Source organism: Lathyrus oleraceus, chromosome 4 (genome assembly GCF_024323335.1).
Source record: "Lathyrus oleraceus cultivar Zhongwan6 chromosome 4, CAAS_Psat_ZW6_1.0, whole genome shotgun sequence".
NCBI lineage: Eukaryota > Viridiplantae > Streptophyta > Magnoliopsida > Fabales > Fabaceae > Lathyrus > Lathyrus oleraceus.
The window spans coordinates 221,988,464-222,060,552 of record NC_066582.1 but is presented as its reverse complement, the minus strand read 5'-3'; the positions used below and the strand labels follow the sequence as shown (position 1 = coordinate 222,060,552).

The following is a 72,089-nucleotide window of genomic DNA, read 5'->3' as shown; positions in this document are numbered from 1 at the left end:
GAGAAAGGGAGAAAAGAGAAGAAACTGAGAAAGGGAGAAGAAGAGGCTAGGGCTCAAAGGAGAATTCACGATTTTTGAAGGTCAAAGAAGGATTGCCGGATTAACTCAGGTAAGGGGGTTTATCGTCGGTTAATGGGTATTATGGATTAACATGTGATGGGTAGTAATAAGCCATTGATTGACTCTAATTAGGTTTTGAGAAATGCCTTGAATTGTGATGGATGAATTATGTTAAAAACTGTGATTGAATCTATATTTGGATGAGTTGTGATTTTCTGGACGTGTAGCCGTTTACGGAATCGAAATCGGAGGCCCGGAAGTCCTCCGACGGCGGAAAATGCGGGTAATTCTGCATTCTGTTCGTGTTAGCGCAGGAACAGCTTTCTGTCTTGCGTTAACCGGTTAACCCAGGGTGTTAACCGGTTAACACTGTTATGATAATTAAAAGAATTAATTTCTGTTCTGCGTTAACCGGTTAACCCAGGGTGTTAACCGGTTAACACTGTTATGAATTATGAGAAATTGCTGTCTGTCTTGCGTTAACCGGTTAACCCAGGGTGTTAACCGGTTAACACTGTTAAAATGTACCAGGAAGCGTGTTCTGTGTTGCGTTAACCGGTTAACCCAGGGCGTTAACCGGTTAACACTGTTGGAAAAGTGAAAATTTGATATTCAAATATTGTGTACATATTTGACGTTTGGCCTATATTGGTGTATGATATAGTAGGGATCATTTCCCGTTGTTTTGAGCAGTATAGGTATTAGTAGAGTGTGCTAATACTGTGATTTATTATTTGGCATGATATGAATATGATTATGTGATAAATATACTGATAATGTATGATGGTGTGCATAATGCTATGAATATATCCATTATGTATGCAATTGTGGATGGACTGTTTATGGCTTAGAGTGTGAGCATATGTCCATTTTGGATTGTTGTTCATGGTTGCATGCTAGGTGATTTAGCGTGCATAGTATGGCCTTTATGGTGGTAGCTAATTCCCATGGTGAGGAATTAGTGTGGATTGTTGTTGATGTTTGCATGCTAGGTGATTTAGCGTGCATAGCATAGCCCTTGGGGTGGTAGCTAATTCCCATGGTGAGGAATTAGTGATGTGAGTCACTAGGTCTCAAATGAGTGGGACTAGTGAGCTTGGTAGCCGTATCTGGATTTGATCGGTGAGGTTGAACTATGTGTTCACGAATAGTCGGTACCGCATGCATGGAGTCTCATTGCATAATATATGTATGGCGTATAATATGAATGGATGTATTCCAATATTATACGTGTGTTTTGTGTTGGGTTGAGTATGATTATGATTTTGAGTTGATGTTGCCGTTGCTGAATGTGTGATCTGATTTGGGTGATGAAATGTGTTAATTTACTTAGCATTACATGATATTTTATAATGCTTATTATATCGATTGAGGAACTCACCCTTACAACTATGTTTCAGGTAACGGGCAGTGATTGAGTAGAAGCTAGTGCTTGGAGTCTAGTGTAGTTCCTTAGTGGGTCATGCTCTGGTAGATGTAACATCGGGACGGGATGTTTTACTTTGTTTTCATTTTGGTTGTTGAACAACTTTACATGTAATGTGTTACATGGTTTGCATGATTGATTAGATCTCTATCCGCTGCGAATTATGCAATGTTTTATTTTGATGAATAAATGAGCATGACAAGTTATTATGGTGAATGGTGTGAAGTGTCAAGTGTGACACCCTTAAATTGAATATCTACTCTGATTTATATTTTGTTGAATTAATTAATTATTGGGGTATTTTAGAAGGGTGTTACAAAAACAACCCAGACAGGGTACAGAAAGTCACAACAGGCAAAACTGCCACCAAGACCAATCTGTAGGGGATCAGGAGAATCCTGAGGATATCTGCAGGGGATCTCAACATCAACTGAGAAACAGGATTCACGGTTCAACCAAAAACTGCCGCAAAAGTAACCTCCAAACAACTCTGGGGAACAACCCACTGCAGGAGAATCATCCAAGTAGAATCTAACTGCACAAGCAACTCTACTGGGGAAAGCTGTCAGCTACTCTCTTGGGGAACAACCCACTGAGGGAGAAAGCATCACACAAGTAGATTTTGCAACAAGCCACTCTACTCGGGGAGAACATACATCTGACGGATCACACAAGTAGATTCTGCAATTAGCCACTCTACTGAGGATCAAAAATAATCAGGGAATCAATCCAATCTTTGGGATGCTAGAGCCACCAACCGACCTTCTGGGGATTGAGATAGCTTTCAACAGGCAGAAACTGCCACAACAACCATTCTGCAGACTAAGCTGGGAAAAAAGAAAGCAACCATGCTGAGGAGAGACACAACAACTTTGCTGGCAACTGCACTAGGGGGAGATTACTGTTGGGGAAGAATGCGAAGTCTTCAACAACATCTCTGCTTGAGACTATACTGGGGAACAACCCCACCAACAGCTCTGCTTGCGACAATGCTGAGGAAAGCGGTAAAGTACCAGGATATCAATCCACCAACCGCTGAATCTACCACAAGGAGAACAAACCATGCTGGGGAGGTTACTGCTGGAGAAGAAACTGAGTCTTCAACAACCACCTCTGCTTGGGGAACAACCCCAACAACAAAGCGGAAGAGAGAGGATACAATCAAATGCCAGGAATATGAACCAATGTCTTACCTGTTGGGAATCATACCACCCTCGGGAGAGCACTGAGGCATTCCTGAGTATCCTTTTATCATTGTGAATATTCACTTTGTTTAAAACAAAATTTTTGAAAAATTCTTTGTTTAAAACAATGACATTTTATCAATTAAAACATGCAAAACATTTGTTGAATTGAAACAAATAAGAGTGCAAATAATTGGATAAAAAGCTCAAATTTTTTTGATGGAATGGTAGCCTGCAAATGGCAAGACTCCATAGATCTGTACAAATTTGAAATCAGCGATATATATTGGAAGAGGGCTACATTGAACATAATGATCCTTTCTCTACCAATTTGAATCTCGATGTATGCGAAGCTTCAGTCGACAACGAATCGAGAACCTCTGACGAAAAGACGGCTGTGGAACCAGAAAGTCTTGTCAGGATGCAGGTACTTGCCAAATCCCTAATTTTTGCCTAGATTGCCCCAAGGTGAGGTACTCAATCTAGCGGGATGCAAATATTCCTTTTTTTCAAGTCTCTAATTTTTGCCTGGATTACCCTTGCGGGTTCTCCACCGAGACGCTCATTTTTGCCTAAGCCGCCCTTTTGGGTTTTCAACTTAGCGAGCTATTCCGTTTTTTCATTTGCATATACTTTTTTTAGGCAAAGTATTTCTTGACTGCATCTGAATTCACAGGACGAGTGAAATCCTCCCCATCCATTGTTGTAAGCATCAAAGCACCGCCTAAAAAGGCTCTCTTAACAACATATGGACCCTCGTAGTTTGGAGTCCACTTGCCCCTGGAATCGGGCACGAAAGACAAAACTTTCTTGAGCACGAGGTCTCCTTCTCGGAACACACGAGGTTTGACCTTCTTATCGAATGCTTTCTTCATTCTCTGCTGATATAATTGACCATGGCACATGGCGGTCAATCGCTTCTCTTCAATTAAATTCAACTGGCCGTAACGACTCTGAATCCATTCAGCATCAGTCAACTAGGGACTTGAGGGTATAATTTTCTTTTTCTTTTGAAAAGATTTTGAAATTTTTTTCCTGATTTTTGATTTTTTCTATCTTTTTTACCCTCTCTTTTTTTCATTTTTTTTTTACATTACATTTGTAATGCCCCAGTTTAACTGTCTTGCTGATTCTCATGATACAGCTGAATGAGCTTCTCTGGTGCTCAAGAAGACGGGTAATCTCGTCAGGAATCCCCTTCAACATCATCTTCCTATGCTTCGAATACAAAGAATTCAAGATTGGGAGATGGCGTCGGATCATTATGTTCAATGGGTTTAGAAATCCCTGCATAATGATTCTGGATAATGAAAAGCTTTTGAATTTAAACAAGCAAATCATTTATGCAGATGAAAAGATTGTTTTCTTGTTTTTCAGGGTTTTTTGTGATCACTGATTTCATGCAAACGCAAAAAGTGAAAACAAATGGAAAAATAAATGTTTAACAATGCATTAATTGAATGAAAACATCATTGTATTAAATGCTGCCAACAATGTCATCACTTCTCCTTTTGGCATGGGAGAAGGGTTTTGAACAAAGTGAACAATTGCTCTGATCAATGGATGACCGTCGGAACATCTACAGCGATCTGTCGCATCCTGCGAAAAATCAACCGGCGAGACTCAAAAATAAAAACACACAGAGCCGCCACTAAACGTTATTTATCCCAAGATAGGGAAAGGAAACGCTCAGAGAAACCTGGAAAGACATGGTCTCGCGACCAGAGAGAAAAGGTTCGGGAGTCGGTTACGCGAGGGGAAGGTATTAGCACCTCTCACGTCCGTCGTACTCGACGGGATCCACGTTCTAAGAAAAGAAAAGGTTGCTAAACATCACACACACACACAAGGGAACGCAGGTGGGGTTAAGAGAAGGGAGCTCGATAAGGTATCGCACCTTATGCCTACATATCTTGTCTGGAACAAGAATCAGAGCCTCTGTAGTTCGGCTTACGCACGCCAAACAACACAAAACATACAAACAAGCAAGGGTGGCAAACATGGAGCCCGACAACCACTGGATGGAGTTACGTCGGCATCCGAACCAAAACACGCACAAAACGGCAAACGTGGAGCCCGACAGCCAATTATTGGACTTACGTCGGCATCCGAGCCAAAACACACAGTCATATAACCATTAAACACACGCAAAAAAGAAAAAGGTTGCCCGGAGTGGTCTCGCACGACCACCTGCCTACATACCTCGTCTGGCACGAGGATCAGGGCGATGTAGTTCCCCTGAAAGGGACTGAATTGCTAACCAGAAACCGGGGAAAGATACACAACTAGGGAGCTGAGACTCGAGCCTAATGTTGTCATGCATCGTTAACCCTAAGTTCGGTTTTCTATCCTACTTGCATAAGCAAACTAACCTAACCAGGAAAGAAGCTAGCACACAAGCATACAATCATATATCATCAAATGAGAACAGGTATCTCAAACAAGCATGTCAATCAGATATCCACATAACACGCACTATAGCCAAACAAGGGGGCTCAATCAATCAGGTTTGACTGCCTAAGCAAGTCGTCTGTACAGGCTGGTTTTGCTCTTAACCTTGCCATTACGAGGCTAAGGTGAAGCAGATGAAAGGATGAAGTGAGGATCATACCTCACAGCTCTTATCCCTAACCAGGGAGAGCTGACAAATGAGCATGGGTCCAGAATAGGGGAACCCTTTTATACTCGATGACTCTGACACAACGGATCTTGGGCTTTTGATCTCAATGCTACAACCATGTAATGGGAGCAAGGAGAAGACTCAACTGAATAGTGGGGGGTAGGCTGCATACCCCTACCTTCCACCAATTGCCTTATTTAAAGGACTTTCACCTGCTTGGGCTTAAAAATAAACAACCACAATCATTGCCTCTTAAGGAGGACTTCAGACATTTATTTGCCCGGCCCGGTAACAGCCGGGTCTCCAGACTACATGAAGTTAGGAAGTTATACCTCAATGCAAGTTGCTTAAGCAAAGCAAAGCAAAAGTTCACAAGGAACTGAGCAACTAAAAGTACCTGGAAACAGTCAAACACAGTTAGTACTCAGACAGACAAAACCAAACAGCAAGTGTTCAATCAATCAAACTATACAAAGCAATGCACAATAAAGCAAGCTCAAAGCTCAAGCCTAAGCTTCACCACCTACAAAACAATGTTATGTTAGTGTACAAACATCAACAACACCAATTAAAATTGATTTGGATCATTCTCCATGTGCATTATGCTTTTGATCCTGAAAAATCAAGCAAACATTAGCAACTAGACCACTAGGCCAAGCCTAGGGTCCAAAGGCAATAAAAACTCCTAAACAGCAAGATATCCACCAACCAATCTCAAATTAAAGTCAAACAAGAGCAAACATCCTTGGACTCATGTTTATATCATTCATTATGCTCATGTTGTGCACAAAACAAGGCAAACTAGTTCAAATGAAGCATCAAGCATGCAAACAGAACTATTGCATTCAAATCCACACCAAAACAAATCCAAAAAATCTCAAATAAATTACACCTAAACAGGGCCTAATCCAGGTATGGCACACCAAATTTCAGCTTAATTGGGCAAATGGAACCATGTCAATGAAAATCAACAAAACAGACACAATTATAGGCTCCAAATCACAACATCAACACATGAACTCACTTCAAAAATTCATAACTCAATGAAAACAAAAAAGAAATGAGTGAGACAAAAACAGGGATGTCACATTATGTGTCTACTACAAGCATATCAAATTTCATGACAATCCAATACCATATGAGCATTTCTCATTCAATCTACCAACCTATGTCAAACAAGCTTGCACAATTGACCAACAAAAATGAAAAATCACAATCAAATTGAAAATGCAATGTAAAATTCCACAAAAATTCATACAGCATCTTAACATGTTAATCAACCATCATGCAAAATTTCACATTAATCCAACAAGTATAGGTCACTCAAAAAAATCCAGCAAGTTGACATAATGAGGTGTGACACAAATTGTCACACCTAAGTTCCAGAATTTGCTGCTCATTGACCAGGTATCAAAAATTCATGAAATTTATATGGAAATGAGCATCAATGAGTCCACAATCATCACAAAATTTTTCAAGAATTTATTTGCAAGCATGTGCATTTTATGAACAAAATGGTAGAATGTATCAAATATGAGTACATGTGAGACAAGCCTAAGTCAAACAAGAATTATACCATGCACAACTTTGACCAATAGGTCAAAAAGATCCTAAAGTCAACAACAAAGTCATAGAAAAAATTTCCATATTTTTCTGAATTTTTTACTATTTTTTATGAATTATTCAATGTGTTAATGAATTTTTGTGAATTAAACAAATTAATTAAAATTGCACAGTGGCAGTTTTGTAATTAGTGATGGCGCGGGAGGGAAACACTAAATTCGAATTTTCAAACCAAAATGAAGATCAAACAGTGAAAATGACAGAAAATATCGTCTTCTTCGCGCGGTACCTACTCCACCATCTCAAAACCGGTTTCAATCAAACCTCAACCAAAATCAACAAATGGATATGCGTTGGAATCGTCTCACCGCGTGGAGTATGAATATGAACTTGGTTTCAATTAATTCTTCCTAAATATTCCGGATCGAGCGTTTTAAGTTTTGCATTCAAAGCTTCGAGTTAACATAACTTTCTCTACACTAATCCGTTTCACAAACCAGAAGCATCGTTGAAATCTACACGAAACAAGCTACAAAAAGCATACAACAATTTGGAAAACCGTGACATTCGAGTTTTTGGAATACCTGAAGTGCAGCGCTGTTCTTGGTGATCTTTGCGCTCAATTTAATGAAACAGATGAAGCATAGGCTTGTGGAAGTAGGATGCAAAGCTTAGATTCGATGGAAATCGCTTCTACCGCGCCAAATCACAATTCACCATTGATGATGCTTCACTTGGACAGTCGTGTTCATGGCTCTTTATGCTCCAATAACCGAAAACAGTTGGTGAAGAGGATGAAACAAGATCAATCCAAAAAGAAATTCGAAAATTGGTTGAGATTCGATGAAGTTTGATGAAATTTTGTGTTTATGGTGTTCTTGAGATTTTGAGAGAAAACTTGAGAATTTGGAAAGTTTTAGATCCAATCTTGGTAAAAGTGATTTTCTTTGTTATGATTAGAGAGTGTTTATGTTTATATATGATAGCTTAATCCAACTCTAATCAAGTTAATTAGCAAAAATGGATTTGTTAGTGAAAATGCAATTTTCAAGTAAGGGCATAATTGGAATTTCAAATGCCAGCTCATTGCCACCTGTTTTGACAGCTCATGCAAACTCTAAATATCATGTGTGAGCTGTAGAAACTTGTCTCACTCTCATTGGTTATGTAATTCTCAAATTCACATGTGTATGGTTTATGTCCAAATTTAGCCATTTCATTTTTCAAGCCAAATCCCAAATTATGAAGCCTAGTCATGAAATGATGATTCCAACACATTTCAAATGCCATTCATGAGGTGTAGCAAAAATCCCCACTCAAAAATTCCAATTATTTTGAGAGTTGGACAATTTTGCCCCTGGTCCAATTCAGCTGTCCAGTTGAAAAGTGACTTTTTGCCTTGGCCACTTTTGGGAAAATCCAATTATGCACCCTCAAAGTACATGTTAAATGGAGTTTGTGCATATAAAGAACTTGCAATTTGGACAAAGTATGTGGAAATTATGGCCTCCTGATTACGGGTCATTTTTGAATTTCACTGAGCCATAACTTTCCAACCATACATTGGATTTTCAAGTTCTTGGACTTTTTGGAAAGGTGAGAACAAGATCTACAACTTTCATGTTGAACAAATTTTCATTTGAAGCTTCCTTGGACACGTGGCTTTGAGGTCCAAAACTTTCCATTTTTGAAAACTTCAATTACAAGTCACTTCCTATTTTTGGCAATTTTTGTTCTGACTTGATTTTCTTCATTCTTAAGCTTTGAGATGTCATTTAACACTTGTTCCAACATGAATGAAGTGTGTCTAACTCATTTCCACCTCCACATCCATCAGATCATGTACAGTTGACCACAGTTGACTTTTTCAACTGACAGATGAATCAGGCAATGCATTGATCAATTCAAGCTCCAATCTTCAACTGAAATGCCTCAAGGGTGATACCCTAGCCTCAATAAGCATAATATAATCAAAGAATGAACCCCATATCCATCATAAACCCCATCTCCTGACTAAGCCCTGCTTGGCCCAATGCAGCTGATTAGGGTTGACCAGTGGTCAAAACCCTAATCTCAAGGTATCTTCTTCAATCTTCTGATGACATCCAACCATGATGATGATGATGTATCAATTCAATCAAGATGAAGACCAATATCCATTGAGAATCACAAAACCCTAATCCACAGCCCAATCCTCAGATGGCCCATGATCAATCAATAAAACCCTGGCTTGCACCTTCTGACTTCCTATCTCCTGATTAAGACTTGGGAAGATGGCTTGCATAATGTAACCACATGATATGCAACATGAAATGCCTAATGTCCTAATAATGAAATGCAATATGTTAATGCTTAGTCCCAATAGAGGAGGGCAAATTTTGAGGTGTTACAGCTGCCCCTATTCAATCCACTGTGAACCTGTCGATACGAAATAGCCTCGGCTTTCGGATGATCAGGATGAAGAGTGATTGAATACCAAGAAACAGACGAACAATTTGCACTCTGATGGGATATAATTAACAGCGCCTGTCAGCATCGACGAAGAAACAAACTCGAAACGTCGACCTGGATACCAAAATAAATGGTAGCACAGGGATAACCATGGTCTGATCACCACACATCCACTCGGGATTATCATCCTCTCCCTTTTTTTCTCTGCTTTTCTTGGACCCCGAAATTTTCTTATCTCTTTTTCATTTTCTTGAACCCCGAACGTTTCTCTGCTTCTTTTTCTTATTTTCTTGAACCCCGAATTTTCTCTGCGCAAACGATCCTCGGACCTCCGCATTTGAACCCCGCTCTCCTGTTTGCCAAATAATGAACCCCATTCTCCGATTTGAACCCCAGTCGCCTGACGATGACTCTCGATCGCCAGAATGAACCCCGTTCTCCAGAAAATGTATCCACATTTCCTTTTCTCCATTTGAACCCCGTCTCCAGAAAATGTATCCACATTTCCTTTTCTCCATTTGAACCCCAGAAAATGCCTCAGCACCTCCTTTTCTCCAATCTCACGTGATAATTCCGCTGGCAACGACGGAACTAACACCAAACCACTCTGAGGGCGACATGTCAGAGGGTAACCCTTCACAACGGAAGGTAGCATGTGCATCTCTTCTTCCGAAGACACCCGTAACGACCTCCACTGGCATCCGCCAAAGTCTAAGGTGACACATGAACAGAAGATAATCCTAAGGACCTCATCCCGGATATAATCTTCAACTCCATCTCCATTTGGACCCCAGAAAATGCCTCAGCATATACTCTTCTCTGATTGAACCCCGATCTCCAGAAAATGCCGCAACATCTCCTTTTCTCCATTTGAACCCCGGAATCGCGCTGATCGCGTAACGTCTTCTGATATCATTTCCATCTCTGTCCGACGGAAACACTTCCTCCAATATCGCACTACTGGGGAACACTGCTGATCTGACGTCATGGTACCACACTCCTCAGAGTAACACTTTCAACCAGACACTGACTGATGACTGGGAGAAAACTCGACGTTTACTGAACATCGAACAATGATGTTGACAGGACATCGGACAATGACGTTTACAGGACATCGAACAATGATGTTGACAGGACATCAAACAAGGATGTCGACAGGACATCAAACAAGGATGTTGACAGGACATCGAACAATGATGTTGACAGGACATCAAACAATGATGTTGACAGGACATCAAACAAGGATGTTGACAGGACATCAAACAATGACCGACCAGACATTAAACAATGACTGGGAAATAACTCGACGTTTACTGGACATCGAACAAGGATGTTGACAGGACATCGAACAATGATGTTGACAGGACATCAAACAATGACCGACCAGACATTAAACAATGACTGGGAAATAACTCGACGTTTACTGGACATCGAACAAGGATGTTGACAGGACATTGAACAATGATGTTGACAGGACATCAAACAATGACCGACCAGACATTAAACAATGACTGGGAAATAACTCGACGTTTACTGGACATCGAATGATGATGTTTACAGGACACCAAAGAAAGCTCGACCAGACACTTACTGATGACTGGGAAATACTGTTGTTCCAAACTCACAATGCTGAACTCCTCGGAGTATCGTCTTCACTGTCCGGCAAAACCAAATCCCAAGCGGTAACCACGGCTTGAATCGCACTGATCGCGTAACCTTTCCATCTCTGCCCGACGGAAGAACTCCTCCAGTATCGCACTACTGGGGAAATATCTCTGGTTAACCCAAGATTATGAACTCCTCGGAGTAACACCTTGCTCCTCGGGCCAAACCACCTCTCAAACAGTAACCACAGCTTGAGACTAGCTCATGCGTGCAATATGATGCATGATTGATTTTTTCTGCGCAATGCTCCATAATTATGGAAATGCTACGCGATTATTTATTTTTCTATGCAATATGCTATGCTTACTCTACATGATGAATGCATAAAAAGCATCCCCTCAAGGGACTCTTCTGAGGAGCACGAGACACTCTGCTGAGGAACTCGTCAATACTCCGATCTCCACCCTGCTGGGGGAATAATGCACTGCTGCTGGGAAAAGGCAACCCTTGCTGGGGAAGGAACCTCCTTTGCACCCAATCCGCCTGGGAAACTGCTGGGGATAGGAACACCACCCACACTCTGTGGGGATACAACAGTCTTTGACCTGCTGGGGATATCAATCCGGACTCCGCTTCGGGAAAACCCTCACAGATACCTGCTGACTTCACTGGGGAAATGCTCACAGATACTCCGCTGGGAAACAGCAACCTCCATGTCTGGCAACTGGGGAAGCCTCAATCTATCACCTGCTGGGGATAACCATCCTGATCCTGCTAGGGAAACGCATACTACTCCGCTGGGGACAACCCATGCAATCCATAGGTAGAATCAACTCAGCCGGGGATGCCAAAAATCCGTCCGCTACGGGAACTTGTTCAATCCACTGGTAGGATGAACACTGTTGGAGATATATTTCTTTGAAAAAGACCCGCTCCACTCGGGGGACTGCTGGAGATATATTTCTTTGAAACCCGCTCCACTCGGGGAACTGTTGGAGATATATTTCTTTGAAACCCGCTCCACTCGGGGAGTAGCAACCTTCTGGCCTGGCTGCTGAGGAAACACCGTTGCAAACCTGTCAGGGATAACCATCCTGACTCGGCTGGAGAAGTCACAGATCTGGAATCTGCTGGGGAGCTAGCCCTATGATCCTGCTCGGGGACTTAGCTGAGAAATGAGAAAAATCGGTACAGAACACCCATCGACTCGTCGAACCACGGTACCTACCTCCAATACTCGTATCGGCTTTCCACTTTTGAGAATTCCCAGACTCGACTGGACCTTTTCTGCTCCATCATCTTGTATTCCAAATCGCCCCGCGCCCGACGAGAGACGTGCTCCTGGGATTTATACATAAATTTCAATTTTCCGACTTTGAAGAGTCTTCTTGATTAATTTCAAGGGTCGTCGGACGTCTCGTCGTCTCTCTGTCGCTTCTCCATCCCTTCTTCATGCACTCGTCCTGATCGGACTCTGCGGGGAATTACATACTTTCAAGTCTTCCGACTTTGAAGAGTCTTCTTGGTTATTATCAAGGATCGTCGTACGTCTCAACGTCCTCGTCATTCTTTTCATTCATTCGTCCCTGGTCGGACTCTCTGGGGATCTATTACGAAGCTTCCGCATCACAACCTGCAAGTGAGTGAAAATATCTAACAGTTCCTGCAAAACAGATCGTTAGATAAAACCGTGCCCCAGGCGTGTCAAGATTTCAACACTTGGGTCACTCAACCTTCCGAATAAGATTTCAAGCTTTCCATCTTATAAACATGCATTGGAAGGAACCTGTATGTTTTAAAATGCAAAATTCTTTATCAAAAATATTTGGATGTTTTTGCAATCAAAGCGGTAATGAAAAACAAAAACCAAAATTATTTGACTGAATATGCATTTTATTGATTGGAAAAGTGTGGCTCAAATGAACAATACAAAGGAAGCAATTCCTGAAAAGAGGTAACTGCGCACAAAAGGAAAAATCTATCCTAATGGCAATGTGAAACCCGTGATCTCATCGAGTTCCAACTCGGTTACACCCCATATGTCCTCGGACTCTCCGTGCTTTCTGCCTTCTGAACAAGACGCTTCTGACTGATCCCTACCGGGTATTATCCGTGATGCTTTAACCAAAGCGCAAACGATCATGCGAGACGCAGTTGTTCGTTTCAATCCCTCTTTTGCTTGGACCGCCCTTTCGGGTTTTCAGTCCACCGGGATACCCTTTTTTGCCCAAGTCGCCTTTCCAGGTTTTCGACTTGCCGGGTGTACAATTTTTCATTTTATATCCCTAATTTTTGCCCGAACCTTTCTTTCTGTTTTTGGTTCGCCAGGATGCCCATTTTTGCCTGGACTATTTTGTTCTTTTCGTACAGCGGGTCTATTTTATACGAAGTATTTTTTAACTGCGTCCGCATTCACAGGGGATGGAAAATCCTCACCATCCATGGTCGTTAGCAACAAAGCTCCACCAGAGAAAACCTTCTTGACCACGCTGGGGATTCATGACTGTATATCCACTTGCCCCACGATCGTCTCGAGGAGGAAGGATCCTTTTCAGCACCATATCACCTACGTGATATACCCGAGGTCGCACTTTCTTGTCAAAAGCACGCTTCATCCTCTGCTGATATAACTGTCCATGACAGATGGCTGCTAGCCTCTTTTCCTCAATCAGGCTCAACTCTTCATACCGGGTCCTTACCCATTCAGCCTCTTGCAATTTCACGTCCATCAGGACTCTCAAAGAAGGAATCTGAACCTCAACAGGTAATACAGCCTCCATTCCATATACCAATGAGAAAGGAGTTGCCCCAGTAAACGCACGCACCGGCGTCCGATGCCCAGGATACGGTTTCATACTCAATCACACCGTCGGTGCATTCAAACGTTATCCGGGCAACAAAAGCTTATTCACCTTAACCTCCCCATCAGACATCAGAATCCGTTCGGATTCAGGGTCAGGCCCCTCCTCCGGGATCGGTTACTCTCAATCTTTCGATTAGAGCACCTCGAGATATCCTCATCAGGGAACTCAAACTTCATCGGTTGATAATCCTCAATGGGTTGCGGAGCGACGTAATCAGACAATACCCCTTTGATAGCTTTCTGAGAGTATCACAAATCAGTAAACATTATTTTGCTCCTCTCGCAACCCGTCCGGTCGATGCTGGATTCTCACACCCATACTTGATCAGATCCATCTCGGAAATCCACAAAGTGGCATGAACCAGCATACACTGTCTCAGTCGGCGAGCAGCCTATGCCAAAGTACAGCAAGTTTTCTCGAACAGTGAATGTACTGCTTCACAGTCGATAAACTTTTTGCTAAGGTAAATTGCATGCTCTTTTCGACAAGACTCGTCATGCTGACCCACTTCACCTCGTAAACCCCTCGAAGGCCGTCAAGTACAGATTGACAATTGCTCTTTCCACAGGAGACATCGAAATCAGAGGTTCCTGCCACTTATTCTTTTATTTTTCAAATGCCCCTTGGCAATCATTATTTCGCCTGACCGTTCGATTTTTTTTCAACAGTTTTGAATATGGGTTCACCCGTGGTTGTTAGATGAGCTGTGAACCATGACAGGTAGTTCAATCTTTCTAAGAAACCACAAACCTCTCCTTTACTTTTTTTCTTGGTTCAGGCGTTTCCCTTTTTTTTTTTTTTTTTTTTTTTTTTTTTTTTTTTTTTTTTGCAGGATGAACCTCGATTCCTCCTTTTTACAATAAACCCCCAGCAACTTACCGGACCGCACTCTGATAGTGCACTCGCTTGAATTCAACCTCAGTCTGAACTGTCTCAACCGGTCAAACAACTTGGCCAGACCTACCAAATGCCCCTCTTCTGTCTGGGACTTTGCTATCATGTCATAGCATTTGATTTCATGACGAATCATATCATGAAACAAAGTCACCATGGCTCTCTGATACAGACACTGGCGTTCTGCTTCTCTAGAGGACAGTCTTCTCTCCATGGTAGCTTGTGCGCAATGACACCGATATTCGACCCTGGCATATCCCTACATGACCAGGTGAAGGTATCCACATGTCCCTTCAACAGGGCTACCATTCTGCTCTCGACTCGCCTCTGAAGCGGCTCTAATTTTCACTTCCTTTCTGACCTCGGTGCTTGGAATAACAACCTCGCATCGCCCCTCGGGCGGCTGAATCACCTTCTCCTCTTGTTTCAACAACCTGGCTAATTCCAGCAGATCACAATCTTCTTCGCCTTCTTCTTCGGCCTGATTGCTCGGTTTGTCGAAGTCATACGAGGTGTAACCGAATCGTTATCAACGAGATCCGGAGAATTATTTTTCGACTTTGGGACGAGACAAATCAAAAAAAGAAAAATGAAAATAAACATTGCCATTTTTTATTTGTTTTTAAACTGCAAAAATAAATGAAAAACAGGGAACACCGCTTTTTGACTGAAAAACATCCATTTATTAATGATGCAGAAAATGCCAATTTAAACATGAGGTGGCCCTTACAATGAACCATTACGTATCGGGCAACACGTATGGTTTTCATGCAGATAAAATCAAAACAGAAATCATTACTCTTCAGGATGAGCGACAGTGATGACCCTTTCAGCCTTCCAGCTTCCTGGTACGCACGGCTTTATCCAACCATCAAACTTGCAGTTACCATCAGTCTCTTCACCCACTGTATAGGCGTGACCTGAATCTTCAGCAATTGCACTCACCATCGCCTGACCATGTGCCGGCATGGGATTGGCATCAGCATTCAATGACAATGTAAAATTGAGGGCCTTGGAATCCACCAGGTCTTGGACTACGTGCTTAAAAGCTTTGCAGTCCTCTACACTGTGCCCGGGAGCACCCGAATGGAATTCACATTTGACATTTTCATCAAAATTGGCTGGCCTTTGATCGGGTCCCATAGGTGCCAAAGTCCTCAACTGTACCAGCCCCATATCTTTCAACTTTTTCAATAGGAAAAATATGTCACAGGCGGCCTGTCAAAATGCCGATCACTCATCCTCCTCCTGACTGGATATCCTACCCTCTGAGACCTCCGCTGAAATGGCTGACGCTGCTGTTGCTGTTGTGCAGGCTGGTTGTCAGTAGGAATAGTTACCGCAGCGGTGTGCTGGTAGTAACGACCCCTACCGTGTCCTCTCTGGGCGTACACAGCACTCGATTCACCCTCATCCTTGTGCTGGTCATTACCAAAAGATTTCTTCGGTCCAGATGACGAAGCGTTTCCTTGCATGTTCCCCATCTTCAGCCAATCTTCTATCCTTCCCACCCTTTCGACAATTACTTTCTGCCCCAAGGCGAACTCTTGCATGACATTGATCAGCTTTCCCATCTTCTCTTTCAGTTCGAGGATGTCAGCGTTGGGAGGATCCATCAGTCTGGGAGTATTGCGCCTTGTGAAGTATCTGTGAGGACGGGTCGAGTGCAAAGGGATGACTCTACGAGCGCGAGCAATGATTCCTGCAAAACAACAAACAGGTTAATATGCATGAATGCAACGTCTATCCATATGAGGAAGATTCTGTCCTTTGATTCTGGTTTCATCGAGACAGATAACGTTTTGACATCCACATTCTGAAATTCAAGATGTCTCTCAACCAGATTCTCAATCTATAATACTCCCCATACGGCTAGACGTGAGTTTGAGTGCAGATGAATGCAAAATGAGAATGATGCAGATGTATGCAATGCACTGGGCCATCCTCCAAGTCATCTGGTCTCCTATTGCACTGAATTTGGTCTCTGAACTGATCATAACCATCAGAGGAACGAACAAACACAATTCTGACCCACGGGTTCCGAAATAAACGGAAGACAGATACATCATCATCATCACTGGTCTCTGAGCAGACACACCACCATCTGAATCGGCCCAGGGAATCCGAAATAAACGGATCCCCACTGATAAATATCTCGGCCCGAGGAATCCTGAAATAAACGGATCCCCACTGATAAATCACGGACAGCACTCCGGCGTCTCAGAAATAAACGGCCATAAATCCGACTTATAAATAGGACTCTGAATCACAGATCAAAAAGTCACCATCTGAATATGCATCTGAAAGAATCACCCTCCCCTCACAGGTAAATTCTAAACAGGTCATCCTAAGGCGGATAATAGTCTCGACAATCGGGCGGAGATACTCAATGGGTTTGCCCTTTCGGGTGTGCCATTGTAGCTCCCTTAAGATCGTCTAAACCAAAGATCCGGGAAATGATCGGTCACCAGAGTCAACAGCTCAGATGAAGTAACTCAACCAAAGTGGAGTACCCCACAGAGGAAAGCACTATCAAATGAACCTCGTCTGGCTTGTGGTATGTCACGTTGCAACAATATGCTGATCCAGCAAATGAGGAACATGAGACCACACTAGTCCTAGGTGTATACTCGGGCCTGGGTTTTAGCCCCACTCAGAACACCCACCCCACACAGAGGAACCACCTGCATAGAGGACGGCAACAGCATGATAGTATGATGCATGCAGACATTAATGCAAATATACACAGGTTAGAATAATAAATGCAATAAATAACACAAAACAAGCAACCTAACTCGTCCTAGAACGCTAGGAGAGACTCGCTTAGGGACGATGGACCAGCATAGGTCTACATCAGGGTCCCCAGCAGAGTCGCCAGCTGTCGCATCCTGCGAAAAATCAACCGGCGAGACTCAAAAATAAAAACACACAGAGCCGCCACTAAACGTTATTTATCCCAAGATAGGGAAAGGAAACGCTCAGAGAAACCTGGAAAGACATGGTCTCGCGACCAGAGAGAAAAGGTTCGGGAGTCGGTTACGCGAGGGGAAGGTATTAGCACCCCTCACGTCCGTCGTACTCGACGGGATCCACGTTCTAAGAAAAGAAAAGGTTGCTAAACATCACACACACACACAAGGGAACGCAGGTGGGGTTAAGAGAAGGGAGCTCGATAAGGTATCGCACCTTATGCCTACATATCTTGTCTGGAACAAGAATCAGAGCCTCTGTAGTTCGGCTTACGCACGCCAAACAACACAAAACATACAAACAAGCAAGGGTGGCAAACATGGAGCCCGACAACCACTGGATGGAGTTACGTCGGCATCCGAACCAAAACACGCACAAAACGGCAAACGTGGAGCCCGACAGCCAATTATTGGACTTACGTCGGCATCCGAGCCAAAACACACAGTCATATAACCATTAAACACACGCAAAAAAGAAAAAGGTTGCCCGGAGTGGTCTCGCACGACCACCTGCCTACATACCTCGTCTGGCACGAGGATCAGGGCGATGTAGTTCCCCTGAAAGGGACTGAATTGCTAACCAGAAACCGGGGAAAGATACACAACTAGGGAGCTGAGACTCGAGCCTAATGTTGTCATGCATCGTTAACCCTAAGTTCGGTTTTCTATCCTACTTGCATAAGCAAACTAACCTAACCAGGAAAGAAGCTAGCACACAAGCATACAATCATATATCATCAAATGAGAACAGGTATCTCAAACAAGCATGTCAATCAGATATCCACATAACACGCACTATAGCCAAACAAGGGGGCTCAATCAATCAGGTTTGACTGCCTAAGCAAGTCGTCTGTACAGGCTGGTTTTGCTCTTAACCTTGCCATTACGAGGCTAAGGTGAAGCAGATGAAAGGATGAAGTGAGGATCATACCTCACAGCTCTTATCCCTAACCAGGGAGAGCTGACAAATGAGCATGGGTCCAGAATAGGGGAACCCTTTTATACTCGATGACTCTGACACAACGGATCTTGGGCTTTTGATCTCAATGCTACAACCATGTAATGGGAGCAAGGAGAAGACTCAACTGAATAGTGGGGGGTAGGCTGCATACCCCTACCTTCCACCAATTGCCTTATTTAAAGGACTTTCACCTGCTTGGGCTTAAAAATAAACAACCACAATCATTGCCTCTTAAGGAGGACTTCAGACATTTATTTGCCCGGCCCGGTAACAGCCGGGTCTCCAGACTACATGAAGTTAGGAAGTTATACCTCAATGCAAGTTGCTTAAGCAAAGCAAAGCAAAAGTTCACAAGGAACTGAGCAACTAAAAGTACCTGGAAACAGTCAAACACAGTTAGTACTCAGACAGACAAAACCAAACAGCAAGTGTTCAATCAATCAAACTATACAAAGCAATGCACAATAAAGCAAGCTCAAAGCTCAAGCCTAAGCTTCACCACCTACAAAACAATGTTATGTTAGTGTACAAACATCAACAACACCAATTAAAATTGATTTGGATCATTCTCCATGTGCATTATGCTTTTGATCCTGAAAAATCAAGCAAACATTAGCAACTAGACCACTAGGCCAAGCCTAGGGTCCAAAGGCAATAAAAACTCCTAAACAGCAAGATATCCACCAACCAATCTCAAATTAAAGTCAAACAAGAGCAAACATCCTTGGACTCATGTTTATATCATTCATTATGCTCATGTTGTGCACAAAACAAGGCAAACTAGTTCAAATGAAGCATCAAGCATGCAAACAGAACTATTGCATTCAAATCCACACCAAAACAAATCCAAAAAATCTCAAATAAATTACACCTAAACAGGGCCTAATCCAGGTATGGCACACCAAATTTCAGCTTAATTGGGCAAATGGAACCATGTCAATGAAAATCAACAAAACAGACACAATTATAGGCTCCAAATCACAACATCAACACATGAACTCACTTCAAAAATTCATAACTCAATGAAAACAAAAAAGAAATGAGTGAGACAAAAACAGGGATGTCACATTATGTGTCTACTACAAGCATATCAAATTTCATGACAATCCAATACCATATGAGCATTTCTCATTCAATCTACCAACCTATGTCAAACAAGCTTGCACAATTGACCAACAAAAATGAAAAATCACAATCAAATTGAAAATGCAATGTAAAATTCCACAAAAATTCATACAGCATCTTAACATGTTAATCAACCATCATGCAAAATTTCACATTAATCCAACAAGTATAGGTCACTCAAAAAAATCCAGCAAGTTGACATAATGAGGTGTGACACAAATTGTCACACCTAAGTTCCAGAATTTGCTGCTCATTGACCAGGTATCAAAAATTCATGAAATTTATATGGAAATGAGCATCAATGAGTCCACAATCATCACAAAAATTTTCAAGAATTTATTTGCAAGCATGTGCATTTTATGAACAAAATGGTAGAATGTATCAAATATGAGTACATGTGAGACAAGCCTAAGTCAAACAATAATTATACCATGCACAACTTTGACCAATAGGTCAAAAAGATCCTAAAGTCAACAACAAAGTCATAGAAAAAATTTCCATATTTTTCTGAATTTTTTACTATTTTTTATGAATTATTCAATGTGTTAATGAATTTTTGTGAATTAAACAAATTAATTAAAATTGCACAGTGGCAGTTTTGTAATTAGTGATGGCGCGGGAGGGAAACACTAAATTCGAATTTTCAAACCAAAATGAAGATCAAACAGTGAAAATGACAGAAAATATCGTCTTCTTCGCGCGGTACCTACTCCACCATCTCAAAACCGGTTTCAATCAAACCTCAACCAAAATCAACAAATGGATATGCGTTGGAATCGTCTCACCGCGTGGAGTATGAATATGAACTTGGTTTCAATTAATTCTTCCTAAATATTCCGGATCGAGCGTTTTAAGTTTTGCATTCAAAGCTTCGAGTTAACATAACTTTCTCTACACTAATCCGTTTCACAAACCAGAAGCATCGTTGAAATCTACACGAAACAAGCTACAAAAAGCATACAACAATTTGGAAAACCGTGACATTCGAGTTTTTGGAATACCTGAAGTGCAGCGCTGTTCTTGGTGATCTTTGCGCTCAATTTAATGAAACAGATGAAGCATAGGCTTGTGGAAGTAGGATGCAAAGCTTAGATTCGATGGAAATCGCTTCTACCGCGCCAAATCACAATTCACCATTGATGATGCTTCACTTGGACAGTCGTGTTCATGGCTCTTTATGCTCCAATAACCGAAAACAGTTGGTGAAGAGGATGAAACAAGATCAATCCAAAAAGAAATTCGAAAATTGGTTGAGATTCGATGAAGTTTGATGAAATTTTGTGTTTATGGTGTTCTTGAGATTTTGAGAGAAAACTTGAGAATTTGGAAAGTTTTAGATCCAATCTTGGTAAAAGTGATTTTCTTTGTTATGATTAGAGAGTGTTTATGTTTATATATGATAGCTTAATCCAACTCTAATCAAGTTAATTAGCAAAAATGGATTTGTTAGTGAAAATGCAATTTTCAAGTAAGGGCATAATTGGAATTTCAAATGCCAGCTCATTGCCACCTGTTTTGACAGCTCATGCAAACTCTAAATATCATGTGTGAGCTGTAGAAACTTGTCTCACTCTCATTGGTTATGTAATTCTCAAATTCACATGTGTATGGTTTATGTCCAAATTTAGCCATTTCATTTTTCAAGCCAAATCCCAAATTATGAAGCCTAGTCATGAAATGATGATTCCAACACATTTCAAATGCCATTCATGAGGTGTAGCAAAAATCCCCACTCAAAAATTCCAATTATTTTGAGAGTTGGACAATTTTGCCCCTGGTCCAATTCAGTTGTCCAGTTGAAAAGTGACTTTTTGCCTTGGCCACTTTTGGGAAAATCCAATTATGCACCCTCAAAGTACATGTTAAATGGAGTTTGTGCATATAAAGAACTTGCAATTTGGACAAAGTATGTGGAAATTATGGCCTCCTGATTACGGGTCATTTTTGAATTTCACCGAGCCATAACTTTCCAACCATACATTGGATTTTCAAGTTCTTGGACTTTTTGGAAAGGTGAGAACAAGATCTACAACTTTCATGTTGAACAAATTTTCATTTGAAGCTTCCTTGGACACGTGGCTTTGAGGTCCAAAACTTTCCATTTTTGGAAACTTCAATTACAAGTCACTTCCTATTTTTGGCAATTTTTGTTCTGACTTGATTTTCTTCATTCTTAAGCTTTGAGATGTCATTTAACACTTGTTCCAACATGAATGAAGTGTGTATAACTCATTTCCACCTCCACATCCATCAGATCATGTACAGTTGACCACAGTTGACTTTTTCAACTGACAGATGAATCAGGCAATGCATTGATCAATTCAAGCTCCAATCTTCAACTGAAATGCCTCAAGGGTGATACCCTAGCCTCAATAAGCATAATATAATCAAAGAATGAACCCCATATCCATCATAAACCCCATCTCCTGACTAAGCCCTGCTTGGCCCAATGCAGCTGATTAGGGTTGACCAGTGGTCAAAACCCTAATCTCAAGGTATCTTCTTCAATCTTCTGATGACATCCAACCATGATGATGATGATGTATCAATTCAATCAAGATGAAGACCAATATCCATTGAGAATCACAAAACCCTAATCCACAGCCCAATCCTCAGATGGCCCATGATCAATCAATAAAACCCTGGCTTGCACCTTCTGACTTCCTATCTCCTGATTAAGACTTGGGAAGATGGCTTGCATAATGTAACCACATGATATGCAACATGAAATGCCTAATGTCCTAATAATGAAATGCAATATGTTAATGCTTAGTCCCAATAGAGGAGGGCAAATTTTGAGGTGTTACACGATCCAATTGTGGCAGACACCACCAGGAATAACGAAGTTGTTCACATCCTCTGCACCTTCTTCCAAGATAGCAGCAGTTTCTTCTGGTTGATCAACATGGATGAATCCTCCACTTGTGAACAAACCCTGCTCATTAAATGCCCCAGAACAGTAGCCAATGCCAGCCCGGGATTGGTTAACCAGGAATAAAATCCATCAACAGCACTTAGTCTGGCAAATTCCTCCTCTGAGTTCACAACTCTCTTGCTCAGGATGATCCATCAATCTGGCAGAATCGGCTCTGGTATAGTACCGACGAAGTGCGTCTTCAAAATAAATGAAGATCGCAAGGGTCAGACCACAGGACGGGAGACCGGAACAAAACACCTGCTTATGCAAATGATGCATGAAGTGTTTGTGCATATGCTTGTTTTTTATTTCAAAGGAACTCGAGGGTTTTATTTGCAAACTTTGAAATATTAACATTTTGATCATATATGAGAATATCTCATCAGATACATCAGGTGAAAAAAATTTCCCGGTTTTTTCATGTTTGAAATTTTTTGCAAATAAACTCCTTTGAGTTCCTTGAAAATTTTCTTTTTATCTGATGATATGGATGCAGATGAATGCATGAATGCAACAATCACACTCAAGGATCAAGCAAAGCACACCAAACAAGGGTCGTGGGAAAGCTCATTGTATCCTTAATATCAATCATCCATTTTGGTGGATTTAGGTTTTCACCTTATCAACACCCAAGTTCCATTGATATTAACGGTACATGAATCGGCTCTAACATCCTTAATATCAATCATCCATTTTGGTAGATTTAGGTTTTACACCTTATCAATACCCAAGTTCCATTGATATTAACGATGTTTGAACGACTCAACCACGAATCACGGGTTTGCTGAGAGTCACGAGCATGGAGTCTCGGTTAAGAACCACCCAAAGGGAGCGTACTAGGGTTTAAACCTCCCAGACATGTTCTATCAGAGGTTCCCATAATCATCGTCCCATCTCTCAGATATTATCGGAGGAACGAATACTCATATTCCAAAAATATTCTCGAGAGAGACTCTTATGAGTGTAGTATCGCGTAACAATCGCATCAGATCTTACATCTGGACGACCTCCGCACTAAGTCCTAAAAATAGGCCAAGATGGGTTTGGTAAACTAAGGTCCTTGGCTTTTAAGGCACATGATTGAAAGAATAATGCCTAACCACAAATGACTTGTGTGACATTATCAATCCAACATGACCTCCACCAAGTGAATGGGCTCGCAAGTCAACTGGCTAAGGAATACTCCACACCAGTCAACAAGACTATGCCATTCTCCTATCCTAGAGTGCACTCGAGTTCGGGTATAGAACTCATCTCACAGAGATCACCAAAGCAAACAACATTTGTATATCAAGCAATTCAAACATTACAATCAATACAGTTATCCCAAATTGTACAAAAATATGTCAAATAACACGTAAATAATATATCACACAACAAGGGTGAAAAGTAGGCAATACCACCAGGGAAGGTCTAATGTTATCCCCAGCAGAGTCGCCACTTTTCTGTAGCGGTGTATTCGTCGCTATATGATTTATTGGTTAAACCATAAGCAAAGTATACAATGAATTCGAGTCGCCACCGCACTTTTATTTATCCTAAGGATTGGTTAAAAAGCGAACAAAAACCTAAGAAGTTTTACACGTAGAAAACTAATGAAAAAGATCAGAGAGTCTGGGTAAGGGGTAAATTACGCAATGGGAAGGTGTTAGGCACCCATCACGTCCTAGGTACTCCTAGGGAGCCCTTTTCACACTTGTTGTATAAAAATGTTTATTTGTTTTGACATATTGTGCAAACATGAATGGGATGATGAGAAAAGAATGTACAAGTTAATTATTTTTGTGTTCGAACGGATGAACCCGTTGCCTACGTACCTTCCATCAAAGGTAAGGATCAAAACGCCGTAGTTCGGCTAAAAGATTTCCAAAATATTTGTGAGTTCATTTTAAAACAAGAGCACTAAGGCTTTACGTTATCCACGGGAGAAAACTCAACCTTATGAAGCAACAAGTCCACCATGTGAGAAAAGCTTCCACTCGCTAGTGAGGGGTTAACCCTATAATAAGCGAGGAAGACTTACAATTCAATCAACTAAGGACAAATAGGCGAGGTTAACATCAACCAACTAGGATAAATCAAACCTATGGCTAATGTATGAAAACTTAACAAGCATGGACAAAGCCACAAAGTCATTGAATGAGTTGGATTAATGGATTATGATTATTCACAAAAAGGATGGTCGAAGTATGGTTAGATTGATTCAAAGAAGTGTTATGAAATGGAGTTTGAAAAGTCATGGACTTAGGGTCCAAGTTTCTAATTTGAAAAGAGGATGAGAATGTTCGCACAACATGCATTTACAAGTTTTTAAAAGTCAACAAGTGAAAAAGGGGTTTTGAAACGAAAAGGGTGTGAATGGAGTGTAAAACTGCCTAGAAGTTCACCTCTTGAAATCATATAGAAGATGATTCAAGGGTATCCTTAGGAATGGGGCAACAAAGCAAGTAAGCAAAATAAGAGCAAGGTGATACCGGATGCCATCAATGGTCTTATACCAATCTCATAAAAGCAAAAGCGGATGTCGGATACCAATAACTGGGTTTACACCAACCTCCTAAAATAAAACAATGATACCGGATGCCATCAATGGTCTTATACCAATCTCATAAAAGCAAAAGCGGATGTCGGATACCAATAGATGGATTTACACCAACCTCCTAAAGTAAAACAAAACTTGGATGTCGGACGCCAATCTATCTGGACTTAAACCAACCTCCAAAGTATGGTCATAGGAATACAAATGCCACATCACTGGGACTTACAATTGCATCCTCTCATACAACAAACAAGAACAAAGAAGATATGAGTGACCAATGAGGTCTTACACTCTATCCTTCCATATCATGGGAACAAAAGCCAATCAACATGGTCTTACAATGGTCCTCCATGGGCAAACAAACAAACCACAAGGGTATACAATAATGATCATACAAGAATTAACAATCAATAATGATGAATGTACAATGGCAAGTAAGCAATCATGTACAAATGAATCAAATAATCAATCAAACAAACAAAGTCATTTAGCACCCACTATAACCAAACAATTGGGCTCAATCAAAGGGTTTGACTTAAGAAGTCCACTGGAATGGGTGAATGGCGCTCTTAACCTTGCCATTGAGGGGGCTAAGGTGAAGCAGATGAAAGGATATGAGGGGTGTGCCTCATCACTCTTATCCCTGGTCAGGGAAAGCATTGAATATCAGAAGGTGTGGGAGTTCAGAAAGAGGGAACTCTCTCCACAAATTAGACTCGATAGATCTTGGGTATTTACTCACTATGCATCAACACAAGTAGTGTGAGCAAGGTGAGTGACTCACGGAATAGTAGGAGATAGGTTGCATATCTCTTTTCTACCAATTGCCTCAAATGAGGACTTTTCCTGCTTAGGACAAACATAAACAATCACAAACATTGCCTCTTAAGGAGGACTTCAGACAGTTGCCTGGCTAAATAACAAGCCAGGTCTTCCAGACTACATGGAGACAAGAGAGTCTACCTCAATGCAAATGCTATACAAGCAAAGCAATGCAAGTTCTTAAGAGAATTGAGCGACTAAGGGTACCTGAAATCAATCAAATATAATCAGCATCCCAGTCATTAACTCAAAACAATAACATAAGAATCAACAACAATGTAATCAAACAATGCAATATGTGCATAACACAAAGCTCAGGTGAACCAAGCACCCTACAACACAAACAAGTTAGTTCACAATAGTCAAATGAAACAATTCAACTTGCATTAATTCCTTTTAAGCACTTTGCTTCTTAACCTGAAAAGTCAAAGTCAAACTCAAACATGAGTAACAAGACCACTAGGACAAGCCTAGGGTCCAAAGGATGGAAAAATCTTAAAACAGCAAGTGAAACATGATCAAAATCAAGGTTTATCAATTAAGAAGAAGGACCAATTGGTCCCATATCCAAACTATGCACTAATTTCATTTTATGCACAATTTAACTCAAAGTAAGCAAATGTGAATCATAAATGAGCAAACAGAATGATTTCCATCAAACAAATATCAAAACAGCTCAATAAATTCCACAAAAGTTCCAGCTTAAACAGAACACATTCAATAAGCTACATATCAAATTTCATAGCATTTGGACATGTGGAAGTAGGGAAATTAAATTCAACCTGTCATGGCATGCAAAAATCAACCTAAACTAGGTCACAAACCAAGTGTCAACTTCAATCAATTGTAAAACAGTGAGATCAAATTAGAAATGAATGGGACCAAAGCCAAGTTGAAGCTAGGCATGTTAGGAAACACTCCACCAAATTTCACATTCATATGGTAAGGGATGAGCATTTAACAAGTCATGTAAGTTTGCTACTCAAGAAACAATCCAAAAATGCTAAACAGCAATCAAAAATGTCAATCGATTAGAAAATGGATCAATTAAATCCAAAAAAAATCATGGTGAAACTAGACATATGAAAGTCATCTCATGCAAAAAATCAGAGCCATAGGCAAAGCATAAGCATGGAAAATTAAATCATGAAGTCAGCATAGCATAGTGTGACACATATTGTCACACTCAAAAAGATTAAATCATATCTATCAAACCAGAGATCCAAAAATCACAAATTATACATCAAAATCTCCAGGCATGAGTCAAGAGTCATCATATGAAATTTCATTCAATTTGGATAATGTATGATTATTTTGTGATAAAAATGGTAAAACATATGAATATAACACACATGTCAAAAATCAATAAGCCAATCCAAAATATTATCAGGCACAACATGAATTATTATGCCTAAAAAAAACTAGGGGAAATTTGGGATCTAACAAAAAAATTCCCACCTAATTTGGACTTGAAATGATTAAGATATGAATTTTTGAAGTTTTGATTAAAATTGAAATGTTTATTTAACTTGGAAAATACATTTAATTAGGCGCAGTGGCAAAACTGTAATAACGTGAACCAGAGGCCAAAACGCACAGCTTAAATAAATTGCGTGGCAGCATGTGATTCGCGCGCCCGAGCGGGAAACATGATTTTGAATGGAAACAGGCCAAAGTAAGATCTGGCACGCGAAATTGAAAGAAAATCCAGGCTGCAAACGCGTTCTTCAAGTTCGTCATCTGCAAAATTTGTTTTGAGCAATTCTCGACCAAAATGCGCAAACGATACGCCGTTCTCTCCGTCTCTCAGCGTAGATCACAAATATGGCCATGGTTTGTCTAAAGGTTATCGTGCAAAAAGATCTAATCGAAAGAAGTTTTGGTACACAAACTTAAATCTACAATATCTTGACGATTAGTGGATGAAATTAAACGATTCAAGCATCAATGCACTCTACGTTCAACGATCTACTGAATCCACATGGCAATTGCAACAATTGGAAGATTCGAAAAACTCACTTTCTTGAAGCACAGTGTGAAATCCTTGCTTGTTTTGATCCAAATCTTGAAAACAGATGAAGGATGATGATTATGAAGGTGATTGGTGAAGAACTCTTAGCTCAAAGATGCACGAAGAAAAGTGGATTTTTGCAGCTGCCATGGAAGAACTCAAGACTTGGACAGTGTGAATTTGCTCGGTTTTTGCCTCCAAATCCTTCAACAGAACTTCAACATCACCTGCATATGAAGATTCCAACAAGAACTTGCAAGAACAACCGTGAATTATTGAAGAATTGATCAAAAATGCTTATGTGAAAATGGAGAAAAAGTGAGAGAATTTGTGAGATTTTTTTGATTGGATCTGAAAAAGTGATTATTCCCCTCTCAATTCTGTTAGAATTAAGGCTTTATATGTGCCCTTAATCCAGCTCTTAATCATGATTAGGCAATCTTTTGTAATTAGCAAATGTGCACACTTAAGCATTTTGGCCTTTTTGCCCTTGGATGACTAGAACCAATGTAGCAGTGTTTTTCCACCTTGAGCAAGTCATAAATCACATTTGGGAGCTATTGGAATTGGTCCCATGTCAAAATTCAATGTAGTTTGAAATTTGGACCATTTTGCCCTTGGTTTTTTAATTAGTACACTTGAAAAATGACCTTTTTATGTGAAGGATTTTGGCAAAATGTGATGATGGATTTGGATAGTACATGTTGAATGGGGTTTGCTCAAAGAAGAACCGTCCAATTTGGCCATTCCATGTGAAAGTTATGCCACTTTGAATTTAAGCATTTTCTGAAAATGATTTGACCATAACTTGCCAACCATAAATGGGAAATGAGTGTTCTTGGACTTTTTGGAAAGGCAAGAACAAGATCTTCAACTTTCATGTTGGACAAATTTTTATTTGAAGCTTGGTTCATGATGTAATTTTGAGGAGCATAACTTTCCATTTTGGGCAGGTGAGAATTACAGGTCATTTCCATTTTGGGAAACTTTTTGTCTGACTTCAAATCCTTCAATGATGATCTTTGAAATGCCAAATGAGGCTCATATAGACATGAATGAGACCTTTCCAACCATCTCACACCTTCAAATTCCTGATTAAATGCACAGTTGACCACAGTTGACTTTTTAGGGTTTTGGTTGACTGAGCCATGTTCTGATGAATTCCAAGCCTCTTTCACATGAGATCTTGATTCCAATGATATCACAAGTTAAATGAACTCTTTATGAATGATCATGGTGTCCAAATTCTTCAAGAATGGCCACCATCAATTGCTCAATGCCTGATTTGACTGTTTTGACCTAGTCAGCTTCATCTGCAAGCAACATGGTTAGATGACAATATTTTTGTACTTTTGGTTAGTAAACAAATGAAAAGCAATGATATACAAATGCAATACATGCTTGGTGATCAAGAACCACACTCACAAGGTAACCCACTCACTAGGAGGGAAGCTAGGGCATGCACTGATCCTTGAGGCTATGATATGATATGATATGAGCCATGAGGGATCTTAGGGACAAAATTGGGGTCTTACAATCACTTGCTAGGAATTCAGGTAAGGGGAGAGATGTGCTCCTATAATGGATGTTAAAACATTAGGGGTAAATGGAAGAACCCTTAACCTCTTTAGGATGGAGTATTTAAATTTCTAATTATGAATTGTGATAATTAATTATTGTGTATGATGATTTTCGTGTGCCTTGATTATATGTATTTTTCTATTTTGATAAATAATTATTGTTGAGTCATTTATGAGATTTTGGAAGGTTTTATGAAATTGTAAAGTTATGTAATGTATGATGTTATTGATTTCAATTGGTGATATATTATGAAATTACTATTTTAATCATTAGATAGGTGTAGTACATCGAATTCTGAGCATTGGGGTTTTTACATAATCGAAATCGGAGGTCCTGAAGGCCTCAAACGGTGAAAAATGCAAAATCTACATTATGAAGGTCCATGGAGGATGCCATGAAGCCCCTTGTGGCAGATGCCATGCCCGTAACGCTTCACCTGTCGGGGCGAGGCAGAATTGGGTCCAAGTATGGTTTCAGTCATAACTTTTGATTCATAAGTCCAAATCAAGTGTCGTTCAAAGTGTTGGAAAGCTAACACAAATTTCTATATATTAAAATTATTTTTAGGATTTGAATATATTGTGATAATATGAGTATTTGATTACATAAGTTATTATATTTAAGATGAAATGCTTACATGATGTTGTTAAATGATTGAATAAGCTTGATTATGGGGTGGTGGTGTGCAAATGAGGTTGCTTACCTTTATGTATATGCATGTTGTTGGTTATGTGGATCATGTTGTTAGTGGCATGCACGGTCAGAAGAAGGCCAATGTATATGTGTTGTTGTTGCATGCTGAAAGTTCATGCATTCATGTTGTCAGAACTTCAGTTCTTTTTGGTGAGCCTCGATCTTATGCTGATGGATTAGGTGCGAGTAGATAATTCCTATTATGGAGGATTAATGAAGAGATACCTATGATGATGGTAGCGATTTGGCGTGCTCCGGTTCTAAGAGAGAATTGATCATATGGTGGAGATCGTTGAGTGAAATGAACCAGAGTGTTCATAATTTAGTACCACATGCATGTCGAGTCAGTTGTTGAGTACATTTGCATTTGTGTTGCACTTGGTGGTTATTTTTGGTGTTATGACGTGTGGATGAGAATACTTTATATGTTGTTGTTATTGTAATTAGTATGTAATGTTGTTAGTTAACATACTTTCAATTGTTTTTCACCGCTAATTATTAAAGTGTATTCTCATCCCTTTTGTTTGAATGTTGCCTTTGCATGAGCATCATGCAGATACTCGAGAGTAGCATTGCTGAAGTGGGTAGAGGATAGATATTAGAGTTACTTCTTTATTTTGTCGCTTTTACTAGTGATACCTTGCTCTGATCATGTAACATCGGGTTGGGTTAAACGCTTATTTTATTCCTTATGTCCAAATATGTTAAAGTCATAAGACTAATTTTGTTGTTGAGCGTTCTTAAGATGTTGATTTGATTGAGTATGACTCTCTTATTTGTTACTAGAATGGAAGTTTGTGACTAAATGTCATTACTTACTTTATCTTCCATAATTCTTGATGATAATTCTACTGCGATGATACTTTAAAAATGGAAGTGAGCGTGCGATGACAGGTTATGAATGTCTTATTATGTGAATATGTGATACCGATCAGATGAGATTGATGTCATGTAAACATCTCATGTATCATTCAGATAAGTTGGATGTCGTGTAAACATTTTTATTACAAATGTGTGTATTGAAATTTACTGTTGAAACTCGTGTTACAGAGCAGGTCGTGTGTTTTATGAATGTGCGCCACCCTACGCGATTATATGAGAGGTTTATGGTGTTACATTAGTGGTATCAGAGCAGGCCGATTCGTCCGACCAGGTTGTTCAATTATGTTTGTTCCCTAGTATGCGACATGTGTATGAGAACACTGTTGATGCTTATTTTATTTTCCATTTGCAAGTTGGGAATGAAATAAGTTAGGGGGGGAATCATATGTTTCTCTCTGATGTCACAACTATTGAGAGAATGGACATCATGTTGCTGCATGCGAGAGTGCAGTGTTGGCTAGTTCAACTATTTTAAGAATGTTCCGCTTTTCCTGAACCCGAAGAGAGGTTGAATTCGAGGATGCTATTGGTTAGTAAATGGCGTGATCTTTGAGGGAAGACGGTCATGTGTTCTCTTTATTCGCTTCCTTGTGAGGGGCAAGGTAATGTTTTGGCTAGAGATGAGCCATAAGCGTGTTGAGTATCCTGACATGTTTCCTAGGGATGTGCACGTATTGTCTTTCGTTGGAACAAGTTAATGGTGACTTGATCAATCTTTGCGCTTGAGATTAATCCGATATGGGTACGAATTACCTTTGATCAAGGTTTTTAGAGGTGCTAGAGACAATAACAAACTTAGGGTTTATGGGATTTAATTTTTCATCTCTTGTATACATACATTTGTAAAGTAAGATTTATTATATTAATATCTCAATTCGAATTCGAATTTAGCGCAGATGTACCCATAACGAGGTCGATTGGGGAACTGTCTAAACAAATCCTTGCATACTCTCTATCTATCTATCTATCTATCTATCTATCTATCTATCTATCTATCTATCTATCTATCTATCTATCTATCTATCTATCTATCTATCTATCTATCTATCTATCTATCTATCTATCTATCTATCTATCTATCTATCTATCTATCTATCTATCTATCTATCTATCTATCTATCTATCTATCTATCTATCTATCTATCTATCTATCTATCTATCTATCTATCTATCTATCTATCTATCTATCTATCTATCTATCTATCTATCTATCTCTTTTATTTTTTGGTTCACAAATTGTTGATTACTTTGATCTCTTAATCAACATTGTTTGGATAATAACTTTTGAATTATTTGACTAAATTTGTGTTGTTGTAGTAATCACATACCATTTGGTAGTGATTGGATTTCTAAGAACTGCAAACATTATACTAATATTCAAACTTTGTTGATTGCATGCAAAATGTTTGACAAATTGTTTCAACTAGTTTTTCGTGTGTTGTTATAATTAGAGATAGACCGTTACTATATTAGAGTATTCAATTTAGTGTTTGAAGTATTGATTAATCAACTTATGGATTACTATCATACCATTGGTACTCTCACGCATATTCGAGTTTTTCAATAGTAGGTTCGGTTAGGCGATTTTGGATCCGAGAAATATTTGAAACTTGCTTCCGCGTCATAAATTTTTCTAAATCAAATTTTCGAATAATTTTTTAACTTGGGATCTATTCACCCCCCTATAGATCCAGGTCTATCGTCTAACAAGTGATATCACGAGCTCTAGTTGTTTCTGGTCTTAAGATTTGCTTATTGGATAATGGCTACCAAACCTAAAGGGGCGTATAATAGAGCACCTGTTTTCACCGGCGAAAATTATGACTATTGGAAATCTTGCATGCGTATTCATATCAACTCCATTAATAAGGGTGTATGGGACATCATCACCAATGATCCTAATGAAATTACAATGACCAATGGTGAAAGCGTCATTGTACCAAAACCGAAAAATCAATGGAGTGATAATGATAAGAAATTGTGGTCTCGTGATTGAAAAACACAAAATATTCTCATATCTGCATTAAATGTTAATGAGTATTATCATGTTTCTCATTGTGAAATCGTCAAAGCTATGTGGGACACATTAGAAGTTCAACTCAAATTCATTTTTTTTTGTTTAATGAAGTATAATGTATTATTTATTTTTAGTATTCCATCTTATTTAATTTAGGTATTCTTAATTACTTTAACTTTATTTTGGTTATTATATTCTATTATTTGAATATTGGTTTGAATTAGTTTAATTTATTTTATTGTAATTCTTTAATTTGGTCGAATTATTCTTAAATGAAGGTTGAAATGAAGTGTAAAACTATGTTATGTTATTATATGTATTATCGATATTGTTGTATTAACTTTGTAATAGATTTTTGAAATATTTATTTTATTAAGTTGTGAACATATGATTACGTGTGATATATCTATGCAATTTAGTTTCATATTATTAGTTTATTTAATAAACAGTTTGGCCGTAGGTTTGACCGTATGTTTAACCGGTTGAACCAATTAAATCTTATACCATAAATTTCACTGATTCAATCTTCGATATGATTTTTAAAATATGGCTTAGTGCCTTGGACACCTTTTTCCATATGCTACCTTTTACACACCTTAGGGTGAGTATTTGTCATAAAGGTATGTATTTTTATTTTTAATTGTAGTTGTAATATATGTGTCGACCTAGTTGTTCTCGGGTCTAATTATATCCATGTAATTTGACAAATAATGAATGCATTAATTCATATTTTGAGCTGGTTCAGGGTCTAATCCCATTCACTGTAGTAGATTTCTGTGTTCGTTTCTTTATTTTAATGTATTGTATAAATGATCACAATACAATCCCTTTTCGGAGAGAGCCTTATCATACTTAATCCCCTTTGTTGGTTAAAGTTTGACGTGAATCAACTTATTTTCAAAAGAAATCAACATTTAGACAATCTCACTCATTTTCTCTAGGGGAGATTTTTGTAGTACTTAGTTTTCTCGTTGAAAATAGTTTGACGCAAATAAAATTATTTTCAAAAAGATATAACGCATAGATGCTCTAATCAATCCATTTTAAAAAAAGCTTCACAATATTCAATCATTTCATTTGGAGGAGGTTCACGTGAATCCATTCGTCTGACATATAGTCGGCCATAAAAGAATGTAACATAATATTACCATAAAAAATATACACAATATTACCATTAATATTTATTTAATTAATTACAATATTTTTTTAAAAAATTGGACGCAACCCAAATAAAATATTTTTACTAAATAGAACGAATTATATAGATCTCGTCACGACAACAAGATCTATTCTCTAACCTCTCTCTAAACCACCATCCGTTCTTCCTCCTCCCCAATATCCAAACCATATGTTTTATCATGTAGCTTTCGACTAGTTTAGAGAATTGCCGGCGCCACACTAGTGGTCTCTTTAAAATCACTTCAGATGAGTCCTTTTTCCAGTGGTTGTGGCTGTTTCGGTAGGTCCTATGTTATGATGGTTAGTCAGATCTGTTATATTGAAATTGTTTCAGGTGGTTCTTCTGTTTCGATGGTTATTCCCCGTTTTCAATGGTGGGCCACTTCTGGTGGCAGAGTTTTTCGTTGGAACGTTGTTGTCTCTTACAAATCAGTTACGATGCTCTCCATAGTGGATGTTCCGGAGGTTGTGGTAGCTCCTTCATTTTTTGGTGTGCCTCTTAAACGATAATGGTTTATCGATGACCGCGTTGGTGTTTCTGGTGTAGGATTGGTATCCTTAGCTTTTGACTCTCTGATTGTCTTCAAATCTATTGAGATCTGCAGATTTCAAAACTTTAGGTTTGTCTTTTCTGAATTGTCGCTGACTTAATATTTGTATCACTCATCGTGATTGATGTCAAATTATTTTGATATCTATATCATTATGTCTGATTGATGTTGGATAGTTTAGCTCAAAAGAGTCGTTTTGGTTGCTGACTTTTGTTCCATAGACTATTCACACAAGACTATCGTGCCTGTACGCTAGTTTACTGGATAGTGGCGATTCATGTATGTTTGTTTTAATTAATTTTAAATCATTTTACTGTATTCGACCTATTTGTATATCCATTTGAGTTGATTATATTGTTTGACTGAATTTGATTTATGTGTTTCCGTAGATGTAATTGCTTAATTTTCATTTTATAGATGACTTATAAAATCTTTCTAGAAAAAAAAAAGGATTAATTAGGATTTTTTTTTATACAAAATATAACGACGTCGTTCTTGTGTTCGAATTCAGCTTACTTTTTTTTCTCACCTTGCAACGCATTACGAAGTTCTTCAACTTCTTTGTTGCTTCGTTCTAGTTCTAAAATAGAGATTAAAACATAGTAGTAGTAACATTGGAAAATCCAGTAAGCTTCGTTTCGCTTCAGTTTGGATACACAGGTTCATACCTCAACAAATTACTCACTATTTATCGAGTATTCCTCATGAGAACTCGAAATGCAGATTCGTCCTCCAAATCCGTAACCCCTAAGAAGACACCGCCGGCGAGAAAATCCGCCGGAGAATCTCCCGTCGCGAAGCGCACACCTCCATCCAAAACCAGAAACGCCAAGAAGACGGAGGCATCGCCTGCAACCGAGCCTATAACCGATTCCAATCCGGATCAATCTGGTAAGCTCTTTTCCCCCTATACTTCATTTCTGAAATTTATCGATGCGAAAACTTCTATGCTGGAGTTACCTAGCAGTAGTTTGTACGAAGTTATGCACGAATCCTCTCATGCCGTGAAATTTCAGATGACATTATTAGGTTAAAATTTGGTCTCTATCTATCTAAATTTTCATTGATTTTGATAGGACCTTTGTTTCTCAACAGTCAATAGTTTAGAGATAGACCTAAAATTTCTACATGATGGTAACCTGATAGGACTATAGAGTATTGTTTCTGTTTTTGTTTTGTTTTGTTTTAGTATATTTTACTTGATTGTGTAACAGAGCAGCAAAAATCATTAGCCAGTGCTACTACCGCTACGAAATCTGCGAAGAGGAAAACATCAGGTAAGTCGAGGACAACAGTGGTTGCCACCACTCCAAAGTTGGAAGAGCAATTGGAGGCTGAAGCTGATGAAACTAGAGACGTAGATGATTGTGAAGCGGCAGAGAAAGTGGTAGAAGCTGGAAATGTTAGCGATATTGGTGCGGATGATGCGGAGAGTGAAAAAGAAGGGGGACAAAGTTTTTTCTCTGTTGGATTGTTGGATGGGAAGGAACAAAAGCCCATGGAAGTGGATGAATCTGTTGTTGGAAAAGTTTGTGAATTGGTCGAAAAGGGGAAGAGCATGGAAGACAGTGAACCGACTGTTTCTCAAGAGGCTCCTCTTTCTTTTAAACAACCAGGATGCAACGTCATGGATCTCAATATGTCTGTGGCTGATAATGAAGATAATACTGCTGCAAAGGAAGGAGGGGAAGTGTTGAAAGAGGAAGAATTGAATATACCGGAAGAAGAGAGAGGAAAGGAAGAGTTGATAGCAGACGAGGGAGCAAGAGGAAAGGAAGAGTTGATAGCAGACGAGGGAGCAAAAGGAAAGGATGAGTTGAACGATCAAGGAGAGAAAGGAAAAGAGTTGAACCAACAAAAACGAGATAAAGAAATTTTAGAGTTTAAAATGCAGGATAGAGAAAAAGGAAAGGAGGAGTTGCTAGAACAGGAAGGAAAGAAGGCAATGGAAGAGTTTAAAATACAGGAAGGAGAAAAAGGAAAGGAAGAGCTGAAAGAACAGGAAGTAGAGAAAGGAAAAGAAGAGTTGAAGGAACATGAAGAAGAGAAGGGAAAGGAAGTGTTAAAAGAACCAGTAGGAGAGAAAGAAAAAGAAGAGTTTAAAGTACACAAAGCACAGAAAGACAATGAAAATTTTAAAGAAGAGAAATTAGAAAACGCAAAAGGAGAGGAAACAAACATTATTGGACATGAAGAGCACTTTAGTGTAGAAGTACAAGGCCAATTGCAAAAAGAATTTGATCCCGAAAAGTATGGCGTTGAAGGGCCAAAGAGTGGTGAATTGATAGATCTTGAAGAACAAGGGAGGGTGGAGCTTGAGGAGGAAGATCCAGAGGAAGATCCAGAAGAAGATCCAGAGGAACTGCCCGAACAAACCGAGACATTGGATGAAGAGCATATAGATTTTGAAGATATTGCAAAGCAGCGAAAGATTAGGAAAGAGCACGAGATATTTGTTGGTGGGTTGGATCGTGATGCTACAGAGGAAGATCTGAGAAAGGTTTTTCAGAGGATTGGGGAGGTAGTGGAAGTCAGGTTGCATAAAAATTCGTCAACAAATAAAAATAAGGGATATGCTTTTGTGAAGTTTGCCATTAAGGAGCACGCAAAGAAAGCTTTGTCTGAAATGAAGAACCCTGTTGTACGCTTCTGTTCTTATTGTTATTTTCCTTGATGTTGTGCTCCCAATTCCCGGCATTGTTGTTTGACCTCCCATTTTTTTTACAGATACATGGTAAACGATGTGGCACCGCACCTAGTGAGGATAATGACACATTATTCTTGGGAAATATTTGCAATAAATGGACAAAAGAAATTGTAAGTGTCTAGTATTTTTTTTCCCTTTTTTTTTTCTATTGCTTATATTTACTAGCATGGTTTGTTATCTCATGTGTTTTTAATGTACGTGTTACAGATTAAACAGAAGCTGAAGGATTATGGTGTAGAAGGGCTTGAAAACATTACACTCGTACCAGATGTTCAACATGAAGGCTTGAGCCGGGGCTTTGCATTCCTTGAGTTTTTTTGTCATGCTGATGCCATGCTTGCATACAAGAGACTTCAAAAGCCTGATGTCATCTTTGGTCATGCTGAGCGAACTGCTAAGGTAGCCTTTGCCGAACCGGTACATGAACCAGACCCAGAGATAATGGCACAAGTGAAGTCTGTGTTTATTAATGGTCTCCCTCTTCACTGGGAGGAAGATCATGTGAGGGAGCTGTTAAAATCTTACGGTGATATTGTAAAAGTTGTTTTGGCGAGGAATATGTCCACATCTAAGAGAAAGGATTATGGATTTGTGGATTTTTCTACACATGAAGCTGCTTTAGCTTGTGTTGATGGTGTAAATAAATCAGAATTGGGAGATGGGGCATCAAAGGTATATAATCTTTCGCCTTCACCGGGGTTTTACATTTTGAAAGAATTACTCTCTTGTTTCCTTTGCTTATTTTGAAGAATTTTCAGTAATATGGGGCAGAGTAATTTTAATTGCCTTTTAATTTTTTTTATAGAAGATTGAAAAGGAATTCCTACTTAATTGTTCTCCTTTCCCTTTTTCCCATCCGTCTTCCTCGAAAGCTTGATTTCTGTCACCTAACAGTATTTTGGTTAATTTTTGTATCCCAGTAGTTTATTTTCTTTTGTTTTGACCTGATCTGGTTGGCCTATTCTTTTGTTAAGAAGAGCACATAATTTTTGCCATGTTTTTCAGATAAAAGTGAGAGCTAGGCTTTCAAACCCTTTGCCTAAAATGCAGGCTGTCAAGGGTGACATGTGTGGTGGCCTCCGCATTGGTCAGGCTAGGAGTGAAGCTCACCCAAGATCGGGTAAATAGCCTTTTCTCCTTCCATTAAGTTGAAACCTTATCTTTTTGACATTATTTTGAATGATCCAAACACAATATCTAAAGAAATAGGTCTTGGGCGGGGGCGAGGAAGACATCCCTTCAATAACAGGGGAAATTTCAACAGAGGCAGGAGTTTCTATCATCATGGGGGCCGCAGTCAAATTGGAAGGGGTTTTTGGGACGACCCTGATTTTAGTATGCATCCGGATTTCCATCAGCGGCAATTTGGTCCACAAGGTCACTTGTTAAGCTTCTAGTTAAATTTATAGTTGAAGTCTCTTACAAATTACAATATATAAAGACATTCACATGTTTTTTTTTATGATCTTAATATTTTACTGTAATGTCAAGCAGGAGCTATGGGGGGTGGACATTATGCAGGTAGTCTAGGTGGTGCTCCATTTGCTGGTCCATCTAGACATTATTATGATAGAGAATGGTATGGTTTCCCTGATGGAGGCCCCGGTGAGCCTATTCCTCCAAGAAGGCCATGCTCTCCAGGTGGACGGTTTTATGGTATCCCTGATGGAGGTCCGGGTGAGCCTATTCCTCCAAGAAGGCCATATTCTCCCGGTGGACGGTTTTATGGTATCCCTGATGGAGGCCCTAGTGAGCCTATTCCTCCAAGAAGGCCATACTCTCCAGGTGGACGGTTTTATGGTATCCCTGATGGAGGCCCTGGTGAGCCTATTCCTCCAAGAAGGCCATATTCTCCTGGTGGAAGGTTTTATGGTATCCCTGATGGAGGCCCTGGTGAGCCTATTCCTCCAAGAAGGCCATACTCTCCAGGTGGACAGTTTTATGGTATCCCTGATAGAGGCCCTGGTGAACCTATTCCTCCAAGAAGGCCCTACTCTCCAGGGGGACAGTTTGACGTGCCTTTTATGGGAAGGCATGTTGATGATCCATATCTGTATGATGACAATATGCGTGGAATAAAACGTCCATTTTATATGACTGTAAGTTTTTTATTACTTAAGCATATGATATGGTTGTATTACCATACAAATTTGTTTTAACTCTAAAGACACCAGGAATATACTAATTAGTTTTAATTGTACTTCTGTTTTTTTAGGATCCTGAACCTGATTACATGGGGCCTAACAGAGTTCGCCCACGATTTGATTATACAGATCCATCTATATTTCATGGAACTCAATACCATGGTCTAAACATTACTTCCTTTTTCTTTCCTACTTATCAATTGTATGGTTGTATATTCTTGATAACACTTTTGATGTACAGATTATGCTGGGGCTGGCAGCAGGCAGTACCCACATGACTATTATGGTTCTCATGTGAGTGTATTTTTGAACTTATTTTTATCTCACTTTATATAACTTTATTATTAGTGATGTGTTATGATATTCATGTGCAGCACGGCAGAGGTCCATACTCATCATTCTATGGGGGCAATGGCCCTCATGAAGACAGATACTATTATTAGCGCGCAGAACCTTTTGGTAAGGATCATTTTCATGAATTTAAATTTAAGTTTACTACAGTGGATTGTTTTTTCCCTAATGTTTTGTGGCACTTAAATCATGTTTAGGTGGATCTGGAACAGACAGATCAGCATCTTCAATTATGAGCACGTGGCCTCTCGATTATACAATTTTGAAGTTGCATTTTTTATTTTATACTCTTCTACCTTATTCCTAGTCCATCTGTTTTGTTTCTATTTATCGATTAGATCATAAAGGTGGTATAGACTAAGTTATTTAATCTGTGTGGGATAGGTTGTCTTTGAGGTCTTGGAGGAGAAGGTATATATAATCAAGAGTTATATGGAATGGACTAGATTTCCTTCACGGATTTAGGTATGATATGATCAGGGACTTGTTTATGAGGATGCTTTATTATTGTACAATATACTTTATGATCAATCGAGTGCAATTTTGATGATTGGACACTGGGAAGTTTATAGGACTACGATAAGTAAAATCTTTCAGGTGATAGATTTATTTTTTAAGTGATAGATAAGGTGTGATATTTGAATATTCATATGGTGAGGCTCTTGCAGTTCTTATGAAGGTTCTGGAGAATTTGCTTACTGGTTGCTTTCATGATTAGGGGCTATATTTTGGTCTGAACACAAAGCCTCACCATATTTTTGGAGTTCTTTTGATTGGGTAGGATCCTTTTGAATAATTATTGCCTATACTGAAGCATCCTTTTTTATGGAAAACTATTTGTTTATTGAATTTCGGGCAGATAAGATTGGCCTTCGATAGAATGATGTTCATGGATGCTGTTTTGGTTATGGAGAAAACAGTATATTTGATTGATTTAGTTCCATATAATGCCAAGTAATGTTTAATATGTGTATACCTGAGGAGATCTTCATTTTTTACTCTGATATAACCATTGGCATTGATTAAGAATGAAATCACTTGGTGTGGACTGAGAAATCTGTTGGTGTAGGCATCTAAGGATGTATGGACCTTACTGTTTTAATTGTCATAGGAATTAATTTTGGATGGTTCTATGAAGTATATAGAACCTCCAAGCAAATGAACCGTGGAAAAATGTTTATTCCCTGTGTTTAAGATTTTACTAGATTGTTCACTTTCTGTGTTTATTTTAGAATTTTTTTTTGTAGTGAATAGATAGTTGGTTGTTCAACATGATAGGAGTAGTAAGGACTAGGGCCTGCTTCTTGAATATTTAATGACTAATGTCATATAGGAAATGGATTCTCTACCTTCTTAATTTGGTAACTTAGGTGATTTTAGTGTATTTTAAAAGAGAAAAATTGATGGTTAAATTAAATTATTTGGATGAGAGAATTTTAGGTTCAGATAGAGAATTTAGGGTTATAGATGTTTAGTGTGCATAGGCTTAGTCTGATTTCTCAGTTCTAGGATTTTCTTCAAGTGCCATAAATTGCGTCTCTCAAGTTTTAGAATAGGCAGGATATGTAATTTTTTCAAGATAGTTGGTCCTTTCTTTTAGCTTTTATCTGTCTTTCAATCATTATATGTTTTGTGATTATTAAATTATGTAGTGTTGAGCTTATTGAGAAAGTCAAGGTGATGATGCTGTATTGAATAATGTCCTGAATATAAGATATGCTTATTGAACACATTTTTACTATCTTCCTCACCGCCTATGTCTGTATATCTATAAATATCAATATCCCGGCAAGAATTCTTTTTCTTGTCCTTGAGTAATTATAAATAAGTTTTTATCTGTCAGGTAATCACACTAAATTTTATGAACAGTTATTATCCAGTACTTCCATTCCCCCTTGCCACTGCTTGCAAGTTGCAATACTTCATTGTTTAACCACCCCTATTTGCTAGAGCCGTTGTAAACCAAGACCTGTGATTGCTATTTGCATTAAAAGAATGTAGCCCAAACCTACTGAAACACAGTTCATTATCGAAGTGTGTCTTTAACTTGGAACAAATGTAAGAATTGACAAATTGCCCGTGCTCTTTGTAATGCTGCTTAAAACATTTGGTTCATGCGGTATAATAGTTACGAGTTTCTTTATTCATCACTCGAAGTCATTTTAGAAATATACTGAAACATGGTTCATAGGACACTTTTTTCTACTTTTAGGATTTAGGGTTTACTTCATCTACTTTTATTATTATGTGATACCAATACAATAAAGTAGATGAAGATGAAGTAGGAACATTTTATGCAACAAAATTCTTCAGTGCAGTATCACAGTCCACGGCAATGACTTGTGACATATTCGGGTTGTTGAAGAAATTGCGACACATTTTTAGAATAGAAAAGCATTATATTTTTTTCACACTATAAAAACTAAAAAGTAAAGTCAAATAAAAATGTAGAAGTAACACAAACAAATTTAAATAAATATAATTTGTATTTGTTGGTCTTATACATTGAAATAGATTTTAAATCTGCTTTATATATATTTTGTACATATTTTTTAAATCACTATATTTAAAGACATATTCATGTTTATCCAACATTAACTTGATAGATTCTAAATCTGCTTTATATATATTTTGTACATATTTTTTAAATCACAATATTTAAAGACATATTCATGTTTATCCAACATTATCCAACAGTTTCAATAAATATTGCACTCCAATTCTTGAACTCTTAGATAGCTTTTATTTTTGTATTGAATATTATAAATCCCTTTCTTTTAATCTCTTCAATATTTAAACGACAATGTGATGACTTGTTAATTTGAAATCCAAATCATTGTTGTGTACCCTAAACCTTCAAATATTTAAAGTTAGATAATATGCACATTTACATTTTTATTTATTTGATGTCATCATGTTTCAATTTTTATTTGTTTCTTTATACTCACTGCCTCTTTCACATTCCAATATAATAAAAACTTTTATCTATAACAATTCGATTAAGACCTCTCGATAAGTACACAAAAATCTAATTTAACAACTTCAAAACAAATCTATTTAACGTATCTTGTATAAGTGTTTTTTAGGTGCAAAGTGACATTTTAATTAAGTGTATGTTTGATTTCAGTTCAAGACACTCATAATTGATTTTGGATGTGTAGAATTGATTTTAATATGTTTGGTTACTCTCAAATAGAATTAATTATATTTTTTAAGAATTGATTCTACTTAAAATTATGATTTGTAGTTTTTGAGTAAAAACATGTTTTTTACCCTGAAATTTACTGATCACGTCACCTTTGTAAAAATATATCAAAATATAAATCACTTTACCTTTTGTTCTGAGCCATCCAAAGGCCCAATACAAACGAAATTCAAACATACAGCCCAACCATGCAAAGCCCAATCAAAATTATCCAACATATATACATGACACATGTGAGACTCAAGGTATACTATTTTGATATCATGATTTCACTTTACTTATCTTGGATTCTGTAACAAACTTGAGCGTTGTAATGCCAACCTTACAGATCCACCCCCACATCATTGTATCGAAGATCATCATCACCACATTCAGAGTCCACCATCCTCAATCAAGCATAATTCTGGTTCCACCATGAAATGATGGTGTCATTTGTGGAAATAAACTTCTGGTTCACGCAAAATTTCACGAACAAATCTCATTGGATCTAAAGCTAGATCGCGATGGAGTCATAATAGGAAGAAGAAATTTGTCCCTACCCCGCACCATGAGACTCTTCCTCCAAACCTCCTAATCCAACCACCGGTTCCGGTTGCTGTAACCAAGGAAACTAAGAAGGAATTGCGGCAACAAGAACGATCTCCTACCGCCAAATATCACCTTATCGAAAAGATAAATTGAAAGAATACGTAATTCGATGCGATCAGAACACAATGTGTTAACCTTTGAAGCAAATTTGAAATTTACCCCTACAATCGCGACAAACCATGCCACACCAGGATACTAAAGCTACAATAGGAGCTCAATTGATCCAAGCACAACTCAAAGTGAATATGAATATAGATTTCCACCATACAAGTTGAGGTAGGAATGAGACGGGGAAAACTTCATGCTTCCGAAAAATTCGTCAACCTTATACGAATGAAGGCATATATGACTAAGGAGGGACACTTGGAAGGGAGCAAAAAGCAGCAATTTGATATCAAGGCCGAGATATGCCTGTTATGTGATCCACCTTGATACTCAAAAGAAGTAGTAATTCAAACCGAGATTCCAAGTGAAATGTAGGGTACAAAAACCTATAGGAGCTAAACCCCACAATTCCATGTAAACAAAAAGTCACGGGGAATAAAGTCCTTCGACTCATATCACATCAAAGGGAAAATCAATTACTGAATAATCGAATGCGGACTCCCTGGAACTGTCCGTCAAAGGTACGAGTGCAAATCCTCTTAACATACAATTTAAGTATTTCTAAAAGGTCCTAAAAAATTAAATAAATATATATTTCGCCTAAAGGAATAATGTACACATAAGTAATATTATGATCCCCCATAACGTGGCATAAATTATCTTTATAAAATAGGACCCTACCAGGAAAAAAGAGCTTGAGCGTAGTTTGCGTACCCCCTCTTAGAAACTAGCCACTCTAAGAGCGTAGCTGGTGAAGCTCATAAGATGTCCACCCCGAAACAAGATAAAAACCCGAGGACATGGACGAGAATCCCACCCTTGGCTGAAGGGAGGTTCCTAGTGACACTGACGACTCACACCAACTCCCTTCGACCGAAACGAGTAACAAAAAATTTAGAAATGACCGTAGCTCCCTTCGACTGGGATGGGTAATGACGAAGCTTAGTAGTTACGCCATATCCATTCGACTGAGACATATAATAAAAAAGCTTGACGATTACACCATTTCCCACCAACAAGACAAATGACAATGAGCTCTTAAGACCTCGCCAGTTCAAGTCTAGAAAGATCTATACAAAATATTACAAATATGACAAGTTCCTATTTCATAGATGATTAAATCCGATTATAACAAGGGAAAAAGTTACAAACTTGCCTGAAGCTACAAAATAGAGAAAAGAACGACCCAACTAATATAACAGGAGGACCACGGAGAATATCAAATAAACTACAGAGGGTATAAAGAAAAATATCAAACAAAGAAAGGTAAATAAATTGATAATGTTGTTCATACATGTTACATGCAAACATCAGGGCATAACGCCCGATAAAAATAAAAAGAAAAGATATGAGGAAACAAAATCATGCACCACCGCCTTGAGACCAAGCCCTGTCATCCTCTACCAAAGCTCCATCCTAGACCACCTTATACGGTTCAATATGCAAACGGAGAACCTGAACACCGAGATGAATTGCTTCCAACTGATTGGTCGTTTGGTCAAAGGTACCATGCACCCGTTTAAGGGTATGGTCAACAATTTGATTAACCTTATTCCTTAAGTCGGCCAACTGTCCCTTCTAAGCCTCCCAATCCTTTTCTCAGGACTCGTTCTCATACTAAAGAGCCTTCACAACCTTGCTCGTGCGAGAAATAATCTCCACAACAAAAATGGTAGCCTCCCTGCGAGACTTATTCTATGTCTATGGAGAAGATTAAAGCTCATCAATCTTGGCAGTAAGAGAAGAAGGGGACCCATGCACCTTTTATTCCTCCTGAAGAGACTTTATCTTGCTTACCTCTTACTAAATGGCCAATAATTTCTTTTGGAGATGGGATTTCTCAGACTCGATCGCCTTTCATTTTCCCTTCCATGTATCCCTTTCCTCAGAGGGGTTTCCCATTTCTAGAACATCACCCCGACCAACAACAACCAAGGAAAATAGAGAAGATGTCCGATAAATATAGAAAGTCTCCTCAGAGAAGAGATTCGTCTTCTGCGCCTCAGTAAGATTTTGGAGATAAACGGGATCTTCCTTGGAGATTTAAGCAAAGGCCTCTTGAAAACTACAAGGAATATGAGAAGGAATAATGGTCGACAACTTAGGTAGAGATGTAGACGACCTAGAAGAAGCACCACCAGATAGTCAGACCCGCTTGACCAAATCTCCCTATAGAGATATTTGATCCCGATCTCGGGCCCTTTTATTATTGGTATAAGGAGACAAGGCCTGATATTCAACACCTGTACTAGCTACCAGAGTAGAAGTCTAGCCCTAAAAAGAGGAGACCAAGGATATTTCAATTGGAGAAGATACACCATGACCAACCGGAGGACGAGTGAGGGAAACTTTAGCCTCATGTTCTTCAACAATATCAAAACCTTATTAAAGGAGTTCATTTTATCTGCAAATAACAAAACATCCCACATTGGAGGGGGGGGGGATGAGGAGATGAATCTTTGAGAATAAGAGAATCCAAGGAAAAGAAATACTCGTGAGGCTCACGTTTAAAGTGAAGCCAAGCTCAAAATACTTTCGGAACCTATCTGTATAGGTACTAGGGGTTAAACCTTGGAAACCGACAGGAAGAGCAAGCCCAATGAGAACCTTGTAGAAGATGGAGTGAGTTCCCATAGTTTAGGGTTTTACTAACATGAAACTATCCTGGAACTCATCCTAATTCTCGGTCCAAGAGCTTAACCGGGGAACTTCCTGCCGCAGTGAAATAAGTCATTGATCTAAGATATTATCATATGAATTATACACCACAAAAAAAAGATGGAAGAAAATCAGGTAGTAAGGCTTCCAAAAACAATAGTCATCCCATAGTTGGAACGCCCATATAAAATCCTAGGCGCTAGGATGAAGCTACGAGGGTGAAATCTTCAAGAACTTCAACACCTCCACTTCGAACTTAGATAAAGGAAACCAAAAATTTATCTGAGTAAACACACATTAATAGAATGGAATAGAGCATTCCCCGAAGCTGATACATCTCCTTTTACCCGATTCCACAAGGATAACCAACAAATCAGAGGGGCGACCTACTTCTACATTAGCCTCTCTAACAGATGCATGACTATATAAAGCAGACGACATTCCCAGTATCTCAGAATCCACCTAGCTATACTTTCTTGCATCAACTGGATCCATAAGGTCGATAAGCCTTAAAGGTATCTCATTTGCTCGAAAGATATCTGGTGGCCCGAGCCAATCAACAATAGCACGATGTGTCCCACACGCAAAATGATCCTTAATCTCAGCATCATTTAGATCCTAACCAAAGATGGAATGATAATTTATGATGAAGGTTTGAGCCTCTTCCCTATTCAAGGCAACAACTTCTGCCTCTAGTGTAGTCAAAGTAGGGAAAGTTGAATCCATGATAGTTGTGGAGGAAGCAAACGCAAAACTGACTGCACAATCACTCCTAGCATTGTCAACAAATTGGAGCGCATCAAAGAATTATTCTATTGGACATATGATTCCATACACAAGAAGGGGGGGGGGGGGATGGGGTTGAATTATGGAGGTTTGAAAAATTGTTGATTTAAAACAAAAATTATTTGATAAATAAGAGTTTAAACTATTTTATGAACATATTTGAAAATGTAGCAAAAGATTCTAAGTAAATAACTTGAAAGTAAATAGATAAGGGAAAAAAAGTAACATCAGAGAATTATACAGGTTCGACTAAGAAGACATAATTATATCCTCAATAATTAATCTTGAGAGTATCCACTATGCTTAAGAGCTTTTAGAAGGTTAAGCCTATGAGCCCCTTATACAAGTCAACGATGTTTCAAGCTAACTTATAACCAAACAATGAATACGACTTAAAGCAGTTAGTCTTTGCACCAAATAAAGACTTTGCACAGGATGATCTTGAACTAAGATGGAGTTTTGAGTTGGCTATCCTCAAAGCTGAACCATGGTTTTATATAGGCTAACCACGAACCAAGACGGAGTATTTAGTTGGCTATCCTCAAAACTAAATTGATATTTTTACCAGGTTGATCTCAAACCTACTAATTTTTTATACCAGACTGAACTCAGAAACTGAGTGAGATTTTAAACCACGCTGATTTCGTACCTATTGAGCTTCTAACCAGGCCAAGCTCAAGAATTATTGTCGATATTTTTCATGGTTGATCTTTACGAATCCAAAAGAGAACTGTTCTTCAATGACAAAACTCACGATCCAAGCAACGACTTAGACAAATCCCCCAAATACAAACAAGAGCTTTTTCAATGGTTTACCTCCCAAACAAAATAATAACTTCCCAAGGAAGGATTTATTTACTAAATAGAAAAATCTACTCTTGGTAAATTTACAATTATATTCTTACCCAGAATAATATCCTTATTGAGACTTAAGAACACTCTTAAAGCATTATGGCTAAAATATGTGAGAAAAATATGAAAAATATTTTAGAGAGGTTACAAGAGAAATGAAAAGTGAAGTTTTTCACATTTTCTGGATGTTGAAAAATGACAAAGAACCTCTCTATCTAATCGATTAGAAAGTTCTAAAAAGTTTCATAATCAATTGGACAATTTCCAAATCAACTAGCTATGCAAAAAAAATAATATATTTTTTAATGATTTTTATTGAAAAAGTGAAGATTCTCAATGATTTTAGTGTGCGTGTGTGATTTTAGACATAATACTTCCAGAAATTCCCTCATGTCATTACAATACACTAATCATTCAAACGAACACGATCAATTGAGTTTTCACACTTCCTTTCTTTCAAACTGACGAGACTTGGAATATTACAAAGTTGATTACCATCATCTAAGAGTTTGAAAGATTAAATCAGCAGTGATCCTTGAAATATATGTATAGCTCGATTCAGGAGGATATCTTGATTAAACATGTTGTGCATCTTTGACCGTTTGATTTATCTTCAGTATTTGCTTGACATCAAGTATTGTCATTATCAAAATCATGTCTTTATCCAGACTAAGCATTAAAACCATGTTATCATTAAGCAACTATTAATTGACTTACATTTTGCTATCCATAAGTTTCACTATCTTGGATCACTTCTTCATTATACACACAAACACATAGATCCATAAATTCATCAAAAGAAGTTTCTCTACCAAAAGATCCACTAGAAAACCTTTATGACTCGGAACTATCAGATACATTTATAACACCTGGAGCATAAAGACTAGAATTCGAATCAGCAAAAGCTTCTGCTTTATGGAAGACGAATAACCTCCATTCTCCAGAATAACTAGATAGGGTGACATGGTCATCATTCATATGAGCCATAGCTAAAAAAAAAGGGTATGCAGAAAATAATATCAGCGTACAAATGGTACTTGGAGAGAATGAAAGTAGGCGAAAAGAGGTAGATACTAAATGAAAAATGGAAAGCTTCGTTCCAAAAGAAGGCAAGACGAAGACTTCAAAATAAGAAAAGAAAACTACTCTCACAAGAAGAAGAAGCAAATTGTCAGGAATGGCGAAAAATTCATCCAAAGAGTCAAGAAACCCTTATATAGGGGAAGTGAGCAACAAGTCAAATTAAAGAGAAAACATAAAATTAAAAATGACGGCCAAATTTCACATTACACAAGTGAACTCAAGTGCACTCGAATGCCCCAGAGAAGAGCGCCACACCTTAATCTGCGAGCCTAAAGGCATGTGCCTGAAGAATCGGCGAAATATGTCAATGATGAAAAATACATTTAATGCACATGTTCCCCACTACTTTTACAACTGCCTCATGGCCTTCTCACATCCTCTTATGGACTCAACCTCAAAAAGACTTTCCCAATTGATAAAACACCCGACAAACCTTAGGGGCAACTGTGCTGGACCGACAAACGGCCCCACACGAGCGATATCCAAACATTCAGTCCAACCATGCAAAACCCAATCAAAATTATCCAACGTATATACCACCGCACGTGAGACTTAATGTATACTTTTCTAATATCATAATTTCACTTCATATATCCTGGACTCTGTAAATGACTTGGCCGTTAGAATGCTAATCTTACGGATCCACTCATGCGCCACTGTATCGAAGATCAGCATCACCACATGCAAAGTCCATCATCATCAATGAAACACAATTTTACATAACACCTTCAACTCATTTTTAATTAAATTACTTTTACAAAATCAATTCACTCAATTAATTTTCTTCACCTCCAAATCAACTACACGCAAACAAAATGAAAATTGAGTACCAAAAAGTACTACAGCAAATAGATACATATATTTGCAACTATAGTTGAAGCAAACACTATAAACACTTAAAGTGGTATAAATCCAACATGGCCACATAACAATCAGAATGGCAGGCCAATCTATATTTGCAAAACTGTATAAACAAGACATATGAAGAGTTTTTCCCCATTGCTTGAAAAAGAAAAAGATACACTACATCATGAAAGCTTTATTTAATTATTACTTCCTACTTGAAATTTCATACACATAGGTCAAAAAATGGAAATAGAAAAGTTCATGATATATTTGGACATGCATGCAGACATATCCAAATGGGACCGGTTGGACCATTTGGCCCACAACAGCTGCCATCAAAGGCAACGAGAAATAACTAATCTCCTTGGAATTGGATGAAAAGAGTTCTTACAAGAAATAAACTTTTCAAATAAGAGAAAAAGAAGAAAAATCAATATACTGAATGAGATGAGAGGGTGACAAAGCATGCTGAGCAGGAGCCATGGTGCACATTAGCACAAGGCATGCCAGACAACAATGGACCTACCAAAACTCACACCAAGATGGATGTGTCAAGTGTCCATGCGTCTCCGTGATTATACGATCATTATAATTCATGCATCGCCCAGCTTATGGTCTCGTATGGACATTTCGTCAAAAAGAAAAAAGAAAAAGTTTTGTATATGTAATATGCTCAGCAGCTTAAGTTTTAGAGGGTGTTTTTAAATATTTTCCTCATCCATTTGATTGTTGTTCTGCAATATGTGTGATTTTGTTGATACGGGGCAACAGTTGATTTTGATATAAAGTGAATTTAATATCAATTAATTTTATCATGCGTTCATTTCCTCTTGTTTGATACTTGGAAAAACTCCATATATGAGTTCAATAGTATTCCACATTTTCTTGGTGATTTTTCAATTATAATAATTAAGGAGTTTACTATCATCTAAAGATATTACTATAAAATTTTTGATTTTGAAATCAATTTAAAATTTCGTCTTTTTTTTCTACCGTTCAAAGAGAATTAAGTTTATGATCATTTTCAGAATATATAGTAAACATAAGAATTTTTAGCAGGTTGAACTTTTTGAACCTCCTTATACAAGAAAAAAATAAAGTTTCAGACAAACTACCAACCAAACAACAAACAACGGAGAGAAGCGATTAATCTTCCTTCCAAATAGCGGATTAAAGCAGTTAATTTTTTTACAAACACTAACTTGAAATGGTTAGTCCCCAAGATAAACCAATATTTTTTAACAAGTTTATCTCAAACAAATGTGAGATTTTTAAATGGTGCTAAACTCACGAACCAAACAGAAGTTTTAACCAGGCTGACCAAGAACCACTGAGATTTTAAACCGAGATAATCTCAAATCAAAACAAGTTTTTTACCAGCACGAGCTTACAAACCGAACCAAGGTTTTTATCAGGATAATCATGAACCAAGTTGAGATTTTGAACCGAGATGATCTCGAGTCAAAGAAAGCTTTTAATCGGGCTTAGCTTATGAACCGGAACGACGACTTAGAACCTAAACCCCCAAACCAAAGATTTTAAAGGGTTTAACTTCGAACTCAAACAAACACTCTCTTATGGATAATTTATTTAAGTAAGATAAAAATATTACTTGGTGAATTTACAATAACATCTTTCTAGAATACAAAAATCTCTAAATAAACAACAAATTTTTTCGAAAGCGCTACAACTAAAATATGTGAGAGAAAGTTGAAAATATTTTAGAGAAAGAGAATAAGGAGTGAGTTATAATACTCATGTTTTCTAGATGTGAAATTATGAAGGAAAAGACCTCTATTTTTATATGCGAAATTCGTAAAATAATGAATCCATAAAAAAACTCTACCCTTGTCTTTCTATGTTTCTGTTACTAGAATTACCCTATCTTATCCATTCCTTTCATAATAACAAAAATGATATATAATCATATATAGGCTTAAACTCAATAATATAACCATAATTTATAATACTATGAAGTGGAAAAAGCAGCAACGAAATCAACAAAACCTAAAGTTGTTGTGGCCATTACAACTATAATCAGGCACAAACATACTTTAAGGGAGTGAGGGCATAATTTTGAATAATTATTTATAGTTCATATGCTATTACACGTTAATATCTACATAAATAAAAGTTTTGTTAATATATTATGTGACTCACTGAGAAAAATATATGCATGCACCTGATTCTGCAATGCATTGGATTCAATTACCCTAATATGATACTAAAATAATATTATATCATAGTAATATCAAAAACTTACAATTATAAGAGATGATCAATCTTTCAATAAAGTTTAAGACAATAAAAGAATATGTTATATATTTACACATGTATTTGTAACTTTGATAAATTCAAATATTCGAAACAATGCATTATATATTTAAAGATCAAAATAATTATTGTTAATTAATTTTAATACTATAAATTTGACAATGATTGAAAAAATTGTATAATGATCCCACAATTTAAAACTTTTTGTCCGTCTTTGACCGTAATGACTATTATGGTAAGACTGCCAAAATTAATAAGTTTCTTCTCGTGCATTACGACCGTAATGGTCCGTTCATAACGTCTCCTGGTTTTATGCAACTTCTTCAGGTCTTTTATCCAATTTTCAAACATTTTCTGATATTTTTTTCGGTTTAGCTTTTATCTAATTGTTCATGCCTTTGCAACTTAGAAACTCTTGAAACACATAGAAAACCGAAAAAATGAAAGTAAAATGAAACAAAATTGGAACAAAAATACTAGAATATAAGATAAAACCAAACCCTTAAAAATGATAAAAAAAATGTAAGTTATCAAACTCCCACGTACTTAAATTATTGTTTGTCCTCAATCAATTAACTCATATAAGAGATATAAGGAAAAATCAACTATCTATAACATTTTTGAATACATGCATGTACTTGGACTCACTCAAAGTCCATAAGTCCATTCATTCTAAGTTTAAATCATTTGAAACTCGTTTATTTTAAAGGTTCTTATAGGAGCACATTTTTTTGATCGATATAAAAACACTAAACTAGATTCTCTCTTAAAGATCAAATATGCGCTATACACTTGACTATAAATCTCTGTACATACAGTTTCTCCTTTTAAATACAACCATGATTTTGCTAAGGAAATTTATACGATGCAACAGAGATTCCAGTTAATGCAATGCTTATTGAGCTGGAATTTTTTTCAATCTTTATTTAGGAACCAATCAACTTTTGGAAAGGATAACCAAGTGAGTGATTCTACTTACTCTGCCTGATCTCAATTTATTCATGATTGACACACACACACACGCACGCACGCATGCACACACACACACTTGTTTCCTTTATCTTTTTATTCTTTTCTATTTTTCAACTCAAGCACACAATATGAAAAATATCTCTTCTCCCTTGACTGTGTTTTGATGAAGACAACCAATATCAAATAGAAGAAAAAATGAATACTTCAAATGCTCAATGGAAGACAAAAGGGTAATGATCATCATAATAAAGGTTAATCAAGTATTTATCTTTAACATGTCATAATTCATCTTCTATATTGCTTGATAGGTCAAAAAATAACATTCAATCTAAACCTAAAATGTTTTCAAATATTATTCATCGAAACTATTGAAGCAAAGCTATGAAAAGTGTGATTTTTCAAAGAAATCAGGGTGATAATCGTTTAATGCATCATGGTAATCGATTACCAATGTAATTTTTTTAAAATTTTTTAACGTTGAAGGGTGGTAATCGATTACCACGTATGTGCAATCCATTACCACATGAAAAATGCACTTTTCATGAACCAATGACATTGCAAGGTTTCCAATGCTTCATGGGACCTTTCCAAAGTGTTCTTATCTATTCACAAAGGTTTCTATGTTTGAATATAAACAACTTTACATCATAAAACAAATTAACCTCTTTCAAATTATATTTTACACAATTCAAGCAATGTTTTCAAATGTTCATAATCATTCAAATGTTTTGAAACATCGCATATCTTCAAAAAAGATTTTTAAAACATAATATGAACAATTAAGTGTTATCAATTTGAATTGTGATTTTATTAGATCCAGTATAGAAGGATAACTCTAAACCCTTTTTAGGTGAAAGTTTGTTTACTGGTATATTTGGTAAACAAAATAAGTTTCTATTAATACTTAAGAGATCAAACTCGAAAATCTCCCGGAACATACTTGTGTGAATTTAAACCTTTGAATACCATGCTATGATTGAAATTGAAAACACAATTTGAATATAACAATGTAAAATTTTGACAAGACTTGGAACGTAAAAGATTTTGAAGACATAGATAAATGAAATCGAAATGTAAAAATAAAGATAAAATGATAAATGATCAAAATGTAAATGAATGCAAAAAAAGACTTTAATGTAAAAGTGCTTGGCATTTATAAATATGGAACGCGTACGTACATTTTCTTCACTCGTTTCTCAATTATGCAGATACTTTGAATATGTAGAAATCTGAGTACATTTGCGGACCCTTATAACGTAAACTGACGACCCCTTATATAATAATCTAAAATAACTACCTAAAAACGGCCGATTAAATAAATCACGACATGTTTTACTTCCATGCAGTCTTTATCTTCGACGAGTCTCCACGTGTTTTCGAATAACCACCCGTTCTAATCAAATTCCCGCTCTATCAATCATGCTAAATAACCAAATGATAACATTTTAAATTTTCACTAAGTCCACAGATAACATTTTAAATTGCCACAAACATAGTTTTTGACATGTTCAATAGCTTTCGTTATGGCACACTTATTCTTACTTTCCATTTTTAGTCAGGTCAAAAAGTCCTAGGTAACAAATCGCCCCCTAAAATGCCATGTTTCGATTTGAATAAGAAAACAGAAACGTTGCTTTTTTTATCATAGTTTTTGACACTGCTTCCACTTCTTTGATGACGTCATTGTCATAATTACCCCTTTTTACGACACATTGTCATTTTCAATGAGATCTGGTCAAAATATCATCATCATTCCTATTTTACAAGAATTCATGGATGTGCACACCTGCTTTAACTTCTCCACTAACATTAATGCTTCATTTCGTAACACATGAAATCGTTTCACCGTCTCGACACGGATGCCATGTGTACAAACTTAGGCATGCAATGAAAAAACTATAGATACCCAGCTCCAGGTTATTTCTCTTCTTCTTCTTAATTTCAACTTGTTTCATAGCTTTCTTTTTACAGAGAGAAACACAACTTTTATTCTCCTAAAAAACGCTTCCACTTTCAGTAATGACATCCACTAAGGCATCATCTTCAAATCTTGACACATGAAAGAATCCAATAGCTTTCAGAATCCCACTAGAGGAAGATGAACAAGGAAGATATTTCATCCCTGAACCTCCATTGTTAAAATAAAAGATCTCTAACTAGGCCAAACAAGTACTCATTTCCTTTTATCTGTCCAACAAACTCTTCGCATTCTTGGGGCTCTATCAGACTGCCAGGTGAAGCTATGCGAAAAATACACAAGTGCATCGCACGCTCGAAGATACAACAAATTTACCATCAAACTTTACTTATTCCCGAAGGAAATGAAAAATATCAATAAAACCCGGGGGAAGAGAAAATAGGGCAAGGAAGTCGGTTATGCAAGGGGAAAATATTAGCACCCCTCACATCCGTTGTACTCAATGGGAACCATTTTGCTTGTTCTTTGCTCGGATGGGTGTTAATATCTAAATATTACTCGTAAAAGGCTAAAGGGAAAAAGAATGGAATAAACAAAGTGCTCGGTGAGGATTAAGGCCCTCATGCCTACGTATCCTTATAGTGCAATAAGGAATTCAGAGCTCCGTAATTTATAGAACTAATGGTGGTAGATGAAAGAAGTTGTGATAAAGGTATGGTTTAAACCAAAGGATAATGTTTTTTGAACCCATAGGGTAGGTATGTCTGAACCAACGAGAAAAACTGGCATATTGAGCAAAAAGTAAAGGGTTTTGCCTATATAAGGTTGCAAGGTAAGTAAACAAAAGAAAGATTCTTGGTTCAGAGGCAGACATTGGTTATTAGCCCATAAGTATGTATGGAACTTAAAGAAATATTTTATTAGGTTCAAAGAGAAAGTATATCACTGGGGATGAATGATTATTGAAGGTATTGAATGATGGATAATGAAAGATCGGGATGGTTCCCTAAGGCAAAAGAAATAATTAATGTGCTCACCAAATATTCAAATCCTCGTTCCTACGTATTTTCATCGTGCAATGAGAAATTCAGAGCTACGTAGTTCATAGAACTAAGACAGAAAGAACTAAAAAAAGGTGTTTGTCTAAGCAACTAGGACTGATAAGACAAACAAAAATAATGAAAGAGGATGATCGAAGTGATGAAAAATATAACTTATACCAAAAGACAATGGTATTGCTGGAATCCACATGGTAATGACATTTGAATCAGAGAGTAAAGGCGGCATTAACCAATATATGGTATGGGAAAAAACCCAAAGGGGTATTGCTTATATAAGGACTTTCAAGGAAAACAAAAGGCATGTTTGCCTAAACAACTCGGATTAACAAGACAAACAAGAACTCTTAATTCAAAGTTGGGTATTAGTTATTGACCCAAAGGTATCAATGGAGTCCAAAGGAAAATGGTATCTGGTCCCAAGAAGATGATAATGAAGTTGCATAAGACTTGATCGTCATTTGAATTGAACCACACTAAAGTCTATGAATAAAGATGAATACTCTGAGAAACTGGGTCATTTGTCCCGTACCTAAAGATATTCAGAATGAGGATAATAGTTCTCCCTCTCACCCTTTCTTTACTACTTAAGGCCGATGGCATGTGATACTCATCATAACTGGCAAGCTACTTAAGAAAACTCTCATTGTTGCTCCTTATGATGAAGTTTTTTTATAGACTTGGTAATCATTTGATTTGAATTGTACCGATGTCTATGAATAGAGGTGAATACTCTGAGCAACTGGGTCATTTGTCCCGTACCCAAAGATATTCAGAACAAGGATATGAATGATCCCTCTCATGCCTTTTCTATTACTTAAGGCTCATGGCACACAACTTGAGTCATGATTGACAAGTGTTGATACACCTTTGTTGTGCTTGAATAGAAGTCCACTCTGTCTGCATTATATGACTGGTACTGACTTGAAGTTTGAAGTCTTGAACTTGACTTTGAAATCTTGATCTTGAGATCTAATGCAACTTCAATACATGGACTTGTCTTATCAAGTGATCAAGGGTCTTTTGATCAATTGGACATGCTTAGGGTATGAATATAGATCAAAGGATTTGATTGATCAAAGTGAACTTTGATCAACTCAATAAGTGGGAATGAAAATCAATTGAATTATATACAATGGAATGATGATATAGAAACCCCAATGAATTAATCAAACCATCTGCTATTCTTAATTCTAAGAGTACCCTAAAACTAAGGGAACATGCGAATTATATGAGGTTTCTAAAATCTAAGGGCAAAAGTGTCATCATGCAATGTGGATCAAATGATAGGAATCAATATAAAAATCCTAAGTTTCAAATTAATCCAAACCTAATGAATATCTAATTAATTTCTAATTAAATGATATTTAAATATTTATTTACATGATAAAAAAACTAACAAACTAAACAAATCATGTATTAATTCCTACGAAGTAAATTGCATGCAAAATGCACATAAAACAAAATTTAAATCAAATTAAAAACAATTAAAATCACATAAAAATTAAAATAAAGAAAGTAATATGAAATGAAAAAACCAGGGGGGTGTTGGCAAGCCAGGGTGTAAAAAGCAAAGGAATGGGCCCAAAGGGAGTCACAAACCCACTATGGATTTGAGAAGAAGGGGAATTCAGGGAGAATTTGAACACATGCAAAACGTGTTTCACATGGTTCACGTGTTAATCAGACCCAGTCAGAAACATCTTTCATCTCTCCTCCTCCACCATACCGAAGCTCGTCACCGGCGGTGGTGGATCATCAGACATCAAAACCAGTCATACTAGCTCACCCCAAATTTCAAGCCAAAAATTAATCCAACATCAATTCACTCTGAATCTTCCTAGATTTTCCAGATAAAGCAAGAACAGTCAAGAACCCTAGTTACTAAATCAAAAATTAAATGATGGATTAGAGGAATCAAATTCCCTGATGTTAGGGCTTTGATTCCTCGACTATCACTCTACATGATGGTAACTTGTATGCAACAAATGGTGGAGAAAATCAACCTTACCTACCAGAGAAGAAGGTTGAGATCGGAGAAAACACTAGTGTTTAAACAACTTCAGCTAGAAATACTCTTTCTTTTTCTTCTTCCGTGTGTTTTATTATTCTTTACTTTGAGCTTCAAACTTCTTCTTCTTCTTCTTCATGCTCTGAGAGTGAATGAGTGGAGCAGAGGCACGAGCTTGAGAGAATTCGAGAATGAAAATATATGAAGAGTGTGATGAATCTGAGTTTCTAAGAATATGAAGAGTGATCTCGAGATTGTGAAGATTCAATCCAATTTATAGAGGATGAGCTTAACAGAGGGATTAAACTCTGTTGAGTATGTTAGTTAGAAGTGATTCAAAGTTAGTTATCAGCTGACTAACTCTATTAGCTAGTTAGTTAGAGGATAATGGAAGTTAGTTCAGATTCGAATTTCTGTTAATTCCAAATTCAGTTGGTTCAACCTGCTTCTGTTAGTTCAGTTTTGAAATGTTAGTTAATTTTGATTTGAAATGTTAGTTATTGACTGGCTGTTGCAAGTTATCTAAGTGGAATGGCTATAGATTGCAAAAGGGTGATGACTTGCTGCATAGGTCTTGGTTCAAATGCAGGTCGTGTCTTTGGAAATTGCAGGTGGTAAGTTTGGATTTTACAAGCAAGTTGTGCCAAGGTGTAATGCTACAGGTAATTTGCTGATGATGATGACCTAATGTTGCAGGTCATTTTTTGTATGGACATTGCATGGTTTTGTAGGCTTGTTGTAGGTTATGCCAAGGTGTGTGCAAAAGGTATGTTCATGACCTGTTGGGCTGGTTCTACCATGTTGCTGGGAGAAAAATGCATACTAAGGTATGCAAGATTTTCCATTTGAATTAATCTTAGTAACTGCTGCATAGAGGTGTTGCTGTTGATGCTATGCATGTTCATGCTATGGCTGTTTGTATTGTTAATGGTATGCTATATGATATGTTACAATGAATGTGTATGCTAATGGTTTGCTGCTAGATATTCATGTGCCTATGATTTGTTATTCTCTGGCCATGTTTATGTTGAATATCTTGTTTTGATGACTTCCCCAAGTTTAGGTCACATACTGATGTCATAATGGAATGGTCATGACTGCTGGTAAATTGTTATGCCTTATGATGCTTGCTATGAATTATTATGCATAATGCTGATACAATGTAATGTAGGCTGCTAATGCATTGTGGATGTCTTGAATAATTGGCTGTTTTTTGATGCATTGCAGGGCAAGGCAAAGTTCAAGGTATGGCAAACTTGGTGCAAAATGGCTTTCTTGTTCATGAAGCAAAATGATAATGGTGTCACATGGAAGGGAAAGAAACACTTTGTAATTAGCATTAGCATTTAGAGGATGAAAAAATAGTTTGGTTGACTTTGGTCAACTAGTTGTCCAAAAAGTCAACAGTTGACCAAAAGTCAACTTTTTGTAAAATATGCATTTTTTGGTATTTTCTTTTGTATGAATGATGTAAATGCTAATTGAATGAATGAATGGATATTTGTTTGAATAAAATGATCTTTATGATTGAATGAAAACATGTTTGAATCAAAAGGACTTAGAATGCATGATAAAACATGAACTAATGGACTTAAAACAAATGGATTATGAATCAAGAACAATAGCCTAGGCAATAAGAACTAATGCACTATGAACATGGACCAATGGATGCAACAAAAGACTTAAGTCAATGGACTATAAAGAATAATGAATCAATGAAATCAATGGACCAAAAATGCACTATAGAGTATGTAGCAATGAATGCAACAAAGACTTGCCTCAATGGACTTGGATATTTGCATAAAACATGCCCCCTTAGAATAAGGACTTTGAATGAATGATAAACCATGGACCAATAAATTTGAAGCATGGACCTTAAGACTTGAATGCATCATAGGCCTATGATCAATGAACTTGAATGGTGAAATAGAATGCACATGACTTGGATGCTTGAATAAGTCCTTGGATCAGATGAATCCTCAATCATGTACCCATGTAGGTCAGATGGTCAATCTTGATGAATGATTTCCATGAATAAAGCAAACTAGATGATTTATTATGCATGGTATAATTATCAAGAACCACACTCTAATGAATTAGGGTTTCAGTTAATCCCAAGATAAAAAGTCAAACCAACATGGCCCACAAGTGCCAAGTATCCATGATTAGGGTTTCAAGATGCAAACCACATAATCAAGGACCACAAACTAAGCAAAAAGCTCCAGAATCAACTTCGTAATCCAATGGACCCAAGATTAGGGTTTTAAGGTTAAGTCAAAGCTCATAAGGCAAACCACATGATCTAATAGTAGCAAAGTCAAGCATTAGGGTTTTGATGCATATGTGAACACCATAATTGCAACCTCCATGAATCAAGGTCCCAAAGGTCAAGAAACCAGGGTTTCACCCATTTGCTTCCATATGATGAGCATTACCACAATCTTAGGGTTTGATCCTCAAGTAAACCCTAGTTTTTGTTAGGTAAAAATAACCAGAAACTTTGAATCTATGATGATTATTATAAAGTGTTAACATGAGTGAATGATGCACATGTATGAGGAATGAATGAGTGAAGATGAATCTCAAGCCAAAGGTTAGATGAAAAGTGAAAAGGGGAGGGAAATTTTTTGGAGTATGACAACTGCCCCTATTTAATCATATTAAACCTGAATCCATGAATTGCGGGGAGCTTTTCTGGTATTTAAGATAGAAGAGGATTAAATACCAAAATATCTGAAAATTTTCTCGTTAAGGAAAAATTGTAATGCGAGAAAGGTAACTGTATTAGGAATATGGAACAACAGGTAGAATTTTATAGGTTCGTCTGCTGGGGATTGATTAAAATACTCTGTGGGGAAATATATCAATCGTAAAGGAAAAGTATGATATGCATGCTATATGCAATGGATGTTTAATTTTCCATGATGCATGAAATTATGCATGCTATGTAGAAAAATGGGTTATTTTGTGACAGATGAAAGATATTCATAAGGGTAAGATTTTCTGGCGTAGGGTAAACTTTGACTTGCCAATAACTACACCAAAGAAACTTGTGAAGAAGGAATGCTTCATATCACCACTACTGTTGGAGATTTCCATTCGGTTCGGTTGGGGAGGAATGGATAAGTGATCTGACCGAGCAATCATTGAGATGCTTCCATATATCAAGCGTTCACTATAGACTACCGATCACCCTTTAGAACTTTCTAGGTAATCAAAGCAATGCACAAAGTTTTCCTTTAATTTAGATTTTATTATTATCAAAGTCTTATGGCATTATGTGATCAAAATAAACAGTTATTCTGCAAACAAAATGCGAGAAATGACAAGTAATTGATAAAGGAAAAATGAATTTTATTGATTGTGGAAAATTTGTACATATAATGTGTGTACAAGGATGAAAAAATCCTTAAAGAGGAAATCACAAAAATTGAAAAATAAAAGTAAATGGAAATGGGAAATTTTTGTGATTTTCCATTGGTTACAACATTGGCTGCCATCCACTGTAAGATCTAGGTTCCAACACTTCGCTTCAGTTGGCGATGATTGGGTCGGTCTTTGGCCATCCGAGATCAAGCTATAATGAAATAGGCTCAAAAGATTCTTGTCAAATGTCTTTATCCCTAATTTTTTCCTGGACATTTTTCTTTTTTTTCCCCATCCACCGAGATGCCCATTTTTTCCTAAGTCGCCCTTTTGGGTTTTTGACTTAGAGAGCTTTTGTATTATTTTTATTTGATCCCTAACTTTCGCATGAACATTTCTTTTTTTGGTCCACCGGGATACCATTTTTTTGCCTAGATTGCCCTTGCGGATGTCGATCTAGCGGGTTTTTTATTCATAATTTTTTTAGGCATAATATTTTTTGACTGCATCAAAATTAACTAGCAGTGGAAACTCCTCCCATCCATAGTGGTGAGGATCATGGATCTGCTTGAGATGGCCTTCTTGATGAAAAATGGTCCTTCGTAATTGGGAGCCCACTTGCCTCTGGATCCGAATGTATATCAGAGTATTTCTTGAGCACGAGTTCCCCTTCATGGTACACATGAGGGAGAACCTTCTTGTCAAAATCTCGTTTGAGGCGTCTCTGGTACAACTGACCATCGCAAACGGATGTCATACGCTTCTCTTCAATAAGATTCATCTGATCATATCAGGTTGAACCCATTCGAGTTCATCAAGGTAGGCTTCCATGATAACCCTAAGAGAAGGAATTTCAACCTCAATTGGAAAAACAACCTCTATCCCATATACAAGTGAGAATGAAATTTCCCTAGTGGAAGTACAAACCGAAGTTCTATAGCCATTCAAAGAAAAAGGAAACATCTCATGCCAATCCTTATAGGTCTTGACCATCTTCTGAGCAATCTTTTTGATGTTTTTATTCCCTGCTTCTACGACGCCATTCATTTTGGGCTGGTATGGTGAATAGTTGTAGTGTTCAATCTTGAATTATTTACACAACTCACTCATCATCTTGTTATTGAGGTTATTGGCATTGTCAGTGATGATCTTACTAGGAACACCATAATGACAAATTATCTCTTTCCTAATAAATCTGGTAACCACTTGTCGTGTGACGTTAGCATAGAAAGCAGCTTCGACCCACTTGGTGAAGTAATCAATAGCAACCAAAATAAAATGATGACTATTGGAAGCTTTCAGCTATATCATTCCAATCATATCAATACCCCACATAGATAAGGGCCAAGAAGAATTCAAAATATTGAATGGAGTTAGTGGCACATAGATCTTGTCACCATAGATTTAACATTTGTGACATCTTCTGAAGAAGTTTTAACAACCAACCTCCATTGTTGTCCAGTAATAACCAGCTCAAAGGATCTTTTTAGCCATGACATGCCCTTTAGCATGTACTCCTGCATAACCCTCATGTATGTACCTTATGATTGTGCTTGTTTCGTGTCTATCCACGCATCTGAGTAACACAAAATCAAAATTCCTCTTGTATAACACATCCCCGTTCAAGAAGAACTTGACATTAAGTCTTCTTAGAGCTTTCTTGCCGGTAATAGACACACCTTCAGGATACTCTTGCCTTTCCAAATATCTTTTAATGTCATTGAACCAAGGTTTATCATCATATTCTGCCTCAATTACTAGAAATTGTAATGGTTCATAAGTGCTCAATGCGAATAACAAATGCTTCATTCCTTCACTTGACTTTAAACATGGATGCTAGGGTGGCTAGAGCATCTGCTAGCTGATTCTCTTCCCTTGGGATATGATGAAAAATGATCTCATCAAAGTAGGGAATCAACTTCATGATATGCTCTTTGTAATGAATCAACTCACTATCCAGGGTCTCCCAATCTCCTTTAACCTGACTGATTACCAGAGTGGAGTCTCCGTATACTTTAAGAATCTTAATTCTCAAATCAATGGCTGCTTCAATACCGTAGATACATCCCATGTACTCTGCCATGTTGTTGGTGCAATCAAAGCATAATCTAGAAGTGAATGGAATGTGAAAGCTAGTTGAAGAAGTAATTATTTCCCCTATTCCATGACCTCAAGCATTAGAATCACCGTCGAACACAAGCGACCATCACAATCCTGGTTTGGGTCCTTCATCGAGGCCTGGAATATTGCAATCTTTGATAAACACGATGTCCTCATCTAGTAAGTTAAACCTCATCGGTTGATAACCCTCCACATGTTGACGAGCAAGGTAATCAAATAGAACAATCCCCTTTATAGCTTTCTAGGTCACATAATGGATGTCATACTCAGTTAACAACATTTGCCACCGAGCAATTCTTCCAGTCACAATAGGCTTCTTAAAAATATACTTCATTGGATCTGTTTTGGATATCAACAAAGTGGTATGGAAAATCATATACTGTCTCTGGCGTCGAGTAGCCCAAGCTAGAGTGCAATAGGTTTTCTCCAAGAGTGAGTATCTGGTCTCACACTCGGTGAAATTCTTGCTCAAATAGTAAATGGCATGTTCTTTTTTTCATGTGTCGTCGTGTTGACCCAATATACAACCCATAGATTCATCTAGCACAGTGAGATACATGATAAATGACCTACCAGGAACATGTGGTATTAAGATCAGTGGCTCTTGTAAGTACTTTTTTATTTTGTCAAATGCCTCTTGAAAATCATTATTCCACATGATCAATTGATTTTTCCTCAAAAATTTGAAGATTGGTTCTCAGGTAGCCGTTAAATGAGAGATAAATATGAAGATGTAATTAAGCCGACCAAGAAAACCTCAGACTTCTTTTTTAGTTCTGGGAGGTAGAATATCTTGAATTGCTCAAAATTTGTCGGGATCAACCTCAGTGCCTTTATGACTCACAATAAAACCCAATAGTTTACCAGATCAGACCCCAAAGGTGCATTTTGCTAAATTCATACATATCTTAAACTTTCAAAGCCTGGAAAATAACTTCCTTAGATGGTCCAAATGACCGTCTTCAGTATTGGACTTAGAAATCATATCATCCATATAAACCTAAGTCTCTTTATGAATCATATCATGAATGAGGGTTACCATGGCACACTGATACGTTGCCCATGCATTCTTCAAACCAAACGAAATGAATTTATAGCAGTAAATTCCCCAAGATGTAATGAAAATTGTTTTCTCCATATCATATAGAGACATCTTTATCTGATTGTGCCCTAAGAAACCATCCATGAAGGAAAAGACGGAGAACTGAGCTGTATTATAAACCAAGACATCAATATGACGCAAAGGAAAATCATACTTTGGGCTTGATTTATTGAGATATCGATAATCCACACACATTATGACCTTCCCATCTTTCTTCAGAACTGGTACAATATTAGCAACCCACTGAGGATATTCAGAAATGGCTAAGAAGCCATCATCAAACTGTTCCTTGACTTCCTCTCTGATTTTAAGTGCCATGTCGAGTCTGGTTCTTATGAGTTTCTGCTTGATCGAAGGACATTCAGTCTTGAGTGGCAATTGATGCTTAATAATATTGGTGTCCAACCCAAGCATATCTTGATAAGACCAGGCAAATACGACAACATATTCATGAAGTAACTTGATAAACTCAATGTGTACATGCTCGACAAGGGATGCCCCCTACTTTCACCTCTTTCCTGACTTCCTCAGAACCCAAGTTGATGACTTCCACTGGATGTTTATATGGATGAATCTCTTTCTCTTAGTGCTCAAGGAGCTGAAGATAGCTGATTGAGATTGATGTACTTACCGAACGCATCTCACGTTCGAAGGTACAACAGAGTCGCCACTGAACTTTATTTACCCCAAATGAGGGAAGGGAAAATATTGATAAAACCCAAAAGGAAACAGAGAAACAAGTACGGGGGTCATTTATGCAAAGGGAAGGTATTAACACCCCTCACATCCATGGTATTCCATGAAAACCATTTTGAATGTTCTTGTTTGGATGAGTATTACAATCTTGATGTGTCTGCAGAAAAGAAAGGGGGTTAAAAGAAGAAGGGTGCTTGAGGAGGATTGTGGCCCTCATGCCTACGTATTCTCATGGTGCAATGAGAAATTCAGAGTCTCGTAGTTCGAGGAACCAGGGAGGACAAATAAAAGAAAGGAATGTGCTCGCCAAGGACTCGTATCCTCGTGCCTACGTATCCTTATAGTGCATTAAGGAAGTCAGAGCTCCATAATTCAAAGGACAAATACTGAGAAGGAATTGATAGGTGGTGGTGTTTAAACCAAAGGAAAATAATGGTGTCCCAACCAAGAAAAGAGGGGGTTAACCATAAAGGTTTGTCCCTGAAAAGGAAAGTAAATTGCAATGGTGTTTAAACCAACAGAAAGGAAAATTTGTCAAAGTCGGAGACTCACATGACAAGGGTCTTACCAAAGCACATGGACTGATATGGTAATGAAGAAAACAAGAACTTGTCAAAGCCCGAGACTCACATGACAAGGGTATTACCAAGGCACATTGACTGATATGGTAATGAAGAAAGTAGGAACTTGTCAATGCCTGAGACTCACATGACATACGTGGACTGATATGGTAATGAGGGAATAACCATGAAGGTGTCAAGCCATGGAATAACCATAAAGGCGTCAACCCTAAAAGAAATGGTTATAATGGTGTTAAAACCAAGAAGGTGAATAACCATAAAAGTGTCAACTTAGGGAATAACCATAAAGGTGTTAACCCTAAAAGAAGTGATTAATATGGTGTCAAAACCAATAAGGGGAATAACCATAAAGGTGTCAACCCTAAAAGAAATGATTACAATGGTGTCAAAAACAAGAAGGGAAATAACCATAAATGTGTCAATCCATGGAATAACCATAAATATGCCAACCCTAAAATAAATGATTACAATGGTATCAAAAACAAGAAGGATAAAAAGAAAAGCCACAAAGGTAAGTTACATACTTGACAATGAATTGACATGGAATTGCACTAAAGTCTATGAATAGAAATGAATACTATGATCAGCTAGGGTCTACATCCTGTACATATAGGTACTCTAGAAAATGGTAGGGAATATCCCCTCTTATCACTTTCTATTTCTTAAGGCTCATGACATACAAGCCTAGTCAATGTCTGACAAGTTGTTGAAGCAGGTTCCTAAAGATGCTTGTAGGGATGAGTCAGGTGACTGATCTGCTGAGGAGATCTGTAGTCCACTGAGAATCTTGCACTTGTTGAAAGAATGAAGCTCCCAAGTGACAAAGGCAAGTCCCATCAAGTGATCAAGGGACTTATGGTCACTTGACAAAGACAAAGGGGAAGTATAACAAATGAAAGGATTTAGTAGATCTAATTTGAATTGGATCAAGCCAAATAAAAGGAAATGATTGATGAACAAACAAAGATTCATGATCATACAAAACTAGCCTAGGGTCTCATTATTATATAGCCTAAGAGAAATCCATGTGGGTGCAAAGTGTATTGTCATATGTCGCATTGTTAGGTAGCCCAAGAGAAATCCATGTGTGTAAGAGTGTGCTAAGCCTAAGCAGATGAATGCAAGAGTCACAAAACAGATGAAACAACACACAAGCTAAAAGGTTTAACAAGAATATATACAAGTCTAAGTGTTCATAAGGTCTCAGGATCCAATATCACTCCAAGTCAAGCAAATGGCCTAAATCCTAAGTCAAATTCCAATCTCAAAAGAGGTCTCCAACACTCCAGGTCAAGCATACAATTAGGATTATGTCCAAGTTACTTTATCATGTTTTGATTCATTAAGATTAACAAGCAAGCAAATCAGACAAGATAAGAGAAATAGATGAATAAAGTATGTAATAATGTGATGATTAATGGGACAAAAAATTAAAGTGCATAAAGTAAATGACATAAAGTTAAATGACATGAACTTAAATGGCAAGAAATAAATGACAATAATGTAAAGAGCAATAAATCATGTTAGGAGTTAATGGTTAGTCAATAGGGCCAGGACAATTTAGCGCTATGTTAAGCAATCATAAGTAGGCTTGTCTATAAGCCATACCTATTTGAGGTCGGTCAATAACAATGTATGTATCAGACATGTTAGAGAATTAACACAAAGTTAATCTCCTACAACATGTGACACAATGATTAAAGTTAAATAAAGAGATAAAAATAGAAAGAAGTGAAAAGGGGAACCAAGTCAACCACATAATGATCATTCTATCCATAAATAAAAGGATTCAAAATATGGCTCATCGAGGATTAACCTATCATTGACGCAAAGTATTGAAGATGATTCACAATCATCTATCAACAATTTTGGATCAAAGAAGGTTGATCAACCTCAAGTCCTTCTATCAATGATTTAAAAAAATCACCTATCAATAAAAATGAAAAAAGAAAATTAAATGAAAAATAAAACAAAATATGCATTAAATGCAAAAATGATTTTAAAAAATGCAAAAAAATGGTATGTGATAGAAAATATTTTTGTAGAATTATGGAAAAAATTGGATCAAAAAATATTAAAGGAACTATTTAAAATTAAATCCGGAAGGAAATGAAATAAAATGAAATTAAAAAAAAAGAAAATAAAAGTTTTGAATCCAACGACTAGGTCATGTGGCACGCTTTGATTGGCCAATGATTTGAATTTTCCCACTGAAGCATGCAAAGTACTTTATCTTCAACCTCCGGATTTGTGATTTTTCAACATCATGAACTCATGTTTTTAACATGAACCAATCATGGATTCAGTTGCTAAACACCTCATCATTCATGTTTCCCTGCACAAGAGCAATTGATTAACTCTGAGCAGAGAGAATTTTCTCAAAAACTCGAAGAACCCTAGTTCTTCAAAGTAAAATTAAATGGTGAATACTGAAAATAAATGCCAAGTAAGAGAGGGATTTTGATAAATGGAACAAGACAAAGAGTGTGATAACTTGCTTGCTCAAGGTTGTAACTCATATCTACTTGTTCGAATGAAGCTTTAGAAATCAACCATTGTGGATTTGGGAGCAAGGTTATAGAAGGATTTAGGCTAAGGCAATGCTTCAAACACCTTCAGAGGATGCCAATTAAGGATTATGGGCAAAGAAATAGAAGTAAAAGAACTTGAATAAAAAAAAAGCTTGACTAGTTATTTTAGGTATCGAGCTTCAATGGTGGTAGGGTTTATTTGGCTCTCAAAGCTTGAAAATGAAGGCAAAATCTTCCTATATTTATATGGAATGTGTTGGGATCCAAATACGTGTGAAATGGATATGAATTCATGTGAATTGACTTGGAAAATTTTAGACCCCGATAGTGAGAAATATTGGTGCCAAACTTGTGATTTTGGAGCTTCTCAAGTCGTTTTAAGTTGTCATCAGATGCATTTGATCACGGGAAATTAGTTTACACGTGTGAGAAGTGGTCCCAAGTGGATTTATGCAAGATTCAACATTATAGGTCACGGTGCCAAACAGAGTTATGTTACCATGTTCAAGCTTAGGCCAAATCCAATCCACTCGTGCGCTTTCCAATTTTCTTTAAGCCAAATGATCACTTCATGGAGTAGAACATGATGTAAAAAGAATCAAGTATAAAAGAGATTTGAGGTCAAAGTTATATGCTTGTGAAGTTGAGGTCGTGACCTGGTTTTTAGGCTGGGCAATTGGTCAAGCACTTTGCAACATGCTAGGTCATTTTTAGGTCATATGTTCATGATGCCCTAACTTTTGATTCCCTCGTGAATTTTGAGCAAAACTTGGGACAAATGATCTTTGACATAAGTTTAACATAATGTAAAAAGAATGGGATCAAAAGAGTGCTTGGAATGAAAATGGTAAGGGTGAAAAGTAGGGGTCATGGCAAGGTTTTAGCCCATTTTGGCAACTTGGTCCTTTGCACAAATGATGTCTTTAATGGATGAGTTGATGTCTGACCCCTGAATAAAAGTTATAGAGGATCTTAAAAGGCATATTTGTAAGAACAAAGTTGGTTCTACAATATATCTCTAAGATTTTGATGATAACAAAGGATGAAACAAAAATGGTACTCTGACGAGATTTTTTCTTAGTGTGCAGGACTCTGAACATTTACGCAGGATTCTGACCATACATCAGATATAATATTATATCAAATATAAAGTATTTAATAATCAGATGCCACTCAGAAAGGATGCGTCCAGAAGGCTCTGATTCTGATCAATGCAGATACCAGCGCAACATTAAGAAGTCAGAAGCTCTGATAAAAGACTACTAAATCCAGACTCTGATACTTAAGAAGTCTAGAGCACTAAGAAGCTCTGATGAAGTCATACATAATCATCCTCTGAAGAAAAACTCTGACATATCAAGACTCTGACGTAGACTCACCAGTCCAGAACGCGTAACCGAAAAGAATCTTAACATGGAAAGAAAGTATTTCAAGAAGGGAATAATGAGGCGTGGAAAACTGCTTTAGAAAGAAACAGGGAGAGTAATGACATTAATTTTTCTTCAATGACCAAAATTCTGTCATCACTCCAACGGTCCTTCACAATGACTATATAAAGGATGAAATACCTCACAAGAGAACACACCTGAGACACACAGAAATCTCATTCATCCTCTCTCATTTTCACGAGCTGTTGCTCTTACGTGAAAAGCTACTATTCTTATATTTCTGTAATATTTGCTTTTTGTTAGAAGCACTTTACATTACAATTTAATCTTGCTTAAACTACTTCCTCAAGTGACTTTGCGCAGTCTGAATACTTGAGAGGGCTAAGAGATTATTCTCTTAGACGTTTGGTTGTGTAATCTTTCAAGGTTAGTGGATTAAGTCCTTTTTGAAGGCGAAATCACCTTGGCCGGGTGGACTGGAGTAACTTTGAATTTCAAGCGAACCAGTATAAAATTCGGTGTGTTTTGATTTCTGAAAAAGTTTTTATTTCCAAAACAATTCAAACCCCCTTTCTTGTTTTTCTCAACCTTCAATTGGTATCAGAGCTGCAACTCTATTATTGATTTTCTAATCAAACACTTAACAGTGTAGAGAGATCCTGCGTGAGAAAAACTATGGCCAACACCAATGAAAGAGATAGTTACAACGCTAAACCTCCAATATTTGATGGAGAAAATTTTGATTTTTGGAAAGACAGAATTGAAAGTTTCTTTCTGGGCTACTGTCGCATTCTAAAAATATAGTGTGCGAAAAAAACAACCGGCGAAAAAGAAAGACAGAAGAGTCGCCACCGTGCGTTATTTATCCCAAAGGAGGGAAAGGAAACGCTCGAAGTAAATCTGGAGAAAGGAAAGGAAAAGACAAGGTCTCGCAACCAAATCTTGGGTTCGGGAGTCGATTATGCGAAGGGAAGGTATTAGCATCCCTACGCATCCGTAGTACTCTACGGGATCCACTCTTGTTGTTCTTGTCTAAAGGGTGTGTGTAATATCTAATGTACTATTTACTAAAAGAGGGTCAAAAGGAAATGACTCGCACGGATGTCGCATCCACTGCATACGTATCTCATTTGAACATGAGAATCAGAGTCTTCGTAGCTCGGCTACCTATGGGTTAAAGAGAAGTGTGCTCGCTAAGACATCGCGTCTTATGCCTACGTATCTCATCTGGAATGAGAATCAGAGCAAAATGTAGTTCATCTAACTACGGGAACAAGGGTCTCGATTGCAACTAGGGCAAGAGAAAGGGAAGGTCTCGATCGCAACGAGGGCGAGAGAAAAGAATCGCAGCAAGGGCGAAAGCAAGCAAAGATTAGTTGTTAGTCGTCAGTCAAAAACTCGGCAAGACATCGCATCTTGTGCCTACGTATCTCATCTGGACATGAGAATCAGAGTTGTCGTAGTTCGACTACATAGGGATTGCCATCTGAACATGGACTTACAAAGGAGGACACCAGTTGTGTCAAAGGAGAGTGGGCAATGTGTTCACGTCCTAGCAGCAGGTGTCGCAGCTCGCTGAATCGAGTCTTAGGCAGTTACCTCTTTGCAATAGGACGGAGTGATATGCCACAAGATCGGAGACGCACGGAAGGTCTAAAAAATGGGGAAGCTCTGCCCTAGAGTTGTCATGCAATATGGACTTATGTGTTAGGATTTACAAATGGGAACATCTACCTATTGTTAGCATGCAAAGAATAAGGGGATTCTACCTATGTTATCATACAAAAGAATATGGGAATTCTACCTATGTTATCATACAAAAGAATAAGGGA

The 72,089-nt window shown here is 37.6% G+C and overlaps 1 protein-coding gene and 1 long non-coding RNA gene across 6 annotated transcripts; both read left to right on the top strand.

Moving 5' to 3' along the window:
* The first annotated feature begins 35,406 nt into the window (after positions 1-35,406).
* On the top strand, positions 35,407-40,673 carry LOC127074656 (uncharacterized). Of its 5 annotated transcripts, none has more exons than XM_051015997.1 (12): positions 35,407-35,805; positions 36,129-37,555; positions 37,642-37,731; positions 37,829-38,293; positions 38,627-38,741; positions 38,825-38,998; positions 39,116-39,292; positions 39,437-39,720; positions 39,837-39,927; positions 40,007-40,059; positions 40,140-40,224; positions 40,314-40,673. In XM_051015997.1, exons 1-11 carry the CDS (start codon positions 35,619-35,621, stop codon positions 40,206-40,208), a joined length of 3,132 nt encoding a protein of 1,043 aa, XP_050871954.1. In that variant the 5' UTR covers positions 35,407-35,618; the 3' UTR covers positions 40,209-40,224; positions 40,314-40,673. The 5 variants fall into 5 exon arrangements, with proteins under 5 accessions (XP_050871954.1, XP_050871953.1, XP_050871952.1 ...); XM_051015996.1 differs by having other exon boundaries at positions 39,116-39,341; positions 39,486-39,720; XM_051015995.1 differs by having other exon boundaries at positions 39,116-39,413; positions 39,486-39,720.
* A 17,406-nt stretch (positions 40,674-58,079) lies between these two features.
* LOC127074655 (uncharacterized) lies at positions 58,080-59,987 on the top strand. Its single transcript, XR_007786078.1, has 2 exons — positions 58,080-59,299; positions 59,700-59,987. It is a non-coding gene; the product is annotated as an uncharacterized LOC127074655 (long non-coding RNA).
* Positions 59,988-72,089: the final 12,102 nt, after the last annotated feature.

Coding starts and splice junctions, on each gene's coding strand:
- LOC127074656 (XM_051015992.1), top strand. CDS start 35,619: ATGAGAACTCGAAATGCAGATTCGTCCTCCAAATCCGTAACCCCTAAG. Junction 37,732..37,828: donor ATAAATGGACAAAAGAAATT/GTAAGTGTCTAG, acceptor TACGTGTTACAG/ATTAAACAGAAGCTGAAGGA. Junction 39,721..39,836: donor AACGTCCATTTTATATGACT/GTAAGTTTTTTA, acceptor CTGTTTTTTTAG/GATCCTGAACCTGATTACAT.